A 50886-nucleotide genomic window follows, 5' to 3' on the forward strand; every position below is an offset into this window, starting at 1 on the left:
ATATGTTATTCTCTTTCCCTATTTTATGATTTGTCTTTTTTAATTTCCTTCTTTTCAGAGTTAAAGTCTTGCATGCAAGAGTCTTAAGGCCAAAGACAGAACCTTTTCATTTGTTCCCTCAAAATCTGAATAAATAAATGAGTATATAATTATGTTAATTTGTTCAGAGAAAAAAAGGTTGATTTATTGCAGTGTAGTCATCTCCAAACAGGTTATCCCTTCCTTTTTCTTAAGATAGAAACATTTTCCCCAAAAATAATATCCAGAAAGAGACAGCATTATTGTACAATGATTAAACTTGCAACAGAGCATTTTTGTTAGTTAGGTGGACTTAATGATTTTCTTTGTTTTGTTTTTAGTTACTAAATGTTTGTAATTAAATTGATAATTTCAGAATAAATATTTTTAATTTGTAATAATAAAATAAGAAAAGGATTTTAAAAAAGTACTAGTAGCTTTCTGTCCTGTTCCTGCATGGTATTTAAGTTTGCTAATTAAGTGGTTGTGACAGTAACTGTGTAATTCTGTAAACTGCATTAATTGATTTGTTAAGTACTACTACGACTACTATATTTCTTGTTCCTCTTCTACACATTTCCTTTGCACGTGTTGAATCAATGTTTTTTTTGAATTTCCTGTTTTGGCAGATTATTATTGTTATTATTATTACAAAAGGAAAGGAAACCGTTTGATACAACAAGCTTTTCAAATTTAAAGATTCATTGCTTGTTTCAAACCAACAAACAATATGTATGGTTCTCAGAATCACAAACGGATGCTTGAAATGTTTGAGAAAGAATTAGGAAGAGATAGAGACGATGGATTCGAGATCGAACCAGATGTTCCTTCAGGTGATGATAATGATAATGATAATGATGAACAACAATCTAACCAACCACCCAAAAAAAGGAGCTACCGCCGCCATACGCAGCATCAAATACAAGAAATGGAAGTGTAAGTAACATATATTGTTTTTTTTTTTTTAAAAAATCAATAAAAGTTAATGTATTTTGTTTATATTATGTTTGATTGTTTTGTTTTGGTTTAATTAATTTGTGGAAGTTGGTTTTTTAAGGTTCTTCAAACATTGTCCCCACCCTGATGACAAGCAAAGAAAAGAGTTGGGACTTCAGCTTGGGTTAGAGCCTTTGCAAGTCAAGTTTTGGTTTCAAAACAAGCGCACTCAGTTGAAGGTAAGACTCTCTTCCTCTATTATTACACTCAAAAATACTTAAGACCCACGTGAGAAACTAATACATCTTAACTATAGTCCCTCACTTATAATTTCCTTCATTCTAGAAATATTATTAAATGAAAAAAAATACAAAATTCAAAGCAGAAATTTTTAAATGCCCGTTATTACGTATAAAAATTATTTGGACACACATAAAATATATTGTATTTAATTATTTTATGAGTCTAAATGGTGCGTTTAAGTTTTGTGACCACATAAAATTTCTCATAGTACACAAATGTTTATGCTATAGGCCTTTATTATTTTTTTAGCTAGTCTTTTTAGAAGTTATTTTCATACACTAACAAGTGTTTTCTTAAGGCAACCTAAAGGACCCACAGAAATAAGCTGAAAACACATTATAATGATATTTAAGTTATGCATGTTATTAATTGAAAGTTTGTTTACATAGGTTCAAAGTGAAAGAGAAGAGAATGAATTCTTGAAAGCAGAGATAGAAAAGCTTCGCAGTGAGATGAATAGGTATAAGGAGGCCATAAGTAATACAACATGTCATCTGTGTGGAACCCCAGCTACCGTTGGTGAAATGTCGTATGAGGAGCAACAATTGAGGTTGGAGAATGCTTTATTAAGAAAAGAGGTACTTATATATTAACTATGACACCATAATTGAGGTTATATATTTTTGGAGTTTTAACAAATAAATGATTTTAACAATACAGATAGAAAGGTTGGCGGAGGATGCAACGGAATCTCATACCAACATTTCGTCAACACAAACTAGCAATCAATTAGTGGTTTCACGGTCGGTGGATGTTGGTAATGGTAAGTATAATATTAATAATGGGATGGTAGGAGAAGCATATGGTGGTAATGGTGAGCTTGTTAGGTCAATACAACTTCAAGGTGTTGAAGATAAAAGGAAGATTGTTGAGCTTGCTGTTTTAGGAATGGATGAACTGACTAAATTAGCTTTGGCTAATGGAAACAATTTATGGCTCCCAAACAACAACCTCAATACTGAGATTCTAAATGAAGATGAATACGTGAGGCATTTCCCTCGAGCTACAGCTCCTAAACCATTGGGTTTAAGAACTGATGGTTCTAGAGAATCCGTTGTGGTTATCATGAATCATATTAATCTCATTGATATTCTTATGGATGTGGTGAGTCATACAATTTCTTACTCTTATAATTGTTTCCATATAATTAATTAATATTAATGCTAAAAGTTTGTACACAACGTTATTCAGAATCGATGGTCGAGTATGTTTAGCGGTGTTGTTTCAAGAGCTGTGACACTCAAAGTGCTTTCAACTGGAGTGGCGGGAAATTACAATGGAGCCTTGCAAGTGGTACTTAATTTTGATTTCATTTCATATAATAATAATTAATATTTATCTAATTAAAATTAAAATTGTTTATTTGTTTGTTTTAGATGTCAGCTGAGTTTCAGGTGCCATCACCATTTGTTCCAAGTCGTGAAAACTATTTTGTGAGGTACTGTAAACTTCATGTAGATGGGGTATGGGCAGTGGTTGATGTGTCATTGGATAGTCTTCGACCTGCAGCTAGTGGGAGTAGCACTGCCTCTAGAACCCAAAGAAGACCTTCTGGTTGTTTCATTCAAGAACTGCCTAATGGCTACTCTAAGGTCACACCATCCATTCATTACCATTTTACTCTTCTTTTTCTTTTTCGATTTTTCTTCAACCTTCATCTTTAGGGTTTTTCTTTTTTATTTTTCAAACTAATTCAATCTACGATAGTCATTTTCCACTTTTACTAAAATTATTATAATTAAAGAAAATATTATTTTATAATATTTGTATTCTTTAAAATAATTAAAATTTAATATTATTTTTATTTTTTGACATGTCAATGTTGTTTTTATATATTTGATGAATTTATAAATGAGACATGTTAAAGACAATAATTCAATTCAAATAAATAAAATAAAATCTAAAACTCATCTAAGAATTAAAAATCAAAATTAAATTAAAAAACTCATAATTTTAGTTATTTAAGACATCATTGGTGGGTAAAAAATTGAAATCTTAGTAAAATTTAAAACTATGTTTCTGAGTTTCAAAATTGCGAGATTAAAATCTCGATTAATTAAAATAAGAGAAAGCAAAAATGTATTTAAGTTTATATAAAAATATAAGTTATTTGATATCATCAATTAATTGTAGTTTTAATTTTGACAGGTTACATGGATTGAACATGTAGAAGTGGATGATAAGATGGTGCAAAATATATACAAACCACTAGTTGATTCAGGGCTTGCTTATGGAGCTAAACGCTGGGTAGCTATTTTACAGAGACAATGTGAACGTCTTGCTTGTTCTATGTCCAGCAACATGCCAACAGGGAACCTTGGTGGTATGTATATATATATTTATATATTTGTTCTTTCTTTCCATTTCTTATATTTGTATATATGAATGTTTTGTATAGTGATAATGAGTGTGGAGGGAAGGAAGAGTATGTTGAATCTTGCGGAAAGGATGGTAACTAGCTTTAGTACTAGTATTGGTGATTCAACAATACATGCTTGGACAAGTTTACCCTCCAATGGACCTGAGGATATAAGAGTCATGACAAAAAAATATAATGATGAACCAGGAAGTGGCAGACCCACCGGTGTTGTCCTTAGTACTGTCACTTCTTTCTGGCTTCCTGTTCCTCCTAAGAGGCTTTTTGATTTTCTTCGTAATCAAAACTCTAGAAGTCAGGTATGTCTGTCTTTTCTTCTACAAATATTTTACTATTACTTCAAATCATGTTGATTGGATTGAATTGAATTTGCAGTGGGATATTCTCTCTAGTGGGGGTATAGTTCAAGAAATGGCACACATAGCAAATGGTCATGATCCTGGCAACTGTGTCTCTTTACTTCGTGTCAATGTAAGTAATTAAGTTCATCCCTATACCATATTGTAAAATTGATAACACATAATCTAACATTAATTCTATAATATTGTTATTGTAGAGTCCAAATATAGGGCAGAGTAATATGCTGATACTGCAAGAGAGTAGCACTGATATAACTGGATCATATGTAATATATGCACCTGTGGATATGGCTGCTATGAATGTAGTCTTGAATGGAGGTGACTCAAACTGTGTTGCTCTGCTTCCTTCTGGTTTTGCTATTGTTCCTGATGGTTCTGGACCAAATGGAGGACCAATACCTGATCTTCTATCTGGAGGTTCTCTTCTCACTGTTGCATTTCATATTTTGGTTGATTCTGTTACAAATGCAAGGCTTGCTCTTGGTTCAGTTACCACTGTTAACACTTTGATCAAGTCCACTGTCGAAAGGATTAAAGTTGCAGTCATACCTAACATCACCTGATTTCACTACTTTCATATTTGGTAATTCAATTTACCACTACTCTCTCTTCCACTTTTTACTGTCTTTTACTTTTATTCAAACTTGTTGTTTTTCTGTGTTGCAGAGGCAGAACAAAGCTAAGATGACAAGGTTGGAGTGCTGCATACCTAGTTTTTCAAACAATGTGAACAAGTCAATAAACGCACCTTCGAAACTTTGAAGAAACTTAGGTTCGAGTATTGACTTTTACTAATTGAAAACCAAAGTTGTTCAATAAAGTCTTGTTGTTTTAACTTTGAATAACTGCAAATTTCACCTTCTCTATTTATTTTAGCATATAAATTTTGTGGGTTGTATTTTAGACTTGAGTAAACATTACTCAAATTGGTGTCATATTGTTGTAATATTGTGAACTCGAGCAAATTTTCTCTCTTTTTGTGTGTTTCTTTGTATGTTTAGGTTGGTTCACAAAGAGTAAGGTCCAAACTTATTTTTGAATGGGAGAGAGTTTTAAGTTTTATTTTTTATTTTTATTCGGAAATAGGTAGTAGGACTAATCCCTCGATACTATAGAGTTTCAATTAAGGGATCCAACTTATGGATAATTTAGAGTATCGATATTTTTTACCGCCGAAATAAATGAAATTTTAAATAAATATGAATCTATTAAAATATCTAAAATGTTTATAATATCTTGAATTAAAAATTCATATAAATAAAACTAATTTTTCAAATAATAATCTATTTTCCATCATTTGATTGTCTGGTGCTCGTTAATGTAGATCGAAATGACTCGTTTAAATGGAATTAATATTTAAAATATTAAAGATACATAATATTATTAATAAAATATATATTTCTCTTGTAATTAATTGTTTAATAAAAAATAATTTTATAATTAATTAATCAATAATTAATATATATTTCATGTATGATTTATTTAAATAATTAAAAATAATGGATCACAGTATTCTTTAAACTTTTAAGTAAAAGATATTCAATAAACACATTAATAATTAATAATAAGATGCATATTTGTGTTTTAACGATGTAGTTAATTAGGTATAAGTTTCAATTATATTGTCCTTAGTGCCAAATTATAGAAGTGTCAATCACTCGGCCTACTTACCAATTATACAGGCTTGAGGGCCAATCAATGAGCCTTAGGGCTAATTATGTAGGCTTAATAGCCGACCAACGGGACTAAGGCCAGATTAGTCAATATTCGAATAGGGACATGTTTGTGTAATGAGAATAAACTATGACTTAAATTTTATATTTTACTAGTTATTTTACATGTTTTCAGATTAGCAGGTTTTAATTTTAATTTTAGAAAATTGATAGATAATTATGGGGGAGGGATAGGATAGTAATTTACTTTTAATTTTAGAGAAAGTCCAAAAGTTTGAAAGGTAGAAGCTCCCAAACAGAAGCCGTCACGATTACTCTCTATTATTTCACACCACAAATGTTGAAAGATTCATGAATCATTTCATCGCTAATTTCTTTACAACTAGTATTAAAGGACTTCTACGGAAAATTAACATATTTTGATTCAATTAAATTATATCATTAGTATTCTAATAATATTATTTATAAATAAGTTTTATCATATTTTAAAACTAACACTACTAAATTTTTAAGATTTATAATTTTGAAAACGACAACACGGTGATGATCGTTAAACAAACACAAGTGAATTAATATCAAATAAATGAGGGATATTTGCAATAGTGGAAGAATGACAGATAGTTCTTATTACGACGGCGAATGAGGATGGAAGAGAACGATTTTCTTTGGTGGTGGAACGGTTTCGAGATAGAAAACATATTGAACCATTAATTTCAAAAAAAACCCATCAATTGATAATATAATACAAATAGATACCTTGCATTCAACATGTTAATACTCTGAACTTTAACTAAAAGTTTCAAAAAAACTATTTTGAAGTTATTAATTTTAAATTTTTTACAGAAAAAGAATAAAACAATTGGAGTTACTTTTAAATTAAAAAATATTATAATTTAATTATATTAAGGATATTTATAGATTAAAAAGTTATATTTTAATTATATTTAGTTTTAACGTGTTATAATTTTTATGACAAAAATTAGATAAAATGTTTATTTTGTTATATATAAATCAAATAAAAAAATTATAAAAATTAAAATAAAAAAAAAGTATTATAATTATAAAAATCAAAACATATTTACAGCTTAATTAAAAATACCGATACATTCTCATGTTCTCTTCTTTTCTCTTTAAAAAGTATTATAAAAATTGTCCTAGTATTACCGTATAAATGCACTAAAAACAAAGTTTATTAAATGAGGTTCATCATGTCACATTTGAAATAATTTATTTATTTTTTACTTCAATGATAAATTCAAGATTCATTAGATAGAGTCCACTATTAATATATTTATTATTATACGTAAATTAATTAGATGAAATATTGTTCTTTCTTGAATGACACTTTGACACAACTCCAACCGTAAACTCACATAAAAACTAAAATAGTGAAGGCACGTTTTTCTTACTTATTTTCTGTAGACTAGCTTGCGCTTGCGTTGTAGACTAGCTTGCGTGAAAAGACATGGTGTCTGTCTCTATCTTATAAAAGTAATAACTTTTATTAATAAAATAGATTTTAATTGTTAAAAAAATTTAAAAAATAACATATTATAACTATTTATTAGTACAATTTTCAGAATTGTTACGATAGAAATAAAAAATCTATAAAAATTTAACAATTGTAATTAATTAAAGACATAAAAACTCTTTACCTTACGTATAAATGAAATAAATCATAAAATTTATAGTCATAGAAAAAATTCAATAATTTAATTAATAAAGAACAATAAATTTGTAAGTTAAATAGTTTAAAAACTTAATTATAATTATAATTTTTTTATTTTTACTAATTAATGAAATCGATTCTACTATTTTAAAATTTGAGAATTTTGTTTTTTTATTCTGATGTCTTAAAGAAAAATGGTGATGTGGTGTACTTTAAATTATGTGATGTATAATATGACAACGTAGCATGATTATCACTCGTAAAAATCTCAATAAAACTCTCTAAAATTCTAACTATAAACTTCAAAAAAAAAATTATTTTTGTAATTTAATTAATGACATATGAATAATTAACGTATTTAAATAATTTTGTTTTATAAAATTATATGTTACCTCATTTAAAATATATCAAATCGTTATTTTTAAATTTAAAAATTTGAATATGAGACAAAAACTACCGACTTTTAAAATAGAGAAACTATTTCAACGAATCGATAAAAATAAATGGGTCAAAACTACAATTAAATATAATTTAAATAAATAATAACATTGAAAAAAAATTATATTAAACAAAAAACTCAATATCCTTTTATGTATATAGGCATCATGTTTTTAAAATTAATTGTTTAATTAAAATAAAAGAATAAAATTGTAAAAAAATAGCTTATGTGAAGAGTAGAATTAGAAGCACACAAACTTTATATTTCCTTTATGTAAAAGATATAGATATACTGGACATTCTCTCTAAGAAAAAATATTAGATAATCAATTGATTGTTTTGAAAACGGGTCAAAAAATTTACTATCTCGGTCCTACGGTACGAAGTGACACACATATTAAAATAAATGTATAAATAAATTAAAGAGAGAGGATAGTACTTGTACAATATTTATTTTAAAGATTTTAGAAATAAAAATTCACATACATTAGATACGACGAAGATAGATATTTTAGATTTGAACATGTGCTCTCTATATATATATATATATTTATGAAGATATATATATTAATATATTTATTATTATTATAAATATAAAATAAAATATTAAATTAAAAATGATGTAAATTGTATTAATTAATTTTTTTTATTAATATTACATTAAAATAAAAAATCTTTGATTCATTTAAGATAAATGTTTTTTAAATAGATATGATCAGAGAAAAGGATATTCAATTGTCAATTAGATTATTGAGTTCTTTTAGGCTTTTTCATCTTGTAAATACATGCCTATAATAATTGAGATTTATAAATAAAAAAATAAAAAAGTAAAACGTAGATTAATTAAACAAATACTATTACACTGTGTTTGGTTGGGGTGATTTATAGAAGAGAGAAATAAAAAAGAGAGATAGAGAAGAAATAACAAATTTCTCCTGCTTGGTTGATAGAAGAAATAGCAAAGAGAGACCAAATACACATGGGACCCACTAGTTTTTCAATCTCCACGAATATGCGAAGAAAGTGGAGATAAGTCTCATTTATTGACTGCTTTCCAATTTTACCCTCTGTGTCCCCCTCTCTCTACAAGTGATGAAAGCTTAAAAATAAAAAGTGGTGGTATCCTTGCATAGTAATCGGACAATGGTCTATGTTTGTAAATACCACAATTCAATTTAACTTTTTATAGAAATTGATTCTTGCAAACTTTATCAATAGTCAATACGATGATCATCCATTATGAATTCGAAACAAGTAATCAGGGGTTGAGGTGTTGATTAAAATACAGGGAAGGACTAAAAGATGGTGAAAAAAAAATTACTAATAAAATGAGTTTCTTAATTTTTATGAAAAATAATAAAATAATTTGATTATTAAATTCAAGACAATTTAATCATATTAAGTCATTAAATTAAATAATTGATTTAATCTGATGAATAATGTGAGTAAAGCATAAAATTTAGTAATTTAGTGAATTATTTAATTGAAATAGAAATTTAAATTAATTTTGATGATTTTTTATTTTAAGGGTAATTTTGGACATTTAAAAATATTTATAATACTCTCTTTTCTATTTCTTCTCTCTTTCTTTCCACATTCTCTCTTAAGAACTTCTTTTATGCACCAAACATAGCATTAATATTTTAGAACACGTGAAACAAAATTAAAACTAAAAATAAATGAGCAATTGAGTAATGCCAAATAGGAAGATTAAAGATGGTAAGACAGCAAGACTCCGTCCGTTGGATCGACCACTTGTTGAGTATAAATAAAGGGTGTGGCAGCAGGTTCAGAATCATCACATCATATTGGATCGACAACACAGTATGACCACATGCAAATTTCAAGGGGCAATTGTTCGAATAGATAATCATAAAAAGGGAGGGCCCAAAGAGCGTGCCTCTAAGGGTCTTCAAACAGTGGTTACTAGACATCATTTTAAGGTTAAGGTCCCTCAATTAACCACTACCTACACACCGTTGCCCAAAACACCCTTGAAAGACAAGGCTAAGGAAATTATTATAGACACAAATAGTACCAACTCTGCTGGAAAATTTGGTAGATTTGGAGGCAAGTTTGTACCCGAGACACTTATACAGTGCTTGAACCAGCTTGAAGCTGAGTTCAATAATACCCTCCACGATCAAGTTTTTCAGGTAGTTATTAATACAATATTCACCTAGTACTACTATATTTCATCTAAATTTTCCCATTAACTAACTCAACAAAATTTTGATTAAATGCGTTCAGCTGCACCGCAATCAACTCATCTAATCCATCCGATTAAGATTATATGATTTATATTTATATTTAAAATTTTAATCGAATGATTCTGATATGTCTAATTATACTGCAACGAGGGTCGTTAAATGACTTTACCTACCTTCAAAAATTAATTTTCGCAGTTTTGTTTTTTCTAAAATGTTATTAATGTTTTGAAAGTAAATGTTTCATCGTAATAGTTAAATGGTTGAATTAGAAGGCAACATTAAAAAAATTAAGGTTTTATTTTCACCGCGAAATGAAAAGAATAATAAAAAAAAGCTTTTGTATGTATATACTCTCTTAATTTTTCAACATCTCATTTTTTCTCTATCTATTTTTTTTCATCACACACCTAAATATCATATTGGTCTATTACTATTTAATTAAGTACATAGTGCAACTCTTAATTAATTATAAATCCTTATGTTACTCTCCTGAAACCACACCACCAAATCATGTTATTAATTACTCATCACAATATTGATTTGAAAATAATTGTTCATCCGCAGACAGAGCTATCAACAACATTAAGAGACTATGTTGGCAGAGAGACACCATTGTATCATGCTCAACGGTTGTCGGAGTATTACAAAAGCAAAAACGGTGGCATAGGAGCAGAGATATACTTAAAAAGAGAGGATCTTAACCACAGTGGATCTAACAAGATGAATAACGCTCTTGCACAAGTCATGATTGCCAAACGCATTGGTCGAAAAAGTGTGGTTACAGCAACTGGTTCCGGAAAACACGGGCTTGCAACGGCTGCAGCATGCGCAAAATTCGGTTTAGAGTGCATAGTCTTCATGGCAGCCAAAGATAAAGACAGATATTCCTCAAATGTGCGGTTGATGAATCTGTTAGGAGCTCGGGTAATAAAACATTCATAACCTTTTATTTTTGTTTATGACCAAATTCATATGTGTATTATTGCATTTAAAAAGCATTATAATTAATGTAGGTGGAAGTTGTGAATGGAAGTTTCAAAGATGCATCATCAGAGGCATTTCGGTGTTGGGTGGGAGACATAGAAAACAACTACCACTTGACAGGTTCAGCGGTGGGACCACACCCATGTCCCACCATGGTACGTGAGTTTCAGTCAGTAATAGGAAAAGAAACAAGAAAACAAGCATTGGAAAAATGGGGTGGAAAACCAGATGTTGTTGTTGCATGTGTTGGGACAGGTTCAAATGCTTTGGGTATTTTCCATGAGTTTATACAAGACACTGATGTGAGATTGTTTGGAGTTGAAGGTGGTGGTTTGGGGTTAGATAGTGGAAAACATTCTTCCACGTTGGCCAAAGGTGAAGTGGGTGTTTATCATGGCTCTATCACCTTTTTATTGCAAGATGATTATGGACAAATTGTTCCACCACACTCCATTGCAGCTGGGTAAGTCATCACACACCACGCATGCATATTCATTTGGAATATTCTAATAGAATACATGTTGTTAATTTTAATTATTTTGCAGGATGGAGTGTCCAGGAGTTGGTCCAGAGTTAAGCTACCTAAAAGAAAGTGGGCGTGCCGAGTTCTTTGTTGCAACAGATGAAGAAGCTCTTGATGGTATATAAGCCTAAAACATAGACATATTGTATTATTTTTTAATTTTTTTTTTTTTTAAAAAAAAGAAATTGATTACACTCCAACCACTAGAAGTTGATGTATGAAAAATTTGCAGCGTATGAGAGATTATGCAAATTGGAGGGTATATTTCCATCTCTAGAGGCCGCACATGCATTGGCAATATTAGATAAGTTGGTTCCTACTTTATCAAACAAAAATGTGGTTGTAAATTGTAGTGGGCGTGGAGATAATGACGATGCAGCAATATTCTTCAATACATGTATACCGCAATAGCTTATGATAAATCAACATTGCTGGGATGTTATACTTAAGCACTATGCTCAAGTTTTATTAGATATATATTTTAAATAATGAGACATTCATTTTTAGAAGAATCTAGATAAAGTTATTGTGGTAAATCATTAGTTATATTGTAAAAAAAAAAGGGGTAATCATTGGTTCAGTTTGTTACTTTTTTTAATTAAAAAGTATGTGAATATTAGTCTCTTTTAGTATGTATATATATTAGTCATTGGTTATCAAGAGTGAATATTAGTCTCTTTTAGTATGTATATATATTTTTTATATTGCTTTGTCAAAAGTGGTTACTTTACATTGATATCCACTTTTTAAGATATGATTGGATTATCAAACAAGAGATTATCTATATTTTTATATTTAAAGTGTGTGAATTTCTAAACTGTTTTAAAAAAAAAAACTAGTTTGTCAAGTTATATTGAAATAATAATGTAAAGACTACTAAATATGTCAAACTACTATGAATTTATAGAATTGAATACTTGCAAAATATTAATGTAAAGACTATTAAATATGTCAAACTACTATGAATTTATAGAATTGAATACTTGCAAAATATTAATTTACTAAAATATTAAAATTAAGTCATATTGCATACTTGATCTATTAAGTACATGCAATTTATATTATTTTACTAAGTTTTTTTTAAAGATAAATTAATTTATCTATCTACTATATATTGTTAATTAGAAAATGTAAAATAGTTAGTAATATTTTTGTAGATAAATAGTTAATACAATTGAAGATTAGCATATTATCCTAAAAAATGAAAGAAAAAAAAACCTGATAAAATCTTATATTATGAAATTTGAACATTACTTTTTCAGTCTAATCTAATAATTAATTTTTATTTATTTATATTAATATCATTTTATCAAATAAATATTCATATGATTCAATATAGTTTTGAATAATTTAAATATTTTAATTTATTACTTTCATGATTTAATATTAAAGAATTTTGAACATTATTTTTTGTATATTTTCTAACTGTATTAAAATGATATAGTATTTTTAATATAATCCTAGATACATATAATCTTTTAAAATTCAAATTTTGCCGATTGTCACCCTTACACACAGGGATGAGAATAGGCTAGACCATCCGACAGGGGCCTATGGCCTGACCTAGTTTGACCTATTTAATAAAAAGGTTAGGCTCAAGTTATTTTTAAAGTCTATTTATTTAAATATGTAAAGCTCAAACTTATAAAAAAAAACCTATTAGGCTTGATAGGCCGTCATATATATATATATATATATATATATATATATATATATATATATTTAATTAATATTAATAATATTATTTCCTATTTTAAATTTTATCAATTAGGCAATCACTTAATAGTCATTCCATATTCGATAGTCATTCCATATTTGGTAGTCGTTCCATATTCGGTAGCTATTCAATTAGTCAATAACTCAGTAGTCCTTCCACATATTTTTTGAGAGATAATAATGGGTGCGTTTGTTTCAGAAAAAAAAAAAATATATTCTTTGAAATCAAGAATTATATTTTAGGGTTTAAAAGATGTATGTTTCAGATTTTTTTTTAAAATTACTTTGTTAGAAAAATTATTTTTTGTTTAATATATATAGATATGTACATTGATATTGGTATGTGAAGAACATCTGATATGAGTAGATCATTTAAATATTTTAATATGAATAAGACTTTTAAATAGGCTTCCAAGCTAGGTCAGACATTTAAAAAGGTTAGGTCGGACCGGAAAAAAACCTATGATAGGTCGTAGGTCGAGACTTAGACTTAAAAAATTAATCGTATATCAGACTCAGACATTTCGAAGTCTGGCCTATTCCCACTCCTACTTACGCACAAGTATATTTGTGTGTGCGTAAAATTCAATGTATTAGATATTATAACTTTAAAAAAATACAAATAATTCTATTTATAAATTATCATGAAACTAGTCTAAGTGTTACCGCTATCGATAATAATTTCTTTTTCAATTTTTTTTTTAAAATTAACCCAATTTATTTTGACATTTAACTATGGATGTCAATCATCATTAATTAATTAACCCAAATATATTTTAATTTCCTTAATCTCAACCCATAGTATTACAAAATAAAATTTTGCAACGGGTAAAAATATTGGAATATTTTATATAGTTTAATGGTCTTGATTTGATATAAACAATAAGCTATAATTATTTAAATAGCTTTTACGACAATAATTCTAACATTATATTTGTATTCCGACAAAATAATATTGGTATTGAATAATTATCACAGTCTACTAATGGGTATTTTGAAATAATAATATTAAATAGAGTTATTTTGGTGTCTTTTGCTTTTACATATATCCTTGAGAATATCAAATATTGTGTTCTGTTCTTCTTATAAATAAGGTCTCGTAAGGAGTATGCATTAAGATCACATGTATAACTACGATTTTTAAATTGATATATATTTACTGATGAAAAAGTAATTTGTATATTTCTTTATATTTTCAAAATATTATTTAATATAATATTTTTTACTCAAATTATATTATATAGTAATATAATACTATAAAGACCAAAATATTATTTAATGTAAAGTACACAGACCAAAAATATAATAATACTACCAAGTAAATAATAATAATAACTATGCAATAAATACCAATATATATATTTTTAATAATAACATTTTTTGTTAATTAAGGATATTTTTTTGAGAACTTTTTAAAAATTTAATTAATATACACTATTAATTAGATAAATATAAATATTTTACTTTTAACTCATAAATATTTCTAAAGTCATATTTATAAATAATTATAATATATTTAATTTGCTAGTATAATTTTTTTTCCTCGTGATTGGGAAATACTAATAATCTATTCTAAACTCATATATTATATATATTATTGGTTGAATTTTATAGGGATCACATTAAATTCCAGTGTCTCAAGATAGATTCAATTGAGATTTTACAAATAAGTGAATGTTGGTTTCAAAGTGAGCGTTACAGACTGTAATGCAAATAATCATTAAATTCAATTTAATTCAAATACTTAATTTTGACACATTATAAACTTATAATATTTTATTTATTTATGATATTTTATGTTACTAGATTGAATTTAATTCAAATACTTAATTTTGACACATTATAAACTTATAATATTTTTTTATTTATAATATTTTTATGCCACTAAATTCAATGTATTTTTAATTATATGTGACTAGATTCAATGTCTTTTTAATTAAAATGTTATGAATTCAATTTAATATTTATTTTTTATTATTTAACTTTGAAAATTTCTTTATCTTTACCATTTTGATAGAATTGTTAAATAACATACCAAATTCGTCAACAAATTTATTCATTTAATTAATATGAGTAATTCGAAGTCAAAAAGTGGTATATTAGTTTAGAAGAGTTGAGGTGACGAAAAATAATGGTTCAACTCTCTTCTCTGATAAAATTAACAACTAATTATTAACATTAGTTATTTAAAAACTAATTTGTAATCATATTTGGTGTTCATAAATAGTGCACTCTTTGTAACAATTTTTTCACACACAAGACACTCACAATTATTTACTCTATCGAGTGTTACTTCTCTTTTCTCCTTTCAAAAAAAAGTGGCACCAAATTAGAGGTGGGACGAAATCCTCCACCATTCTTCACCATTTTCAATAGTGTTTGTCTTTTATTTCTAGCTTCCTGTTTTATCAATTCTTCAATTCATGCTTTTACTTTTTTTGTTGCATTGTTTTTTAGTTGCACTTTGTATGTTTGTTTTACGGTGTAACTATAGCTTAAACCGTTTACTTCGATAGTTCAATTCCTTAGATCATCGATTCTTATGCATCTCTCATTTCTGACCAACTCCCAACCAAATCATTGATTAGATATCTAATCAATAACTTGAATATTAATTAAAATCATATTTAAATCTTTTATGTATGACATTAATCAGTTTCATGATTTAATAGAGTAACAATTTACATATACTAGTAATTTCATATTTATGATTGATGCAGATTTCACACACAAAATTAAAAGCTAAATTTATGTTAAATTTGAGCAAAAAAAATAGATGAATTTATCTGAGAGCAAGTTTTGATGTGAAATTAATATGTTCTCAACTTGTAATTGGAGTAAAAATGATTGTTAGTTAAGATTTCAAGATTGAGAAATTTCTCCCTTTATCCTAGAAAAGGTAAATAGGTTAAATATTTAAATATTATATATTAGTTGTATTGATGTAGTGATCTTGTGTTGATTCAAATTTAGTTTATCATCATGGGAATTAATTTCCTCCTACTTAATGTCTTTTCCCCTTTCAATATTTTTGTTCTGACTACATGTATAATATACAGGGAATTAAGCTACTAGAGACATGGAAAACAATAAGCACCAAAAACATCATAAGGGAGAGGGAAAAAATGATAGCAATATCAAATTATGTGATCTACCTATTGACATTCACCACAAGATTTTATCTAACCTTCCAACAAAAGAAGCTATTGGTACTTGTGTACTATCCAAATCATGGTTAAATAAGTGGAAGGGTATCAACGTAATTGACTTAGAAGAAAGTGATGAACCTAATAAGAGGCAACAATTCGTTGACTTTGTGGAAAAGTTGCTTGTGGCTTGTAATACTTCAAGCCTTAAAAAATTCTCTCTTTTGTTTGAAGTTGGTGATGAAACGCCAAGGCTTAATGCATGGTTAGCTGTTTTTGTCAATCCTATGATTGAAGAATTGAGCCTTAAACTTGATAGAGTTGAGGAACCATTGGTGTTACCTCAACATTTTTTTACTTCTGAAACATTGACCAAGTTTGAACTTAGTATGCAACAAGTAATAAGTCTTCCTCCTTCCACCATTAGTTTTAAAAATCTTGTTACATTGACATTGAAAAATGTTATCTTCCCTAGTAATTACTACACAGCAAGATTTTTTCTTGGTTTACCGTCTTTGAAGGAAATAACTCTAATTGATTGTAATTGGAAAAATGCGGGTTATATTATTATTTGTTGTTCATCCCTTCAAACAGTGTTTATTAGGGAATGGAAAGACGAAGAAGAAGATGATGAAAATCATAACAATGAAGAAGAAGATCATGATGATCAAAATAATCATGGTAAAATAGCCATCTATGCAACTAAATTGTTGACATTTTTATATGATGGTGATATGATAAATGATTATTCCTTGATTTTCACAACCATGGTCACCAATGCTACCATTGAGGTTCATCAACATCACAATAAAAAATTGTGTGCTTGTTATTTTATGTTCAAGCTTTTCACAGCCCTTTGTAATGTGGCAAAATTATCACTCACTTACTTTGCTGTTGAGGTACGTGGTCTCATCTTCTAAACTTTTAGTATTTTTTTTATTAAATATATAAATTCACTAACATATAATTTGAAGAACATTTTGAATTCCAATTTTGATTGTATTGCATATCACAGGCTCTAGGTGATCAAATACAAATTTTAAACGAAAATCTACTTTCGTTTAATAATCTGGTTGAGTTTCGTGTGGTCTCGTACTCATCAATCACCAATTTTTCTTCTCAAGGACTACACATTATACTACAACACTCACCCATTCTTGAAGAAATTGAGTTTGATGGGGTAATTAACTTTGGGTCACTTAAATTGAAAATTGTACTTGTATTTCATTTTAGTGTTAACTAAATTTTAATTTCTATAAAATTCAATATTTCATTTTTTTTTCGTATAAAAAAATCAGAATTTTTTAGTCTAATTTTATTTTTCTATTTTTATAATTTTTTAAATGATTTTTTGCAGTCATATTTAAAATATTATAAATCATCGTTATAAAAATTTAAATTTTTTTAATAAAAAATGAATTAAATATGAAATTTTAAGTATTTGTTTTTTAAAACTTCATATTTAATTTATATTTTGTTTAAAATTTGTGTTAGATAATTTTATACATGAAAAAAATCATTCACAAATTATAACATACGTATAATTAATTTGAAAGTAGAGACAAAAAATTAAAATGGAAAATATTAAAAATTAAAAAAAAATTATTGAAAAAAAAAACAAAAATATTGAATTTTATTTGACTAACTAATTAGACTGAAGTTCAATTAAAAATAAATTGTTTAGACAAATCTGAATTTAAATCCTTAGTGGAATAATCATCCGTCATATTTTAATTACCTATTAGTTGAAATCTAAATTCACGATACCTCTTTCTCAAGTAAGAGTGTTAATAAAAAATATATATGAGTGTGACTTATGATTGTACGTATGTAACTGGTTAATAATAATAATCCTTGTTGTTGTGTTTTATTAATATAAAAACAATAAATGAAGCAGGGGCTCGTTCTGGATGAAAACGGTGGAGATGACATTAACCCATTACCAGCATGCTTTGAGACACACGTGAAGATTATAACGATATATGGGTTTCAAGGGAGTGAAGAAGAGCTGAATGCTATAAAGTTTTTGCTGAAGATAGGACAAGTTTTGGAAATAATTTATATTTTCACCTATGAATTTGATTTTGACTATCCTGGGGGACCAGAGAAGTTAGAGATGTTGTACGAACAGATGTTGGGATTTCCTAAAGCTTCAATTGACTGTGAGATAGCTTTACAATAGACAACATGAAAGGGAAATATTTGTCGGGGAAAATTTGTTGAATTTCATTGTCGAGTTTGTTAAATTTCAAACCTCATTTCTTAATGTTTTAATATTTTTTTTTATATTATTATTATTAAATTGCCTCAATAATAATAATTTAGATTTTTAAAGCATTTTCTCCTAATATAATTTATCAATATGTTTTTATTTTTTAATAGAGTTTATTATACTTTTGTTTTCAGTAATATAGATAAAATTTAACTAATTTATAAATGATTAAAGGAGTAATTAGAAAGAAAAAAAAATTATATTAAAAATAAAAAAGTTATTAATCATATTGATATACGTAAAAAAAAATGAATTATATTAAAAAAAAAATTAAATGAAAAAACTAAAAAACTCGAAATTTAACAAGAATTTACAAGAAAACCTATATGGAGTTATTGACAATCAATTAATGAAGAATTCCAAATTTGAAGGGAAAAAAAATCTATAACAAATCAATCAAAACAATTTTGGAAAAAAACTCTTTTTTGATATAAATAAAAAAGGTTGAGCAAAACCTCTAATCATGTGACAAAGTAATACTCCCCTTGACTAATTATTTTAGTACTTAAAATAATATATTTTATATGATTAATAATAATAATTTTTTAAGCTGAATAATCAACATTTTAATCGTTAAAATTAAAGAATTTTGTTTTTTAAATTAAAACATATTTGTCAATTTAATTATTTCTTAGAATATAGTATAATTTATTGTCTTGATGCTTTGAAGACAATATATAGCTTTTATTCGCTTTTTAGAATATTTTTCTAATAAAACTATTTTGATAAATATCCTAGATAAGGTGACATTCTTTAATTTAAAAAATTAAATAATTTAATGGGAAATTTAAATAACTAAATTGTGGAAAGTTACCGTTTCAAAGGTGATTTACTAGTTTGAAGTGAAGCATATCCAACTCAAATTCCTGAAACACGGCAAAAAAACGCTGTCGTTTTGATGTGTTCATCGCTTACTTCTGCTGTTTACAGTTAGTAGTTAGTTGTAGCCACCTCTCTACTCAACTCTCTCTGCTTCAAACAAATGGCATTTTCCCGTTTCTCTCTTATTTTCTCTCTCTTCATTTCTTCCATTATCTTTTTCAATCACTCAGTTAAATGCGACCATGGTCAGTACTCTCTCTCTCTCTAAACTATTTCTCTTCATCCTTAAATGTATGAATGCTAAACCTTCATCAACTTCACCACTTTTATTTATTTTGCTTTCTGTTTAATTGATCTTTATTTGTCTGCATTTTTCACTTTTTCTTGTGCGTGTTTGCTATCACATTGGTTTGCTAGATTCACGGTGTCACTGTGATTATTAGACCTAGATCTGATTGGGAGAGTGCCTTTTATGATAATTAAAATGTCTAGGGTTTGTTCATAGTATTAATTGGTATAGGTTTTTATGTTCATTTTCAAAGATCTGCTCGTTTCACTTGATTAATGTCTAGGTCTTTTAATTCAAATAGATCCATCAGCTGATCGATGAATAACCTAGATTGTTTGCAAATATACTTGAAAAATATTCATTTGAATTTCAATTAACTTATTTCAAGTATATTTATCCTTATAGATGACATTATTATCCTGATCTGCTACTTTCTAGCTCTTTTAAGCAAGACCATTTATTTCAAGTATATTTAACTTTCATGCTAATAGATATAGAATAGTGTGTTTGGATTTCAGTTTGAAAGTGCTCTAACTTATGTTTAGGGGAATCCATCTCCCTTGGTGGATTGAATCAAGTGAAAGTTGAACCTCTTTCAAGCTAAAATCCAAACACACTAATAAACATGTGCATTTTGAAGCTGACATTTTGAAACTGTACTTACCTTAACATCCCTCAACAGATGAGGAAGATGATCTTTATCAGGGAGTCAACAAGTATCGCACATCATTAAACTTGACATCTCTAACAAAGAATGAAAACGCTAATTGTTTTGCTGAAGAATTTGCTGATCAGTTCAAGAATCAACCTTGTACAAATACCACAGGTGCTAACACAATACCAGGTACTGAGCCTCAGTTCTCCAACTATCCAGAACTTTTATCTAAATGCCACTTAAATATTTCCGACACAAGAGATGGATCTGTAATGCCTGCCTGTGTTCCTGGCTTGGTTCCAAGCCTTGTCCTTGCTAATTTCACGGGTTCACTCTACTCGCAAAATCTCAATGACTCAAAGTTTACTGGAATTGGTATTGGTTCAAAAGATAATTGGATCATTGTTGTACTGACAACGAACTCTTCTGATGGAAGTTTTCTTCCTGATACTTCGAATGGTGCCAATTTTATTTCCAAAATTGGATTGGTTTACTGCTCAATGCTCTTGTTATTTGGTAACTTTTTTCTGTTTTGACCAAGATGTTGTTAACTATAAATAATGGAGGCTATTTTTTTCAGTGAAACATAGAGGAATTGTAGTCATGACTACATTTGTTGCTTCAATATTGTCAAGTGCTTGTAAAAAAAAAGAATGTATCTAGGACTGTTATCTTATTGTTATGAGTTATGAAAATCATAAAAAGATTTTCTTTTGTTTAAAGCTTTTAAGTTTTCCAAATCAGAACAGGAGCCAATAAATTGTTCCATCGATGGCAAGTCACGGGAATTTTAATTTCTAAATAGAAACTGTGTTGCTTAATTGATGTTGTCCATTTTGCAGTATCAAAACCATCAAATTCGTTCAGTTCCAAATCAGAATACAGTATCACTTTTCTAACAGCAGTTCTCTCAGCTGCATTTTATTTATAGTTTCCATTGTGTCATAGTCATCCACCAAGCTCTACGCATCAGTTATTCCATCCATAATCCTATGCCTTCTCTTGCAGGTAATAATTGAATTAGTTGAGCAATGGCCGAAGTTTAACATGCATCCCCTTCACCTCAAATGTCATGTTAACTTAGTCTCTATATAAAAAGTATCAAATCAATTTAGTCTCTATAGTACCACTATTTTCAATTTAATCTTTAAACTATATAGATACAATAAGTAGTCCATGAATAATATAAAACCTATCAATTTAGTCCCTTCCATTAAGATGGTAAAGACTAAAATGGTGGATTTTCATATACTTTAGAACAAAATTGTATTGTATCATATAATTTAGGAACTAAATTGGGAGTGAGTAATAATTTATGTATTAAATTGATGGATAATTCAAACTTGCAAATTTGAATAAAAAAACCCTCGTCAATAATATGTACATACATGTTTCCAAGAAATATTATTCAACCCATATTTTGAATTTTGAAGTATACTGCACAACTCAAAACCTTCACAAAAATAGAGAAACCGCCATATCACATAGTGAACTATTGACATTATGATCTCTTACATTATCTTCGAGTAACCGATTTTTTAACCATGTGGGACTTCAAACTCACTCTTAAATCTTCAACAATCGTAAGTGGTCATTTCAATATACCTTGTGTGATGTTGAGAAGAAAAGTACCTCTCATTAAGACCACTTCATAATCTTGCTCCTAGTTAAATTAAGCCCACTTACCTTAGCCCTTGTTTGAGACTTTCTTTCCTTACTAGACTCCCCTTTCCTCCTTGTGGACAAGACCGAAACGAGTACATTTGGTTTTTATTTTTCAAAGAAAAGAAGGTGCTCAAGATACCGTTGGTAAAATAATGGTTTAAAAAATCATCTTCTTGATAAAAAGTTTAACTAAATGCCTAAATTTGATTTTCTTTTTATTCAAGACACCGTTGATAACTTTAAAAGTTTAAAGTGATTAAATTAAGGATTCATTTTAGTCTCTCTAAAAAATCTTTATGAGGAGCTCCTCATAATTACAAAATCATGACATATTAATCTCTTCATTTTTAGTGTTTAAATTTGTTTCATTTTGAAATTTGCAGTCCAAAAATTTGGTAACCCCTTTTGTGACTCAGTATAAAAATTTGATAAAATTAAAGTTTTAAACAGTACAATCGACTAACTTGTTAATTTCGTATACATGAACGTTCATTTAAACTATCAAATGTGTGATTCGGTTGGTTAAGCAACGCAGAAATTTTGATAGAATATACATTAATCTTGTTTATGGGGTGCTAATTGCTTGCAATTGCACTGTGATACAGAGATAGCTACAGGAAAGCCTTCAGGAATTGAAGCTTCACTAAACATAGGGTCTAGTTAGCTAGGTCTAACTCTACCATTGAATTCATTTAGTTGGTTTCTGTTACAAATACACTCTATTCATATTCTTTTGATTTTAATCCTCTAATTTTCAAAGAAAATGATTATTTCCTTAATTTAGGGGTAACCATGATGATTCAGTATTCGGTTGAAAAAGTAAATAAAATTTGATCAAAAATTGGTGTACCTAAAATTAAAACTTAAATTTATTATTAATTTAAATTCATCAACTAATTGTATATGTGCGCTTTGGTAATTTATTTTAAAATATTGGTGATTGACTCGGTAGCCTCTTGTATGGCCAACATAGTTAGGTATTTCATCCTTTCTACCCCCAACTTTTGCATGATTGAATTAAATTTATTTAACTTGTCTTGCAATGTAGCAGATCTAAGGTATATAGGCTTCTTCTAAAGAAACAGAACCAAACGAACTTGGAATATTGGTTATTTGACATATAAACGTATATATTTTCACTTTTATCATTATTTAAATTTAATAATTCTCTTTAAATTTAAATGTAGGCTTTGATTTTAAAAAAGAAAATAATTAGGCTTTGAATTCAACTGTGAAGGCCCCATTAGCGGCAATATATGAACGTGAAATGTGAAGGTCAAATTTCCGGAAATCGTGTAGATTGGAAACCAAACTGTGTTTCAAACATAAATCAGTGATGAAATTGGTAATTTAATTGACCCTTTTAGGTACCAATTGTTTTCACGCTTATTACTCAAAAGGGAGGATTGATAATAGCCTCTTCATTTGTGTTGAAAGGGTGTATTTCTGACGGCAAAACCCCCACAAGAGTGTCCATTGTATCCGATAAGATGAATGATTAAACGGTTGTCATCGATTAATAGTGTAAAATTATTTACGATATACGTATAATAATTACTCTTTTTGTAATAATTTTAAAATTAATTTATACATATATCAATAAAATTAAAAAACGTTGTTACTTTTCATAAAATATTTTTCCTCTTTTCAATAAATATATTTAACTATTTAGGATTCTTTTCAATAGGAAATGTTGTGAAAGCATAAAAAATTTATATTATGATTTTATTTTTTATGATATCAACAAAATACTTTTGAAGTAAATAATTATTTATATTTTTTACGATAGTCATCTATATTTTATAAACAATAAAAATATAAAAAAAGTATTTTTATTATTTTTTAAAATATATATTTATTAACTAATATTTCATATTCTTTTCATAACAATAATTTATTATAAATATAAAATTAACACAAACTTCTTTAAATAAAAAAAATCACTCAGTAAATGAAGATAATTTTCATCTCATTCCACTTACTTTTATCTCTACGATAAATTATTAGACATAATTTTGATAAAACAATCATTAATATTATTATAAACTTTGAAAATGAAAATAAAATGAAAGAAAAAAATGTTAAAAAGCTGAGTATGTTAGAAAATTATGAATTTCAACATGTGGGTAATAAAGGGGCAAGAAACTGCTTAATTGCCACATGTTACCTACGGGTTAGTTAACCTTTGTGCTTTCTAAATTAAGCATAATTTGGATTATTTGACCCTGCTTGCCTTCATTTTCCTACAACAAAGATCGTTAAAAAATCCCTATTAACACTTTTTGTTCCCGCGAATAAATTAATGGGATATTCCACTCTATTTTCAAATTAGTGTTTTGGTCAAAATAATCACAAAAGTTGTACTTTTTCCTGATATATATTTTTAGTCACACATATTTGATCAAAGTTGTCAGCAGGACCCCAACAGTGAAATAACATGTTGAAAAGAAGAAAAAAATTTGAATAAAAGGAGCTGAATTTTGAATTATTATAAGAAAGGACCAAAGTTTAATGATAATTGATATGATGTTTGTGCCGGTAGAGGCATACGCGTCTTTTTCTCTTTTGGAGCGTAAAGAAAAGTTCTAGACGTGAGATATCAACATGATATGATTTTGTGTGGAAAAATATCATTGTTAGATATGCTGAGGTGAGACAAATCAACGTGGAAGAAGATGAAAAATATTTCACTTTATGTGCCACAGCAATTCTTGTATCCTTCTTGGTTCTCTAGTAAATGGATTATTACTATATGGTTATTGTTTCTCATTAAATAATGAATTTAATTTATTAATATCAATTTTATACGTAGATGTTCATAAAATATCTTTTAGTATATGAATGTATGTATTTAATTTAATATTTTGTAAATAAGTAATATTTATTCTGTCTCATTTTAGTTGTGCGTGATTTTTCTAAAATAATTAATTTTGTTGATTTTAATGATAAAGTGAATTTTATTTGCTCAAAATATCAATATTAGTTGTAGTTAAATGGAAGTTTGATGAGTTAATATACATAAGAATATATTAATTAAAAAAAATTAATGTTGTGTTAGTATATTAAAATGATAAATAATTTGAGATAAAAAAAGATAAATAAAACAATTAAAATAAAATAGAGGAAATATTAATAAAAAGTATGTTTGAAAGAAAATAATAAATATATCTTATAATTTAAAAGGATGGTTGTTTAGAGGCAATTTTTTAATGAATACTTATAATTATCATAGAGGTAATAATCACTTGGGGTTGATTTTTGGGGTGAATGTAAATGTAATCATCATCCCTTTGCAAGATAAAAAATGATTCAACAATTTTGTATGAAAAGAACAATTTTACTCTATACATGTCAAATACATCCTAATTCTCTTAAGACGAACACAATTTATAAATTATGAAGGTTAGTGTGAAACGCTCTATTTCAAAAAGATTTTAAATACAAGTAAATTTGGTTTATAAATAAAATATATTTAAACATAAAAATATCAAAATTCAAAACATGCATATATAACATAATCAAAAGGGTTAAATTTAAAAAAGTGTCACATTAATTAGAGTTAATTCTATAGCATCTCAATTTAATGGTTAATTAACATGTCAGACGAAACTAATATATATATAATCTACTATGTCAATCATTGTCTCTTCTTTCTTAGTGATAGTCTTATTATTGTTAAAGATATAATCAAGCGAATTAAGGTGAATTAAATACACAATTAATATCACACATATAACACTTAACAACATAAATTAATGTACAATAACGCAACAAGAATCATAATCATCAACTACTTTATTATAAATCCTTCTAACTCATTTGATAAGAGTGTCTAGTCATGATGATTCAGTATTTAAGACAATACATAACTAGTACTCTATCTTAACGTAACACATTGCTACATATAACCCCATCGAAGTATCATCAATCGTCGAACTCTCATTCTATCACGGCACAATCCGCTACTAATCGATTATTCTTAATTATATATTGATTGATAAAATTTCTCCAATTGATTATTACCTAACTTCGACGATTTACAATTACAGACATCATTCTAATCAATCACTAAAGTCCAACTAATCAATTATTCTATCTTAACTTCGACTAATCAATTATTCTTACATTAAATCCCGATACTAATAAAAATTTATAGCAGAAAAGCATAACAAAATACAGTTTTATTAAAGGCATTCTAAACACTTATCATTATCAAGAAATAAAGAAATAAGAGATAACACAAAATTTAGTAACATATATAGCTACTGATCACTACTAACATTAAACATCAAATATAACATCAAAGCTAGATTCCCATAAACTTAAGAATTTAAAATCTCTTTTTTAACTTATAAAATATGAAACTTAAAATTGTCCCTACATTTTTTTCAAAATTTTCATATATAACTTTACAAATTGGTTTATATAATTTTTCAGATGTTATAACAAGTGCTAGATGTAGCTTAATAAAAAAACAATATTGTAAGTGCATGTTAGAAACTTTGTCGTTCTCCATTCATAATCAATAGAAAGATTTTTATATTGCTTGTGTAATGCTTTTTAGCGATGGTGATATTTCGTGTATGGAATAACAACGTGTGTATAACTTTCTAATTTTTATTAAACAAGAGAACATCACACTCGGATAGATGCATGTTAATTTATCCATTTCGGCAGTGAAGTACAGAGACTATAGAGAGGTTTCACTATTTATATACAAACTTAAAAACGATGTAATTTGGATATTCTTTCTTGTAAATAATAAGAGTAAGGACTAATATATATATTCAATGTCCTGACTCAATTGGTCATTCATATAAATTAAAAAAGGTATAAAATAAAAATAATAATAATAATTTTACTAAAATGTATTTATTAAATATTGGCGCAATTATAATCATCATTATATAAAGTAGAAAATATTAAAATTAAAATCATGTATATAATATTAATTAAATAATACAATTAAGTTAAAAAAATGTTATATTATAAACTTAAAAAAGTATTCATTTTGGTATGAATTTTGATTATAAATGAGTCACCATGAGACAAAATGATTACGATATGAATTATTTATTTTGACTCAATAACATACTTGGCATGTAAAATGTTGAATTACACATATAGTGTTGTCCATAGCCAATTAAGGACTGAATTGGTTGACTTGTCAAAATTTGTCCCTTTGAGTGGGGTGGATGTGGGTGGGTTGTGGGGTCCAAAGCCTCTAAACTCCAGAGGATGAAGGGATGCTTTTACGACAAAGATTGTTCCTTTTGTTGGTGACGCCATGGCAGCTTAGACCCACCAATAATTAATTAATGGAAAATATCTCTTCTTTACAATGTTCAATATTTTTTCTCCTTTTCAATAAATCAAAGCATAACCCAATTTTATGTTAATTAATAATTCATTCTTAGAGCATTTTTCTAATGTGCAATAAATTTAGGAAAGAAAGTGCATTTGCCAATCAAATGAAAAGTTGCAAACGCATTGAATTGTCCATTTGTTGGAAAGCTCATCCATGCATTCGTCTTGGAATAGTATGATGAATAAGTTGTCTGTGTAAAGTTTTTCTTTTTGATATATCTTTCTCTGGCCCAGTAAGTGTTGTTTTACAATTAGCTTTCTAAAAAATTGTGGATGAAGGGGAACAAAACTTTTATTTCTAATTAGTAGCACACAAAAGCTGAATGCTTAACAATCAAGAAAACTAGATGCGCCTCATTTGCCAAAATTCATTTCATTCCACTATTTCGGTCAAGATTACAAGAAACTTTTATATATATTTTTATTCAAAATTTTAGTGTGTTTAGATTAAGAATTTTTTTGAGGGAATGTAATTCTAAGTGGTGTAAATTATTTTTTTTATAATAAATTTGAAGAACTTTTTAAAATGAACAGAATACCTGAGGTATTTTGTCAAAAGTTAAATTTATATAATTTCAAATACTACGTAAAACTTAATCATTTTAAATATTTTATTTATTTTATAATAAATGAATCATGAAATAGTCTTAATAATTTTTATAAAATTACGATGTTGACCTTATATGTTTCAAAATTTTCATATTAGTTCCTATTTTTTATTTTATTTTATTTTATTTTTTGCAAATTGGTTCCTAAATTTAATTTTTATATTTCAGTTTTTGCCTAATTTTTATTTTTGCACCAAAACTTTTAAAATTTATAAAAATAGCCTAATTTTAAAAGAACAATTCTTTTATCCACACAACAAAATTTAAAAATAAAATAAAAACTAATTGAAGCATTTAAATTACCTAGAATATCCTATTACCTCATCCAAACAGATTTTTAAGGTAATGAATATATTGATTACTACTCTTATATATTTTCAATATTTAATTTATTTATAATCGATATATGATTTAATTACTCACACTTGAACCCAACAACTCGGATTTATATATATCTATTCAAATTTGCTTCAACTTTAACGGAAAACTCTATTCTGATTGGATGTGAGTTCAAGTTTTCTCTACCATTATCTAAATATTTGGATATAGATTTTTAAGTAGGCTAGCTGATCATATCAAGTTTTCTTAAAAGTGAGATTCAAACCTGAAAGATAAATCTATACAATATAAATTTAAGATAAACCTATGAATTTTATTTTTTTTAACATATTGCATTCATACTTTTTAAAACATAGCTTGGCATGAAATATGTTTTTTAACATATTACATTCATACTTTTTAAAACATAGCTTGGCATAACCTACCTTCACCCTATTCTTTTGTAAGATTTTACAAGTGGTTAAGAACCCAAACTCAAACGTTCACCTCTCCATAGTATTTTAAAATTTAGACTATATTTGGTAATGCCAAAAAAAGAATTTATAGCTTTAAATAATGTTTCGTAACAGTTATTTATAAATTCAATGAGTTACTTCAAGAAGTTATAAGCTTATAATTTATCATTTTTTTCTTATAATTTTACCTTTATTGTTTAACTAATTTTTTTTTATCTTTTATAATTTATGTATTATAATTTAAAATAATTTATTTATAAATAATGTATATAATTTAAAATTTGAAAATAATTTAATAAATAATAATTTAAAACAATTTATTTATTGTAATTTTAAATTATTTATAAATAATTTAAGTTTTAAATATTTAATATTTTCAAGTACATATATAATTTATTTATTTTAATTTAAAACTAATAAAATAGATAGAAAAATAAAAAAAATATATCAGATTAATAAATTTATTAATCTTAAAACATTTTAAATATTAATTAATAAATTTTATTTTTAATTAAAAATATTATATTATATCATTTTATATTTTAAAACTAGTTAAACCACTAATTTTATCAAATATTTGATTAATTTGACAAATGCTAATTATAAACTTTCAGCTAATTTTATAAAAAGAACTTTATTCTTTGGTAGAGATAACAGTCTCTCCTATGTGATTTTTTCTTGCAAAGAAAAACAATGTGCGTCCTCTTCTATGTGATTTTCTCTTGCAAAGAAAACAATATGTGTCCTCTAGGAAAAAAAGGGGAAAAAGCAATATGATCATACATAGCTCACCGTGCTTAGCGCTCAAGCGACCATCCCAACATCAACCTAATGCATTTACACATGTAGTTTGTTTTTTTGCACATGTCCCATGTTCAAATGGTTGATATTTTGTGTATTTGTGGATTGGATATCAAATTAATGCAATGATTTTGTGGATTGTATTGACTGGATAAATTTTTAACAAAGAAAAAAGATGATACAGCTTGAGTATCCAGGTAATAGATTCTCAACCCCACAATAATTCTCTTCACTTTATAGTGTTTGATTTTATCAATGACATCAGCAGTTTTCAACCTGTGTTACATGAGTAAAAAAAACTATGTTACACACAAATAATAATAATAATATTAATAATACACATATAGTTATTTATTTAAGTTTAGTTTAATTTTATTAGGTTTTTTAAGGTTATTTTTTTTATTCGGCCATTTAAATTATATTTATTTGCATCATTAACTTTTAAGAATTATTAAATTACGTATACAATCTTTTAAATTTAAAAATTTTCTCGAATAATTGTCATAAAATGTTAAGATCTAAATAAAATATCAGAATAAGTTAATTGTTTAAATTACTTTTCATGTGAAGGAAGTTAAAGACATTGATTGTATGGTTAGACTTTTGTTATCTTATTTTTAAGACTATACATGTGTTTAAATTATAGAGAAAATAAAAAAAAATTATTTATAAGAGTTGATTAATATTTTCTACAGGATCAATATGAATAATATATTGTTGAAGTATTTGGTAGAGTTTTAAATTATTAAAAACTTTTAAGTGGACTAATTGCTGTTGAAATTTAAATGATCAAATAGAAATCAAATAAATTTAAAAGACCTAAGTTGAAATTAAATAAAATTTAAAAATTATCACTTGATTGATCTATTTGTATTATTTTAGCATTTTCAATCTAACTTTAAATAAAATATTTTTAATAGTAAAAATGTCAAGACATGACTCATAATAAATTTGGTTATGAAAATCTTACAAATATTACTTAATTGTTTTCATTGAAAAGGACATTATTAATTATTATACATTCACTAATGTATAACTTTGACTCCTCGAGATATCGTTGAGCAGTTCATTTCTAAATAGTTGTTGTCGATTTTTTTATTTTTTTATTATAATTTTAATTTACATTTTTTAAAAGCAAAAATTATTATAAATTTTTCTGTTTACCAATTAAATTTAATATATTAGTTTTAAAAATATATATTATCTTTTCTTTATATATTTAATTCTTTTGTAAAAATTCAATTAATTTCATCACCTTCAATATACTTAATTTATAATTACATCTAGATCTATTTTTGCTCTCCATCAAAACGAACTATTGGTTTAATACCACTTATTGAGTTTAATGAACACCAAAGTAATAATGAATTAATGACCAAAATGATAGAGATAATTTGACACTATCTTTATTATTGTTGGACACCGATCATTATTTCAATTTATTTAGTCGTCACTTGTGAATTGAATGAACATGGGTAAAACTTGAAAAAATTTGTTGGGTGATGATGAGAGTTTAAATTATCAAATTTGTTTTGTTATTATTTTTAGATATCACTTACTACTATTTATTCAAAATTGTAAGACATTTAGTATATTTACATGTTGCTTAATATGTTCAAATTCATCTAATACGAGATTTGTTAATCACACTCAACTCTCAATTTCTTCCTTAAATATGATTTCATTCATTTATCAATTATCGATTTAAGATTTGTCGAATACTAAAATAATTTGGATACATCTTTCGGTCAAGATTTAAATTTTATTTCGTCATATTGTGAGAACCTAATTCATTCTATTAAATTCAATTGAGTGTCATCTCAAAACTCTTCGTGAAAAGCGGGAAGAATAATAATAAACCGGCTTAATTATTGAATTTCATCATTGAATTTCATGTGTGTTTGATGAAATGAATTCAATAAAAAGATAAAAAAGGTTTTAAAAAAAACTATTCGAGCATGGAGGTAATATTACCCACTTTATTTTTCAGAAAAAAAAAAAAAAAACAATAATTTATCTTTCAGAGATCATACATATATCCTCACAAGTGGATGAAAGACACAATAAAAACAAGATTCAGTTTTTGATTTTGTTTCAGAGTGAGGGATATGTTGGTCCCCCAAATTGGTACGACACAAAATATATGTGGTACTCAATTTAGTATAATACTAAGTTGATCTTCGAGTTATTTCAAAAAGGTTAAAAATCTAAAGCAAGTAGAGCAAACATACAGGTTTTGCCAATGCACTTTTGAAGAAGATAAGAAAAACGGATTTAATTGCAGTGCTCGTACAGATTGTAGAATTGAAATTATATGAACCAAAGTTTTGAAAATCAAGGACACATTTCTTTTTCCTTGTTGGGTGGGACTTGTTTTCCTTTATGAATGATAAGATGGAGATTTTAGTAAGAATATTAGAAAGGTAGTGGTGAAGTAACTAATTATAGAAAAATAGTGAATTAAAAATGCATCTATTTTATTTTTTTAAATTATTTTTAATGAAATTTTTCTAATTGATTATTTAACAAAGCAATAAGAATTTGTATAACAAGATTGTATAATAAATAAGAATTTGTTGGAATAAATTTTATAATCAATTAATCAATTAATAAATTAATAATCATGTACTATTTTCTTCCTACAAATATTTATTTTATTATTTCACGCATATTAATAAAAATACATTAATGAATTAGAATTTTTTATTTGATTTCTTATAAATCTGTTCAATCCATCAAACATTAAATGGAGATATATTTTTTAATAGAGGATTCTCGACCCTTGTGGCCAGAATAATATTTTCTTTAAATTACTTTTATCAATTATATTTTTGTAATCATCATTATTAATTATTATTAATGCAAGGTGAACAATAATTGATAGTGATGCATTATTAATTAGAGTATATAATTGAAAGCAATGCATTTATTTGGAACAATTTTTTCCAAATAGATCAATTATTGAAGTGGTAGTCCATAAATGGAGAAGTGGAGTATAGAAGGTTCAAACTTGCATCCACGTGTATCAAATATATTATAATTTTTATTTATTTATAATAGATGATAAATTTTATTATAATTAACTCACATAATTGTAAAATTTTGAGTTCGAACTCAAAATTAGACATTTAATCTAACAATATCGATATTTATCAGTTGAGTTAAAATTCAACACGTTTACAATTCATTTTTACTTCTAGGGTTCTAATTATTTATGGATACTATGCATATTTCAAGTATTTTGGGTTTGAAGATTGATAAATGAAAGCAAAGGAAAAAGACAATATTTTCTTTACATTTTTTCATTAAGTTTTAAATTTATCTGATTTAATAAATATTAATGTTTTTATTTAATTATTTTATATAAAAATGTTAACTCTATGGTGTATCATCTTTTTTTGAATGATTAGATGTTACTAAAGACTAAAAGTGAAGGAATTTTAAATGATAAGGGAATCTTAAAAGATAAGAATAAAATTTAAAATATTAATGAGATTAAAAACAAACTTCTATCTTCGTCACTAAATATAAATTTCTATTAAAAATTTCACTCTTATTAAAAAAAGTTAGTAGTGTAATTAGTATGTTCATTTTATATAAAAAAAATGACTAAAATATCATTTATGTATTGATATATACAATTATAATTTATCATATTTTTAAGGCACATTAGTAGTATTAATTAAGTTTATATTTAAAATAATAATAATAATAATAAATGAATCTAATAAATTGAGAAGGGGTTAATATTAAGGGACAAATTTTTTTTGTCAATGTGGACTTATAATTAGATACAAGTGTAGTGTAGTATATATTATAGGAGCAAAAACAAGTTTCTCTTAAATTTAATATTTTTTTATCTTTGTGTATTTTATTAAAATTAAAATGGAACTTCTACCATACATTTACAAATTGAAGGATTTTAATGCATTTACAAATCAATAAATTCACAATCGTTTTTATAAATAAAAAAACTATTTGTTGACTTTTGTATTTTAGAAAAGATTATTTCATAAAAAAATATAATTTCATTGATTTTAAAATTTTAGTGTAAAAATATTAAATATTCACTATTATGAATAGTAAAAATTCAAAAAAAAAATTATTTTATTGACAATTTTGATAAATAATGTTTAGTTATTATAATTATATAAATAATAAAAAAATAAAATTTTCAAAATTAATCATTTAACAAGTATTTTATAGGTGCATGATGTATACATTAAACAGAAAATCTCAAGTATTCCGTCCGTTGGTGTTTGTCCGAGAAACAGAGAAACTAACGATATTAACTAACTACCAACCACGAGCATGTTTTTAAGGAACAAATAAAAAACACTTGGAATTCATTAGTAGTAAACAAAAACGGCTAGCCAAAACAAAAGGGATATTCAGAAAAGTACAAACATAAAAATTATTTTTAAAAAAAAATTGTTTTACATTATTATGATTACATTGAGAGATAGATCCAAATTATGAAGTTGCCAATGCTAACCAAATAGGTTCCCCCCAATTTACCAACATTTCATTGTTTTCATGTTTACCTTCTTTGCATCTCCTTCTACTTCCCCTCTCATAATTTTCCATTCTCACTTCATTCTCAATATTCCAACCGTTGACTTTTCTCTCTATAATACACTCACCGACACGTGTCTTTCCCTCCTCATTCTCATTATCAATACTTTCTTCTTCTTCTTCTTCTTCTTCTTCTTCTTCTTCTTCGCCTTCTTCTTCATCATCTTCTCTTTTTTCGCTCATTTGAGTTTTAAACTCTTCTTCAAAATCTTGATTGTCTTCAACATCTTCTTGAGAGTCACTCCAAAACGAAAGGCGAAGGCGTCCATTGCTTCTTTCTGCTTGGAAGCAAGAACCACTTGATGGAACTTTTGTAACCTCAATCACTAACCTTCCATCTTCTCTATGAGGTCTAACTCTTAGAGATTCTGATCCTCTCATACTCTTCAAAGGTGGTGGAAAATTCTTTGTTCTCACTTTCTCACCTACCAAATTTTGACATGAACTTTTTCTTTGCTCTTTTTTCTCTTCAATGGTGGTTGAAGAGAAGAATTCAAAGCCACTCTCTGGAATATCAGTACCTGTTTCATTCCCTAAATTCTCAGTGCAAAGTTCCAAACTTTTAGGGCTAAGTTGAAGCCATGAAAGCTTCACATTGGGATCAACATAGTTTTGTTCTTTTTCTTTAGTTACTTGGAAGACATTGGATTTTGAAAGTGCTTGAATGGAACTCCAACTATCTTCATTGGAATTGGATTTTAAAGTGTTGCTTTTATTAATGTTGTCTTCACAATTGGGTTTGTTATTTGATTCCCAAAAACAACTCTTGAAAGGTAAATCAATAGGTTGAGGGGTTAATGGTTTTGGTGAAGGTAAACGAAGATTATGGATTCTTGATTCAACTAGTTGTGAATCAAGACATGAAGATAATCCATGGCACACTATTGCAGCCATTTTTTAGCTTGAGTAGTTCAAAATTGGTAAGGTAAAAGCTTGTGAAAATGAGAACAAAATTGAAAACACTAGGGATGCAGGGGAAAACAGAGGATAACAGAGTGTTCTGTTTTGTGAGATTTATTATAGACAAGAAAATGATGATAAAAATTTAACCTTAGATGTTGTTTGTGTGTTGGATGAGAGAGTGGAATTGAAGGAGAGGGAATGGAATTGCATGTGTCATAAGTGAGGGGTGGGACTATATTTGTAGTAACCAAAAAGTGATGGAGGGGCATGTCATGTAGGAAAGTTAGGAATGGTGCCTTTTTGCACCACTTGTATTATACAATTACTAATCCACCACAAAATACAAAAGTGAATGAAAAGACATTTTTTTTCAAAATGAGAAAATGGGGAAGTAAAAGGATATCCACTCTAGTAGGAGTGGTGGCCCTAAATAGTGTTGAGATGTTATATTTTTTTAGGGACACTAAAATAAAATTGTGGTAGTATTATTATAGATATTAAAATTTAAAAACATATTTAATGAAAGAAATGAATTGTGAACTTGTTGTAAATATGTTAAAGAAAATTGAATGAAGGAGAGGAAGAAATTGGATTTTTTGGAGTGTGATAAAATTCAAAGTAGATAATAAATTTAAAAGGTTTATCTTTTGAAGAAGCTAAATTATTTATCTCTATATTTATTACAAAATATACTATGATTAAAATTTATCCTATTATATATCACAAAAACTTGAGATCTCTAAAGAAACTTTCACAGTTTTTTATTTATTTTATATATTAATATAGTTCAAACAATTTATCCACTTAATAAAAAGCTTTTATATTTGTACACTCTGAATTTTTATACACTCATTCAATATTTTATTTTTTCTCTATTGCTATCTTTTTATCATATTATCAAACATATCACATGTATCAAATCACTATATCTATTTTCTTTTCTCTTTTTAGTGATCAAATAGATGTTTTGGTGTACAATTAACTTTTTCCATAAAAAAATTAGCACTATAGAACATATGTGAAAATTTAAATTTTATTTAGCACCCATAGACTTAGATAATTCTATAATAAGAACCGGAAATTGTAAATACTTGAAACTAACTAAAATTATATTTTGAGAGTAGGAATTAGCATACTTTGAAAGTAATTCCCTTTTACACATGTATGTAAGGTCAACATTAATATATTTTGAAATATTATTCTCTAAAACTCAAGTGAAAATTATAACTGGAAAAAAAAATCCCTTTAGGCTGTAATTTTATAGCTTTATAATTAAAGGAATAGGAAAGAAAAATTAAACGTGCGATTTCAATTCTACTTGTATTCCTAATTTAGGAGAAAAATGAATATCCCTATAATAACATTTCCAACAATTTCAAGTTTGCAGAAATGGGTTTTTTTTACATGACCTCATGATGAAATCAATACATAAAGAGAGAGACATGTGAGTTTTTAACTTTGTTACAAAATTACCTCCAAACTAATTACTATACTTTCCAAAAGAAAGCCAACAAAAGGCCATACCACTAATTGGATTCTCTCAAATATTGCCTGATAGTGATTGCTTCCCTATTTATATTATTCAGCTTCTTCAAATAGCTTTTTCGTCTTTTTTTTTACAAGGCAATCCAAATGCATATAATAGAGTCAATATTTATGCTGGTTTCTATTTCTATTCAAAAAGGTGTAAAAGGAAGAGAGAGAAAATCAACCCACAACCTTTGAAAAAAAGGGTAATTGAACATTTATTTCGATCTAAAAGGATGAAAAGAATGTCGTGAGCAACAAAAAAACAGAACAAAAGGGTGTTTTACAAATTAGACCATCATCATAAATTTTGTGACATGATAAATAGTGTGTTTGGTACATGTTGGGAAGAAAAAATAACTGGTAATATATGCATCAACGTTAATTATGTTTGGACAAAATTGGGAGCCATGATAACGCAATCCCACTTTTTTTATTTTCTTGTACAGCCTTTGAAACTCGAATATACGCATAAATATTCCCACGCTGCATTTACTAGTATGTTTTATTTTATTTTTGAAGTTTTTTTTTTTCTACTCTAGTTATAAGACCGTAATAATTTAAAGTTTAATTAAGAGATAAACAATATATAATAAAAAAATTATTTTAATTAAAATTAAAATTTTTCCGATAAATTTTTCTTTAACTAAATTTCATTTATTTTAGTTTAATTGTTTGCTTACCTTAAAAAAAAACTTATTTTTATTAATTCAAAGAGTATAATATAGGACATGTGTTTCAAGTTATAAAATTAGGAAAATGTTAGCGGGTGTTTTTAGGGCATTGTTTGAGGAAATAAAAGGTAAATCTTTTTATAGATGATAATGAATTTATTACTTTAATAGGTGTTTAACTTGTATTTACAAGATAAAATTTCTTTTTATGGAGTATTTAATCAACGTCACAAAATAAAAAGAGTAAATTGTAAGCACAAGTGTCGCCTAAAGAAAAAAAAAGAGAGAGAGATAGATATAAATATATGAAATTATGAAGTATTGGCTCAACGAGTTATCGAGATCTAGTTTGTGTAATCAAATATATATGGTGTTTGGATATTCTACAATTGGTTTATGTTCAGCAAATGTAGAGATCATTTGATTTTTAGAGAAACAGAAAAATTATCTGTAAATCTAATAATCATTATAGGTATTTTACCATAAAGCAGTCACAGAGGATCTAGGAATACAATGAGTATATATGAAAGGTTAATATTTTAATTAATTGTTATAGTTATACACTTTTTTATTTTATTTCCAGTGATTGTATGACATACGATCAGGATATATGAAAAATCTGCTGTAAAGAATCGTTCTACTGTTTGTCTAGGTGTTGTTTTTAAGGCAAATAAAATGAATATACAGAGAAACTATAGTATATAATTTTCACCAAATGACCAAAAATTCTGAATGACTTGAGAAACATTTTTGTTTTGTTTTTCTAAATTTTTAATGGATTAGGTTTATATCCTCAAACCCCAAATTTTGTTTTATTTTTTTTAGGCTTAAATACGGTCATTCTATTTTGTTCAAAAAATGAATTTTTTAATAGTTTCATTTCTAAAATCAATTTTTTCGTCCTTCTATTAATTAATTATTTGAATCTTTTTTTATTCCACCATTTTTTATGATGTGGCAATTAGATGGTATTTTTGAATTAGATAAAATACTTTTCATGTTATTGTTATAATTAAATTTTATTTACATATTAAAATATCTAAATATTTAAAATTTATTTAACATTTTTTATCATTTTTAAAATATTTATATAAAATATTTAAAATTTTATTGATTTTATTTTAATACTATTTTTAATATTTAAAATTATTACATTTTGAATATTATTCAATATTTATTTTATGAATTTCATTAAAAACAAAATTCTTTTATGTTATTTATAAATTTAAATATTTATAATTAAAAACTAAAATATTTAAATATTTAATATTTAAGTAAAATAAATAATATATAAAATATTTACTTATTTTATTTTTAATATTTTAATATATAAATAAAATATGTAGCTACACACAAATTTAAATTTTATTTATTTATTTTATTTTAAGATTTTACTATATAAATAATAAAATTATTATAACAACAATGACATAAAAACTATTTTATCCAAATTACATATATCAACTAAACACTCCATCAGTAATAAAAGTATCACATAATAAAAAATTATTATGACATATTTTTTTCAATAATTAGATATTAGAAGATAAAAAAAAAACTAATTTTAGAAAGAAAAAAAATAGATTAAAATTTTATTTTTGATAAAATTAAAAAAACCACAAATATATTTAAACCCTCTTAAAAAATATATTTAAATGTTCTTTTTAATAAATTTGGAACTTAAAAAAATAAATGAACAACATAAAAGTAAATCGATAGGATAGTAATAAGCTTAGCGGTGTTTGAGTAACGTGCTGAATCCATGATAGGTATATGATATAATGATATTACAGCAAAGTTTATTAGCCCAACCACTTCCCTATTTTGTACGGATAAATCATAAAGACAGTTTCAAAAGCCATTTGAAAAGGAAATAAGTGATTCTCCACTAAGACATTACTTTTCCAACGTTGGCTAAGCTTAGCCAATGAATCTCAAACATGTTTTCTATATTTCAAAAGTTAATGTCTCCTCTTTGATTGATGATATTTCTCATTCTCTTACTTCATAAGGAAAAATAAAAACAGACTTTAAATTAATGGTTACACATTTCAACACTTTGGAATTTATGAGAGAATATTCCTAATTATTCAGAAACATGTTTTTTAGGAACCTAGATGTAACCAGACTTTATGTTGTTGTCTCTATTAATTGTAATGATGGACTCTTGTTACTTCTTTTTTTCTCCTTTTGTTATGGGTGCTATTTCTTTTTAATTAAATCTCAGTGTTTATGAGAATTATCTTAGTGAGATAGATGTAAATGTTATTACTTCTTATTTTTTTATCTTAGTGAAGTTAGATATTAGAACTAAATTTGTACATGATAATTAAAATATGAAAATAGATTTTATTCTCACGAGGATGTTAAAAAAACGCGTTCTTATTTCTTAACTAATAAGTTTTTGCCAATACGGTTATCATCAAAATAGGTTGTTTAGTAATTTAAATATATATTTTTTTTAAACTACATGATTGATGTAAAATACAATTAAGAGATAAATAATTTTTTTTAAGCAGAGATTACTGGAAGAGAGTTTTAAATTTTCGTCCAAAATTTTCAAGGAAAAAAGAGTAATCGCAACAAAAAATAGCATTTGTGTGAAATTTTGTGATAAGAAATTTCTATTTAATCAAATGTATATAATGCGCATATAAGAAGCTATTTGTGATGAATGTGTTTCTCGTAAACTACTTATACAAACGTTGGAAACCATTTTCGAGGAATTAGTTCCTCGCAAATATTTGAACATGACAATTGCATATTTACTATTTATTTTGTAAGTTATTTCAATTAATTTAAATAAATTATTTTGAATTAAAACATTAAAAAATAAATATTAAATAATTAAACAAATTAAAAAAATAATTAATTTGCAAGGAACAATATTCTTAGTAAACGATTGAACGGGAAAATGTATTTTTATTTTTTAAGATTTGTGATGAACAAAGTTCTTATAAAATTGTGAATGGGGAAAGTGTATTTTGAATTTTAAATTTTGGGAGGAGCATTTGTCTTAGAAAACTTTTTAAAAAGAAAATGAATTTTAAATTTCAAAATAGCAATTTTTGTTTCTAGCAACCATTAGAGGGGGAAATCAATTTTTAAAATTGAAACTTCGCAAATGATGAGATCAAAATTTTATATAAAACACATCATTCTCTTCTTTCTTTATCCTTTCATCACTCCATCTTTTTTCATTCTTTCTTCTTTCAGTATCTTCTTCTATTGACTATTTTCTATAATATCTTCAACATCCTCCTCCTCCTCCTCCTCATATTTACAAATTTTATTTCTCTAATTTTTGTTTATATTATCTAATTGTTAATATTTTTTTAATAATTATTTTATTATAAATTATTTTTGAATATTTAAAAAAAATGCTTTTTATTTTTATTTTGTGATGACAGCTATTCTTATAAATCATTTTTTAATATATTAATTACCGAAGACAATAGTTCCTAGCAAATATATGTCGTTGGTTTTTTAATTTTATTTTTTTTTAAAATAAAAATTTGCGAAGACAATGTTCCTCGCAAATGTTTCTCCATAAAAAACCCGCCGCAAATTAAATTACTGGTCAGACACATCCAGCGAAAGAGTTTGTGATGATCTTGTTTGTTGCAAATTTTTCTACCAAACATTAAATCATTCACTTTTCAATCAAATCAAAATAGCATAAAAGAGATCAGTTGGCAGAAAAAATTGATGCATTTTTACGAGAAACTTTGCAAAGACATTGTTTCTCAAAAAATATTTGCGACCAATGTTTTTTCGGATAGATTGGATTTCTCATAAATTTTCTCTAAAATATATTTTTGTGAGGAAATTTAATATATTTCTTAGGACAAAAATTTCTCATAAATTATGTGTTTCTTGTAGTAGATAAATAAACTATAATTGACTATCATTTTAGTCATAGATGAAACTCAGTTAATTTAAAAAGATGTTGTGTATTAACTTAAATACATTAATGTACAATATGAAAGAAGATAGTAATTATATTAGCTTATTTGAACTTTAAAAATCTAACACTCATAGCATTATGAAAATTGGATTTGTTGATAATTGACAATATTACAAAGAACCATAATAATATCTCAATAGATTATTCCCCTGGTTTCAAAATTAGTTAATTGTTTGATTTTATACTTTCACACAAATAAACAAAGAAGATAAATTCAATCTTAAACATTGAAAGGGACAAAAATAAAGTCGCAAATCTTGCGTTAATTTGTATGTCTTCTTTTCTATTTTGTTATCATTATCATTATCATTAATTATGCTTGTTGCGTTTTTTTAGTCTGTGTGCGTTGGTCATGTTGTTTTGTGTTTGGTTTTCAATTCTTTCTAAACAGCTATAGACAACAAATTACAAAATATTATCTATGTCTCACAACAATAAATATAATTTTACCAAAATAAAACTGTTTAAAATGAATATTATTTTCAATTTTAAATGTAATTTTAATTATTTTTTCATATATCATTCTTTAATAATTATTATATATATAATTTTTAAAATATTATTATACTTTATATTAACAATAAAAAAATATATTAACGATTAAAATTGATAGTTTTATAAAATAATTTATATTTTTTAATTATTATATTTTTTAATTTATATACAAAAACATTAATTAATATTCATTGTGAAACGAAATAAAAGAATATTAAAAACCAACATCTTATGAATACTAATGATTGGAGTTGGAGGCAGCCTATTTTATTTACTACGTCATATCTTATTTATAGAATGTAATGTAATAGTAACATATTCTTCCCCCTTAAACTTTTTATATTACTTTTTTAATAAGCATTGTAGCCTAGAAAGCTTCTTTCTCAAGTAAACACCAAATTTATATTATTATATGTTCAACTCATACCAAAAGAGAGGTAGAACATGACATGACCAAATTTTGCATAGTATATAAGGTTGAATCTAGCAAGTAAGCTTATGGGAGAGAAATAATGATATTAACATCAGAATCCATTTGTAAACTCAAGTCCTTTAACTTTGATTTTAATAATGTAGAATCTTTTAATGAAGTATACGTCATGGTCCCTTAATTAAGTGAAGCCTATGGTTACTTGTGCTTTCAAAATTTGTTAATAAATAAATTTATTTATTTATAACACTACTTTACAATAGGAACTTTATAGGGAAGGACAAGAGAATCCAATTCATGGCTCACACACAAGCAAGTAAACAAAGACTAAAATGTTCCCCCAACCCATCTTTTCTACCATGTGTGCGAGTCACCTTTTCTAATTATTGTATATTTATTTTTTTATTTTTTACTCTGTTCCTCCTTTAATTTTCAATTTAACAAAATAAAATAATGAAACTATTTTAGGTAACTGATGAAAGCGTGACGACTAACTAGTGGTATTAAATAAATTGCTAATTGTAAGATTGGGTAACTATACTTTTATGTTTATTGGGCCCAAAAGGTTTAAAAGTTGTTTATATAATAAATATATCAATGTCGAGACAGTGTACTAGCACCCCCCCCATGAGTACAGATAGCAATTAGTTGTAGCTAATCTCAACTGGAGTAAATGACGATCACTAATTAATTAATTAGTATGTATGCGTTGCTCGTTAATTCTATTTTAAGTGTGTTTGAGTTTTTATTTTATTACACTAATGTTTTTTATATCCTTATACCTCAATATATGTGACTCCCCAACATATATAGTTTAGTGTATATGACTAAAAACGTATGAGTGAAAAATAAGGTTGGTCGGTCCAACACGAGGCTTTAGGTGAATTTTATGATTAGACATAAAAATCTATTATATTATTTTACTAAATTTTTTAATTTTTGTTTAAATTATATTTTTTTTAATTACAAAATCACATTACATCAACGTATAATCCATTTCATTTAAATAAAGTTTTATGAATTTTAATTTTGAAAATATAGAATATGTGGTTTTTAACTAAGTGATAAAAAAAGGTGATATGTTTGGAGTTCTAAAGTGATTTTGTCCCCGTTGATTTTATCATTGGATGACTTTTGTAAAAAAAAAATATAATTGATTTTTTAAAGGGTTGTGTCTTCTCACCATAATATATGAATAATTGTTGTGACAGTTTATTATGAAACAATTCAAACAATAAATAAATATCAACTAAATTTATTGAACAATAAGTCTAAATAAATAATTAAGAGTGGTTTAGTTTGAGAAAATATTTTATGTTTTTATTTTTCAAAATATATGTTTATTTTATATTTATGAGAAATTTTCCAAAGAAACAACCTCTCATTGATCTCATAAAATATTTTATGTTTTTATTTTTCAAAATATATGTTTAAAAAATATATGTTTAATTAATATAGATGTATTTTTAAAAGTAATAAATTTTTTAATAAATAGATACTATTAAAAGGTAAATTCTTCAATACCCTTAATAAAAAACCAAGGTGTTTATAAACTCTTTTAAGTGTCTTATATGATGATTTTTTACTAAACCGATACTTCATATGTTCGTACATTACGGTAAATTTATGAGATCAATTTTTTAACCTTATTTTTTGCTTTAAAAATAAGTAGATATAACTAGCTGATTGCGTAAAAAAATTATATTATTCTGCGAATAAATTAATGTTGAAATCAATTTAATAAATAAATCATCAAGAGCTCAAAATAAATATTAGTGCGAAAGTCAAATCTTCATATATAAGTTGTTTTAATATTTTTGAAAACTACTTTATTTAAACTTATTGAAATACATAAATTGTAAATAACATTTAAATGTAACTTCAAGTTAATACTAATATTCAACCTATTTAAAAAGAATAATTTGTCTAACACTTTTTGAATTTTTTTGATAATCTTCAAAGATATCAAATAATCATAATTCAATAGAAAATAAGTGTGTTGGTTTTAGTCATATTTCATAACTTTCAAAATTACTACCAAATAACATATCAAAAGAAAAATAAAATAACAACCTTCTAAATTATTTTTTTATCAAAATAAATTTCTTAATAATAAATGACGTTTAATTACATTTTTCATTTGTGGACTCATTCACTAATTCAAAACTTTCGTTGATCGTAATAAAGTTTGGTGCAATGAGTCATTTTTTCTATTATAAACATCTTATTGGGATTATTTGTTTCTGTGATTCTATGAAATTTTCACAATCAATGTGCTACGATTATTATAAGTAAAAATAAATTTGGGGTAATGAACATTGACTCACGTTGTACAGGACAATCAATGTAGATTGAGTATATTCAAGAATAAATATAAATCTTAACAATTTTAGCATTCAAAACATGTTTAATCTATCAAATACATTAGAAAATAACTTAATTTATGTTTTGATAGACTCTCCATAACGATCATGAATAATATTTAAACATTTTAAAAAAATGAAATGATTGACGAACTTGTGTTAGTTTTGGTTCTTTCACAACTCAAACTCCTTATGTATTAGTCACTATTCTAACAAGGAGAAAGACATATTTGTGTTATGTTCAAATATATTCATAACCTATATATAGATTCATGACAATTAAAATTCTTATTATTCTGAAATAGATCTTGTGACATTTTTTCATATTTACTGTCCATATCAATTAATCTATTTAATTAATTATGTAATTAGGAATATAATCAGTATCACTAATTAAGTAATAGGTAATTGTTGGATTTTGAATTTCAAAAACTATTTAAAATTCACAATTTATGCCACCGAAGATATTACTGGGTTGAGTCGCGGACTAGGTCGCTCTCTTTAAGACGTTTCGCGGCACTGCCCAAATTGTGCAAGGCAGACTATCAACCACGAAGTCCCCAGGATAAAACAGCCCAGATTCACTGTATCGGAGTTCCACTGCACCGTGGAAAACCGTTCTAGAATTACACCCTCAATATGGCAGTTTAAGCCACTCTCAATATGACAATTAAAGTCACTCTCAATATGGTACTATGACCATTCATAATTACGGTATAATAACCGCTCAAAAAGACAAAAAAATGAATGGACTACGGCATAATAACCGCTCTAAAAACAAAGTGATTACGGCATAGCAACCGCTCTAAAAACAAAAGAATTACGGCATAACAACCGCTCTAAAACCGAAGGGACTACGGCATAATAACCGCTCTAAAACCGAAGGGACTGCGGCATAATAACCGCTTTAAAACCGAAGGGACTGCGGCATAATAACCGCTCTAAAACCGAAGGGACTGCGGCATAATAACCGCTTTAAAACCGAAGGGACTGCGGCATAATAACCGCTCTAAAACCGAAGGGACAGAAAGAAAGGGGAGAAGTGGCTCGAAAATTTGGCGAGCAGAATATAAGAGGGAGAAAAGAGAAAGTTGGGAAAAACATCCAACTTTGGTGTACTTTTCACAATAGCTTGAATCTCATTATATAGTGATGGAAGCAAAGTCACATATGTTTTCTAAACAATGTGGGACTTTAGTATGTATAGAATTGAAACTACAAAATATGATAGTTTTCCAAAGTGGGATTACAAAAAATATTTCTTTCCAATGTGGGACTTCAACACATTTTTAAATTCACACTATAACATACATATGTTCCAACAGTAATATTCCAACAACTTCCTGAATCGTATTTCTAACACAAAATCTTAAATCTACATAATGAATGCAGAAAAGGTAAAGAGAGTAATCAAAACCGTTACATTTCACTCGGCATAATGAGTGGGATTTATTTGTTGATAATCTATGCGATCTTCAAATGTAGGGTCATACCATAGGTATTAGGTACAGTGTATTTAGATGATTTTATCCAACTAGTGTTTGTTATAGACACAATCGGATAAATACAGCATCATCAATGCCATTGTCTAAGGGATTGTAATTTCCTTTGTCAGGCCCTTTTGACTGAGGAGATTAGTGGGTTGATGTCATTTTTTGCAATTGGACTCTGAGTAACTCACTTTATAAAACTAAAATTATAGTTTTATTTTAAAGAATAAAATGAGAAATTTAATCATCGATAATTAAATAAATCATTATTATTTTGTGTATATATATGATTATAATATTAATTTATATGATTCATTAATTTATTAATTTATTATTTAAAAAAATAAATAAATCTCTTTTTATATATAATTTTGCAAAAATATTTATCAACTAATGATTTAATATGGTTTCGATGAAAAGAAATTCAACTTTAAATTTTAATATACTTATAAGTAGAGAAATTAATTTTATATACTCACTAATTATTTTTATTTATATGTTGTATGAGTAAAAAAAATTATGATTAGAAAAACTTCACTAAAGAAAGTCACAAAATGAAAAAAAAAAACTCCCAAAACGATGAGAGAGAGTTCGTTAAGATTAACTTAACATCTAAGACTGCTATATTTACGAGTAATCAATAGTTATTTTTAATAATTTTCTATAAAAATTATCTTTCAGTTAATTTTTATTATATTATAACCTATAAAAAAATAAATATTTAATTTATCAAATATTAATATTACTTTTTTAAAATTATAACAAATTAATATAAAATAACTTTTATTATTTAAAAAAATTAAAATCACTTTACATTTAATCCCAATAACAAAATCAGACGATACATACATATATCCAATAAAATTTAGAAAGGTGTAATAGACAACAACAAAAAGTTAGAAAGGTGTAATTAATTTTTGATTGTCGTAAAAAGAAAATGTCGGAATGCATCGCGTATTTTTTTAGATAACGTATTAACAGTTTTTTGTTAGGTGATGTAATTTGGCACTCACTTTTTAGAAAAGTGTGAAAGCTCTGGAGCTTTGAAATTTGCTCCATAACTCATACTATGTACAGAGATAGGAGGGACCCATTATAAATTATAATTATGTATATTCGAATAAATTGATCGGATTGTTGGACCAATCAAAGGAGTAGCGGTCCCACTGATTAAGTTATTACTTTCTATAAGAAGAATATGATTTTCCATATTATATTTCTCACTTCCTTACTCATTTTTATTATATTACACATAGCCTAATTTTGGCATTCTTTTGTTACCTCTCCAGCCAAATCAACGTCATCGTCACCATGACTAGTAGAAGAGCCACATTCACCAGCCCCACATTGGACTGTGTTCTTGCAGAGAACATGCATTTTTCTTTTTAAATCACATCATTCTATCAATCTCATGAGTTTTATGTTTCAAACTTGTGTATAATATGAATAATTAGTGATAATAAAAATCAATAATCTCAGTATACTCGATTAATTAACTCAAACAATTAAGATCCGTATATTGATTTCGAAATAAAAATATTAAATAAATTTATAGTCTTTAATTTTTTTATTATTTTGTTATTAGTTTTTATAAAAAAGATTGTCAACTTTTAATTTTTTAATTTTTTTAATTTTTTTTTATTTCTAATTTCGAACTAACTACTGTATCTCCTTTAAGTTTGAGTGATATAAATATTTAATGTATTATAATAAACGTTCTTATAAAAATTTAAAAAATTTAACAATTGAGAAATTAAATATAAATTTTTAAACACCAAATACTTAAATATTTATATTTAATTCTTCATTTGTTAAATTTTTTTTGAATATTTGTAAGGAAATTGTTAAACATGTTCTTAATATTAATACAATAAATTATTCAAAAATTAAAGAAATACATAACAGTTGGTTTAAAATCATAGACAATATAAAACAAAAAAAATTAAGACACTAAAAGTTGACAATTTTTTTTATAAAAACTAAGTACAAAATATCAAAATTTTATAGGAACTAAAAACTTATTTAACTCTATATTAATTAGAGTTAAATAAATTTATAGTCCATATAAAATTGTTGTATTTCACTTTTAGTCCATTAAAAAAAAATCATATTTTAGTTACTACAAATGTCATTGTTAAAATTGAAAAATGTGATATTTGTAGAGACTAAAAAGTGCGTAAAATTTCTGTAGAGAATAAAAGTGAAATGCAATAATTTATAGGATTAAAAACTTATTTAACCTTATTAATTAATATTCTTTTTAGTATATTTGTAAAAGATTGTTTCTTAATTAATATTCTTTTTAGTAAATTTGTAAAAAATTGTATTCCTATATACTGATTGATTTAAAAATGAAATTCAATGCAGTATTAACAATATTTATTGCAGAAAGATGAATAAATAGAAGAAAAAAAATTATTCATAGTAAAATAATAATTATATTAAAAGTAACAATTTATTAGCTGTTTTGGTGAGTGTAAAACTAAATAGTACTAAAACCATAACTAAATAGGAATGGACATGATAATATTGTTATGAGAAAATAAGCCAAGAACTATGGATGTAAGTTAGTTTTACATTAATTTTTTATGTAAATCACATATTCTATCAAATCACTTCACTTTGTAAGGATATTTTAAAATTGATGATGCAACATAGCAAAATGATAGATTCTTATTATATGATAATGTAAAAATATTTTATATTATCAATATTTATTCATTAAAATATTGTGTCTCAAATTTATTATGAAATTCCGGACAAGTTTTTTTTTCTTCTACAATCATGTGAAAATTGTGAGTTTTGTGATAGATGACATTGTCATAGTTATATAATTTACAATTCCTCGCTTGCATAATTGAAAAAAACTAAAACAACTAATATCCAAACATTAGACGCAATGAAATCTATAGCAATAGAAAATCGCATTTATAAGATTCTAAGAATGTAAAAAAGAGAACATGTGAACTCTTCTGACGTGGAAAAAAAATGTATATTGGCGTTTAAATTTAAAAGACAATGTGTTTCAATTTTATTTTATTTTTTGAAAAAAAGGATAACTAAAAAAAAATCATACTTTGTAGGCAGGCAACCAAGTAGTTTGTGGGCTAAAATTATGAGAAGTCGGATTGGTGGAGGAGAGATGTGATATCCAATATCAAGTTAGAACGAAAAAAAAAAAATAATGTTTGGCATGGAGTTTGTAAAACTTGGCCCAACTTCAAAATAATGGACTATGTTAAAAAACACTTCCTTGTTTAATTTTAATATCTCATAATCTCTAAAAAATAAACTAAAATACTTATTCATACCAGCATTTTAAAAACTAGACCGATCGGTTGTGTAACGCCCCGGATTTTGATCCAAGACATTACTTAAAAATATTTATTTTCTTTCAAAAACGGCTTAATTTTTTTTTTTTTAAAGTAGTTCATCATATAATAAATAAAATTTCTCTAGTAAATAGTTTAATTCCATTTTAAAAAAAATACCACAATGCGATTTATCGGATATTATTATTTGTAAAGACAATTTACTAATTGTAGAAAATGTTCGCTCAAAAATAGAATAACTCAAGTTTTTCCTAGCAGAAGGACCCCGCCTCCGCATTTCTATTAAAAATCAACGATGAGAAATAAATAAACTTAAAAATTGTATCACAACGGTTTTATCACTACAAACATTATTATTATTATTTTATTAAAGTACCCCTTTTTCCCACGCGCGTGCGCCAAGCAAACGTCATTCATGCAACCCTTCAAGATCGTTAGTACCTAAATGTTGGTGTAAGGGGTCAGTTCATCCCACGGCAAAATTAGACCAAATAATAAGTTAACAACCATAAAATATAAATATAAAATCTTTTTGTAATAAAAGATTTAGAGAAAATGATTTTTATAATTCATAAGTTGTACCAAAAATTATAAAATACATCTAAACAACAAGTAGTAACTCACCTTAGAATAAATAATTAAATAAAAATAATAATGGCAATAAAATGTATGCAAATTATGCATGTCCTAAACATACATGATCCGGATATAGCCAGCCACTAAGGCGTCCACACAGAAGCCCCCCATACCAAGGGGGAAAAATTAACCCAGCCACACAGGCGTCCACAAAGATGCATATGATATGTTATGAAATGATAATGATGCTCAAAGGTACATGTCACCACTCACTTAGATAATCGCACAAATCACCAGCCACTTAGGCAACCACAAAGAAAACTATTCATTAATGCATTCAAAAATCAATTTCCTCATATTGGTAAATGAAAAATAAACTTTTCATCAATTTCATCAAAACACGTATATTGTTCATAAAAGTCAAGTTTTAAAATTTAAATACTCAAGAATCAAGGATTAAAATTAAATACATCATAATAAACATGTTAATGACTACATCATTATAAAAATCATAACTTTATAAGTAAGTACTCTAAAACATGTATGGCATTGAACGTTTTCACAACAAACATATTGATGAAGGAATGGTAATAAAATATAATTCTATAATTAATTTCATCAAAATAGAGATATTACTCAAAAGAAACAATCAAAGCATGATAGTTAATTTCTTTACGACGAAAATAAAATCGACATTTTTCTTTTAATACATCCAGACACCATATCAATATCTTACGAATCGCTAATTTAATATCTAACCTAACTCTGCATGGGGAAAAGCCCTTACCTTGGACGCTTTCCTTCCACGTACCACTATATAGCCCTCGAAAGTCTCACCAAGGTGAATAAAAGTTTATAGCTCCGATCAAAAAGCTAGGGAATGTAAGGATGGTTGTTTGAGTGGCTTAGAAAATATTTGAGATAAATGT

At 26.2% G+C, this 50886-nt stretch overlaps 5 protein-coding genes across 5 annotated transcripts; 4 read left to right on the forward strand and 1 right to left on the reverse strand.

The window, feature by feature from the left end:
• Positions 1 to 595: 595 nt before the first annotated feature.
• On the forward strand, positions 596 to 4979 carry LOC101503907 (homeobox-leucine zipper protein PROTODERMAL FACTOR 2-like). The gene is made up of 11 exons (XM_004511283.4): positions 596 to 954; positions 1076 to 1193; positions 1647 to 1835; positions 1918 to 2361; positions 2449 to 2550; positions 2634 to 2849; positions 3406 to 3580; positions 3656 to 3933; positions 4010 to 4105; positions 4191 to 4576; positions 4660 to 4979. The coding sequence occupies exons 1-10, from the start codon at positions 749 to 751 to the stop codon at positions 4554 to 4556; spliced, it is 2190 nt and encodes a 729-aa protein (XP_004511340.1). The 5' UTR covers positions 596 to 748; the 3' UTR covers positions 4557 to 4576; positions 4660 to 4979.
• A 4606-nt stretch (positions 4980 to 9585) lies between these two features.
• On the forward strand, positions 9586 to 12167 carry LOC101504226 (tryptophan synthase beta chain 1-like). Its single transcript, XM_004511284.4, has 5 exons — positions 9586 to 9929; positions 10548 to 10907; positions 10997 to 11430; positions 11513 to 11607; positions 11723 to 12167. The coding sequence occupies exons 1-5, from the start codon at positions 9600 to 9602 to the stop codon at positions 11899 to 11901; spliced, it is 1398 nt and encodes a 465-aa protein (XP_004511341.1). The 5' UTR covers positions 9586 to 9599; the 3' UTR covers positions 11902 to 12167.
• A 4118-nt stretch (positions 12168 to 16285) lies between these two features.
• Positions 16286 to 18534, forward strand: LOC101509796 (F-box/LRR-repeat protein At3g58930-like). The gene is made up of 3 exons (XM_004511391.3): positions 16286 to 17251; positions 17368 to 17532; positions 18250 to 18534. Exons 1-3 carry the CDS (start codon positions 16286 to 16288, stop codon positions 18532 to 18534), a joined length of 1416 nt encoding a protein of 471 aa, XP_004511448.1.
• Positions 18535 to 19472: 938 nt separating this feature from the next.
• On the forward strand, positions 19473 to 21112 carry LOC101504563 (uncharacterized GPI-anchored protein At3g06035-like). The gene is made up of 2 exons (XM_004511285.4): positions 19473 to 19691; positions 20418 to 21112. The coding sequence occupies exons 1-2, from the start codon at positions 19607 to 19609 to the stop codon at positions 20924 to 20926; spliced, it is 594 nt and encodes a 197-aa protein (XP_004511342.1). The 5' UTR covers positions 19473 to 19606; the 3' UTR covers positions 20927 to 21112.
• Positions 21113 to 33995: 12883 nt separating this feature from the next.
• Positions 33996 to 35330, reverse strand: LOC101504876 (protein FANTASTIC FOUR 3-like). Its single transcript, XM_004511286.4, has one exon. The coding sequence runs from the start codon at positions 35092 to 35094 to the stop codon at positions 34099 to 34101; it is 996 nt and encodes a 331-aa protein (XP_004511343.1). The 5' UTR covers positions 35095 to 35330; the 3' UTR covers positions 33996 to 34098.
• Between the last annotated feature and the right edge of the window lie 15556 nt (positions 35331 to 50886).

The sequence above is a fragment of the Cicer arietinum genome, chromosome 8 (genome assembly GCF_000331145.2).
Source record: "Cicer arietinum cultivar CDC Frontier isolate Library 1 chromosome 8, Cicar.CDCFrontier_v2.0, whole genome shotgun sequence".
Taxonomy (NCBI): Eukaryota; Viridiplantae; Streptophyta; class Magnoliopsida; order Fabales; family Fabaceae; genus Cicer; species Cicer arietinum.

What these genes read in the sequence shown, in the direction of transcription:
- LOC101503907 (XM_004511283.4), top strand. Translation starts at nt 749, where the DNA reads ATGTATGGTTCTCAGAATCACAAACGGATGCTTGAAATGTTTGAGAAA. An exon ending in CAAATACAAGAAATGGAAGT is followed by an intron (nt 955 to 1,075) that starts GTAAGTAACATA and finishes TGGTTTTTTAAG; the next exon opens with GTTCTTCAAACATTGTCCCC. An exon ending in GCCAACAGGGAACCTTGGTG is followed by an intron (nt 3,581 to 3,655) that starts GTATGTATATAT and finishes TGTTTTGTATAG; the next exon opens with TGATAATGAGTGTGGAGGGA.
- LOC101504226 (XM_004511284.4), top strand. Translation starts at nt 9,600, where the DNA reads ATGACCACATGCAAATTTCAAGGGGCAATTGTTCGAATAGATAATCAT. An exon ending in TCCACGATCAAGTTTTTCAG is followed by an intron (nt 9,930 to 10,547) that starts GTAGTTATTAAT and finishes GTTCATCCGCAG; the next exon opens with ACAGAGCTATCAACAACATT. An exon ending in TGAATCTGTTAGGAGCTCGG is followed by an intron (nt 10,908 to 10,996) that starts GTAATAAAACAT and finishes TAATTAATGTAG; the next exon opens with GTGGAAGTTGTGAATGGAAG.
- LOC101509796 (XM_004511391.3), top strand. Translation starts at nt 16,286, where the DNA reads ATGGAAAACAATAAGCACCAAAAACATCATAAGGGAGAGGGAAAAAAT. An exon ending in TCACTTACTTTGCTGTTGAG is followed by an intron (nt 17,252 to 17,367) that starts GTACGTGGTCTC and finishes TGCATATCACAG; the next exon opens with GCTCTAGGTGATCAAATACA. An exon ending in AAGAAATTGAGTTTGATGGG is followed by an intron (nt 17,533 to 18,249) that starts GTAATTAACTTT and finishes TAAATGAAGCAG; the next exon opens with GGGCTCGTTCTGGATGAAAA.
- LOC101504563 (XM_004511285.4), top strand. Translation starts at nt 19,607, where the DNA reads ATGGCATTTTCCCGTTTCTCTCTTATTTTCTCTCTCTTCATTTCTTCC. An exon ending in CTCAGTTAAATGCGACCATG is followed by an intron (nt 19,692 to 20,417) that starts GTCAGTACTCTC and finishes ATCCCTCAACAG; the next exon opens with ATGAGGAAGATGATCTTTAT.
- LOC101504876 (XM_004511286.4), bottom strand. Translation starts at nt 35,094, where the DNA reads ATGGCTGCAATAGTGTGCCATGGATTATCTTCATGTCTTGATTCACAA.